This window comes from Pagrus major, chromosome 20, assembly GCF_040436345.1.
Source record: "Pagrus major chromosome 20, Pma_NU_1.0".
Classification (NCBI taxonomy): domain Eukaryota; kingdom Metazoa; phylum Chordata; class Actinopteri; order Spariformes; family Sparidae; genus Pagrus; species Pagrus major.
In genome coordinates, this window is record NC_133234.1 from 3,895,135 (window position 1) to 3,967,223 (window position 72,089).

Consider the following 72,089-nt stretch of genomic DNA (forward strand, 5'->3'; position numbering starts at 1 on the left):
GCTCCTCTGCGCCCAGCCTTCGAAACGTGCACTACGTTTAATGTCTTTCCGTTCGTTGTAAAATGTCCCAATTAAAATCAGTAGGAGAGTAAACAGTTGTGTTTCATGTTATTATATTCAATTTCAACGACACAGAACAACTCGAAAAAAACTGCTTATGAGCTAACGACCAGAGATTTCGCTCAGCAGTACGTGAATGCGCATGCGCGTCTACTTCCAAAACAGAGCGGTTGCTATGGGGATGGGTGCGTTTGATTTAATGCACTGGGACGTTTTCCACAACTGGTCCACAGACGTCAAGAAACGCCGCTTGCGCCGGGACAGGACAAACAATAAATTACACCAACAAAATTCGACACATTCTTGTGGTTGGCTGAAACATTTTCAACAAGATTTAAATATCTGTCAGTTATCAAATACAGATATAAACCGGAGAGAAACACAACAGTCTAATTTTTTTTTGGTCAAACTAAAATTTGGAACAATGCAGAGAAAAATAACTTCTTTATTCAAAAGAAAAGACAGGGACACCGAAGATGGGTTACCACCACAGAAAATGAGAAAATCACCCAGTAATGAAGATTTTAACCAAGCTGAGGGTCAGGGTGAAGAGGAGGCACAATGTCAGGAAAAAGAAGCAGCTGTAGGACCCCCAGAAAAAAGCACAGATGATGATGCTAGGCCTCCTGCTTATCCTTCCATTTGGACAAAGGACCAATATGAACAATTTAAAAGTAAAAATGAATGGTTGTATGCCCAACATGGTAAACTGGGATGCACTCCATGCCACGATGTTAAGAGTCTAGGTCTCATGGCATCCCATGGTGTCAGTATTGCCAGCCAGTGGGCTGAGGGAAAGATAGCCCCATTCGGTAATTCAAGAGATGTCCAGCTTTTATCGCTGCGCAAAAAAATTCATGAGCACCGAAACTCCCAAGCACACAATGAAGCAGTTAAGATTCGTCAGACAGCAAAGAAAGACATTCTTCAGAACATGAACGCCACCAGTCAGGAGTCTGCATTTGAGTCCACTGCCAGGGTATTCAGGACAGCATATTATGTGGCCAAAAACAATAAGCCATTCACTGACTTTGAGAGTCTGATTGAACTGCAGCAAGCTAATTCTGCTGATTTAGGTCGTGTTTTGCACAGCAAAACTGTCTGTGTTGACATAATTGTTCATGTGTCATCACAGATGAAGAGGGAACTCCTGAGGAAAATTATAGAAAATAGGTGTAAAATTACAGTACTAGCTGATGAGTCAACCACTGTGGGGCACAAGTCGACATTAATTGTGTTTTTGAAAGCCAGTGTTGATGGAGAGATGGAGCCCATTGCTTTTCCATTGGACCTTATTGAGTTGGATAGCCTGTCTGCTGCTCATATCAAAGAACAGCTTATGAACTGCTTGCTCAAGAGTGGCTTCACCACTGAATTGCTGCAGGAAGTTTTCATTGGATTTTGCAGTGATGGGGCCAAGAGTGAAGTCAGGTGTTGGGAAGCTGCTCCAGGATGACTTTCCAGGCATTGTACTTTGGCACTGCCTCAATCACAGACTGGAGCTGGCTGTGGACCAGGCACTGGAGGCAACAGGGGGAACAAAAGACTTCCAGGCCTTCCTTGACAGCCTATATTCATTGTATAGCCAGTCACCAAAAAACATGCGGGAGCTAAGTGAATGTGCTCACAATTTACACATCACACTCAGAAGAATTGGAAGAGTGTTCGCTGGGTTGCTTCTTCATACAGGGCAGTCACTGCAGTTTGGCACTCTTATCCAGCACTGGCACAACATTTCCGTGAGGCATCAGAGGATGAGACAAGGGACAGCAGAGAGAGGGCTAAATTCAAAGGTCTGCTGTCTGAGCTGTGCTCTGTAAACTTCCTGAAAAGTCTTGCACCGATGGCAGATGTCCTGACTGAACTGAAGAACTTGTCAGAGTTTCTTCAGAACAGGAAGACCACACTCCCAAAGGCCCATGAGATCATGACGATGTATGTCAAACGCATTGAAAGCCTTACTTCATACCCAGGGCAACATGCACTTGAAGCTAGCCAGGCAGAGGAAGAGATGAAATTTAAGGGAGAACAGTTAAGAGTTGGCAAGTCTCCCATCATTGACTCTGCACGGTTTATTCAAGCTATGGCAGAGAGTATGAAAGACAGACTCTTCACCACCACAGCTAACAGAGCACAGGCCAGTATCACAGCCAACAGACAAGAGACTTACAATAGGCTTCTAAATCAAATAACAGTCCTTAACCCTGACAAGTGGGACCATGACAATCCTCGATATGGAGAAGATGAGGTGAGGGCTTTGTGCCATGTCCTACATCTGAATGAATAAGAGGCACACCTTGGATTCATTGAGTACAAGGCCAGTGGAGGAAGAAGCATTCCTGACAAGATGAGGAAGTTGCTTGTGGCAGTGGATACATTGTCAGCAAGTAATGCAGACTGTGAGCGGGGGTTCAGTACCATGAACAACATCATCACTGAGTACAGGAGCAAACTGACAGCAAGGAATGCTGCAAACCTCCTCTTTGTCAGCTCAGTTGGACCACCATGCATGCAGTGGGACCCAATGCCTTATGTGAAGACCTGGCTGGGCAAAAGAAGAAGAGCAGCTCACACAACAAGTGGCATGGCTCGCCACCACTCAGAGGAGGATAACTACTTTAGGCCTCTGTGGAAAATCTTTTAGGTGATGTATTTTGATGAGGGGTAGATCCATTTTGAGTTTTTGGTCATGACCATCTGTTCTTAATCATTTATGTGATACTTAGTATGTCAGAAAGTCCAAAGACAGAGACTTGTTAACTGTTCAGGTATGAAATGAGGATGTTGAAAATGTTTTAAGTTATGAAATTTTCACATAAGCCTGTTAAAAGAGACACTTTAAAATGTTCCAGTTTTTATGTTTATTGAATATCAGTCGTGTTCACGGCAGAAAGTATTCTGGATGTTTATCAATGTTTCATACATGCCAGCACCTTAATAATTAAAAGAAATATTTTATCTAGTGGTGGGCATAGATTAATTTTTTTAATCTAGATTAATCTCACTGTGATCATGAAATTAATCTAGATTAATCTAGATTAAAATGGGTCATTTGAATTCTGCCGAAGGCATTCAGAATATGTGTGCTACCTAAATAATGACTAAAAGTAAGTCTTTGAGAACGGGTTTCATCTCCTGTTTCCACTAACTGCTTGAGAAAGCTGTTCTACTATGATAATTGGTGATGAAAATAAATAATGTTCAATAAGATGTACTGTGTTTACAAACTGTTTATTCAGTTAAACATGAATTTTGAACTGTAAGCCAACATAAGAGGTTGTGATGAACGGTTTACAATCAGTAGCTTTGTGTGAATCAGTCCAAGCTCTATTTCTCCTTCTTCCACCAGTCACTCAGGCAGACCAGCTTGTTCACATTTTCTGGTGTCAAACTAGATCTCCGCTTCTGCACAATATGGCCTGCTAAAGAGAAAAGTCTCTCGCATGGGACAGTTGTGGCAGGAGTCCCCAGGTATTTACAGGCAATGTTGGCCATCTTACCATAGACAGCAGTGTGCTCCGACCACCACTTCAGTGGGCACTGATCTAGAGTGGCACTGGGCTCTACCTTGTACCTCCCCACAGTATTGTCCCCTGGTGTTTCCTCATCTGATTCTGAGTCAGATCCCATCAGTAGCAGGGCTGTTTTCTTCTTGGGTGGCTCAGGGTTCTCCTCCCCGAGTGGCTGCAGAGCAGGTTCTTCTCCCTTCACCAGCTCACTTAGCTTTGCCCACACTGGCTCCCTCTCTGCTCTGGTCAAGCACTTGAGGTCCTTAAATCGTGGATCTAGAGCAGTCGCCACCTTTCATGAATAATACATAACAATTATTGATGAAACTTTCACTTTTCAAATCCAACCTCCATATTTCTTCATGATTCATTCATCTATTCATTGACTGGCTTAACAGTCCATAATAGTCAAACGATGCAGTTATCTTCTGGTCAGTCTGACATACCTTAAGCCATTCCAGGTTTATTTTCTCCCTCCGCTGGTTGAGGTCCTTGGTGAAGGCAGCCTTGAATCGCACAATATAGGCTGGATCATCATCTGAGATCTTCATTGCATGCTGGAGGTGGCACAGGGCTGGTAGAACCACAGAGCAGGATACATACTTATCCCCACCAAGGAGCTCAGTGATGTACCTACACAGACAGACAGACAGACACACACACACACACACACACACACACACACACACACACAAACAGACAGACAGACACACACATACACAGACAGACAGACAGAAAGAAAGCAATAATTAATGACTGATTCATTTAACTTAGATTACACATTTTTAAAGTTCTTAATCGCATTACATTTAAGGGCAGGTATTTCTTAAATACAAAGTGACATTTAAAAGAGCTTGTATGCCAATTCATGAACACGCTATCTTTGTAGACCATACCTGCATGGCTCCAGCAGTTTTTCTAGCTTTGCCAACTTCTCATATTCAGCATTTGTTGGGAGGGCCAAATTGTGCTTCTGCTGAGACAGCGTTGTGTGCAGTGCGTCTCTGTTGCGCCTCACGCGCTTGATCATCTCAAGGGTGGAATTCCACCGTGTTGGAACGTCTTGGACGAGTGGCTCCTGAACTTGTCCAAGGGAGGCTTGCTGGACATTCAGCTCGTCTAAGTTGGCTGGACTGTGTTTGAAATGTCCGACCACTTTACGGCACTTGGCCAGTGCACCATCAAAACCACCTTCCCGAAGTGACATTACTACAGCTCTCTGTACAACATGCGCAACACAGGGCAAGTGCTCGAATGGCAGTATCCTCCCTGCGGCCACCATATTAGGAGCGCTGTCTGTTCCGATAGTGCTGATTTTGTCAGCTATCCCCCACTGATTAGCGACGTCGAGAAACTGCCTGGCACACGCTTCTGCAAAGTGACGCTCCTCTGTTTTCATCACACCTAACGGACAGACAAAGTAGGCTAGATCAGAATAAGTTTACTACTAGTAGTAAACAAATCATAAGCATGGTAGCATACATAATGTGGTGGTAATTCGTGGTGTCGTGGTAATTAAGAGGCTACGTAATTCAATTTAATTAGCCTATGTAATTTAAAATGACATAACGTAACCTAAGTAATTCAATTTAATTAGCCTATGTAATTTAAAATGACATAACGTAACCTAAGTAATTCAATGTAATTAGCCTATGTAATTTAAAATGACATAACGTAACCTACCTAAAGCGAAGGAGTGAAGTTCCCAGCTGGCATCGATGAGGTGAACAGTAACGCCGAGGTAGTTATCGTTGTTGACCGATGTCCAATGGTCCCCAGTCAATGCTACACACTTCGCCTTTACCATCTTCTCATTTTTTGTGGCTTTCTCTGGGGCGTACTGGTCATGTATTCTCCTAACGATAGTTCGCCTCGTAGGTAGTTTGTAAGATGGGTCACCTGTGGCCGCCTGGAGAATAAGCTCGAGCCCATCATCTTCAACCACGCTTATGGGCCAGCAGCTGGTGGCAATCCACTGAGCGAGGAGATTAGTTAGCTTGGCTGATAGAGCTGTGCTGACAGGCTTGCCTCGGTTGCACTCCAACATAGTAGTTTGACGACGACTCTTCCCCTGAGCGACACCAGTGCTTGGCCCGGCATCTTCCGCATTAGCTAAGGGATGCTTTGCGTTCAGGTGGTACTTGAGACTGGAAGAACTCCTACAGTAAACTAATTCCGCATTGCACAAGGTGCAAACAACCTTAGTCTTGTCGATGTTTCCATTGGGAAGCTTCTTAAAAATAAATTTCCCCTGAAGCAAACCCGGTGGCTTCGCTGCATCCATGTTAGCAGTCACGTTTGATGTGGTAGGCCTTATTCACAGGTTCATGCATAGGTTCGAATACTCATTCTCGCCCCCTACAGTGCAATTTGGCTAGGCATACATCCGCGCTAAAGTAGGCTATCAAGGTGAAAGTCATCATAGTTTGTGCAGTAGCCTATAGACCCAGCTCCCAACCCAACTTTGAGAATAGATTAACGCCGACATTTTATTTATCGCCCGATAAGAGTCTCACAATAACGCAGCACGTTAACGCCGATAACGGCCCACCACTAATTTTATCATATTGTCAAGTGTTTCTAATTTCTGCCTACTCCACACAGGTAGCCTACAGTAAAATATTGAAATGTTTTTATTTGTTTGGGTTTTGACTTTGCTTTTTTTAAAATGCATGAAGCGAGAGAGAGAACAATATGAGGCAATGAAGGTTTTGGTAATAGTACCGGCAAGAATTTAAATCTACTTTCACCCCTGGTTACAGGTTACATTAATAATAACTTTGTGACTGACACATCCAAAAAGTGAAACATTATTTTTTTACGTAAACGTAATGATAATAAATCTAACATCTGCATTGTTTGCTGTTTGTTGTGTTACTTATTATGCATTTCTACAGTAAACATCTGAACAGCATTATGTTACAGGGAAATAATCTAATGTTTCATTTTTTCTTGTAATGCTGTCGTAGAGTACGAGAGCCAAGTAGCCACCATGCAACAGAAGAACAAAGTTGCAACTTATTTCCATCTCTTCTACATGGATCATTACCTGGTCAGGAACATGAGTTTTACCTGAGACCTGTTGCTGCAGGTTTTTATTTATTATTTTTTTATTAATTACATAGTACTAAATTTACATATTTACAATTAAGAGGGCAGACCTTAGCAGGGTCAGTTATTATTATTTTTTTTTGGTTAATAATCTGGTTTATCTTCCATGTAACCTCATTTATTAAAATAACAAAGAGGTTGATTTAACATACATAATGTGAAGTCTTATTGGTTGAAGACAATATATGATGTCTAGTTAAACCTGTCCCACAATGGTGGTTCAAAGGGGGGGGGGGGGTCATTGCTTTGGGAAGGCGTAATTACCAACTGTCGTACAAGTAAGTGACCCCTACTCTATTGTATTTAAGTTGGAAACATTTGGAAGACTGCAGAGAACACTTCGGGTCTTCTTTCCATGCTGCATGTATTAAAGAGATCCGATTCATCACGCTGAGTCTAAAATTCTTCTGAGAATTAGCAACTCTCTACCTCACAAAAGGAGAATTTCCACTACAGATAAGAAACTGCAAGCAAATGAACATGACAAAACGTTTTCATTTTTGCCCCACAAATTCACCACTGTCACTTCAGTGTGAGGTCTGTCTGAAAATAGAGATGTAATGCGAAAATAGAGATGATTAAGATGTAATGCGAGTCTCACATGAAACATCTGGCTCTAAAAGAGACGTGTCAATCTATGGATGCATTCTTACTGAAAGGTTGCCAGACAGATGAGGTAACAGCAGCTGAAATTATTAGCATTTTAACAACAATGAACACTGATGTATAGTAAAGTCCCTTGATCTAAGACTATTAGGCCCACTTTTCTTTTTTGAATATACTACCCTGGGCTTGCCTTAAATTTTATATGCCATATACTATTTTTAATGCACGTGTAGTATATTTGAAAGAGCTGTGTGTTGGGAAAGTTATATTCAAATAAAATATATCTTTTACTTCTAAAGGCCTAACATGTAAACTGTATATTGTGCTACTGAATCAACCACGGGGTAGAAATGTTTTTTTTTCTTTTCTTTTTTTAAAAATGTTGAATAGACATTATATCAAGCCTTTCAGCACTGATAACATGTCCCACACTGTCTCACACAAACCTTTTCTTGGTCCCACATTTGGTTTGCTGGGATCTCATCACTCTTGTACCAACAGCTTGCAGAAAATCTTTTTGAAATAAATCCATGATCTACTGAAATGTTTTTGTTTAATTGTGTTCATGTCAGTATCAGCTTTAAAGCACTGTGGTACAATCCTAGATAAATAATCAATACTGACGTAGTCAACTTGCAAATTCAATACGTTTGTTTAAATGTGTGCATCTACAACTGACTGTGTATTAGTTGTATTGTGTATAACTCACCGAATTCATCACATATGCTCTCGTTGTGCAGGAGTGTGGGGTGGTGAAATGTTTCTCGACAGTACAGGATGTGTATGTTTTCAGACAGCACTGTGATGCCACCCAACGCCAGAACCACCTGGTTTGTCAGCAGGGAGCTGGACTGCTCATGTAGCCGGGCCACAACCGTGCGGTACCTGCAGTACTGAGAGTAAGACAGGACCAGCACCTGCTTCTGGCCCAAGCCCTCTCCTAAACAACAAGACAGGATGGGGGACATTGTTAGTAAATAGTCATTACACAGTCAGCTCAAATAACAGCGTTTTTATAGGGTTGTAGGGACACCTGCCTCTCTTCATGTTTCTTCTATTAATTGAGCTTTGTTCTCTGGAAGGCAAACATTCCTGTACAGATATGAGCTGACTTTGTTTTCAACTAAGAGATGCCTTGCAGTCTCTCCCATCCCCATCTGGCAAGGAGAACCTTATTTTCTTTTCAATAAAGCCGTCAAATAAGACGACTCACAGAAGACCCCCCTTTGTTATTTACACCCATCTCCAGAGGATCTATCATCGTCTGTCCTTTCCCCCGGAGACAGTTACTCTCCTTTCTTTTTAGGTCAAGCGAGGTTCATAATGATCCCAATTGAATCCAAGCTCTCCAAACCTCAGAGGATCAGAGGACATCCTTGCGACAATTATATGCTATAATTGAATGTCTTTGCAATTGTAAATGAGACTAAAACTCATAATCTAATCTAATTAACACACACACATTCCCAGAGTGAAGGTCCGGTAACCCCCTCTTCTTCCCTAATCTTGGTTGACACCTAGTTCTTTACGACCATGCTTTTCTCTTATCTGTGGCATTCCAATCTGTAGAGGTTTCTGCACTCATCCAGATTTCAACAAAGTTTTAAATAACCATTGAGCCAGAACCTCATCTTCTTAATTTTAACAAATTATGAAACAGAAAGAAAAGTTATTAAAACAGATTTTTCCCGCTTTTCTCTGCAATGAAAACTAGCTTAGATAAGGTTTCTGTGTGTAAATGTCCTGTGTTCTGTGGAACCACAGTACCCTCTAATGGTGAGTCCTGGTATGACTGGGACAAACCCTCTTTAATACGTTTTGATTATTACCAGTAAATGTCTCTGATATGCCCTGTTTAATAAATATTAGGCTAGAACTAAAAGAAATGTGTATAAGTGATTAATTCTACTGTATAATCAAGTGTGTTTAGATGTTTCGATCAAGTTTTAGTTTCTTTTTTTTTTATGTTAAATGATTTTAATATCGCCATATGATTTTGTTAGACAAAGTCCACATATTAAGCCATGGAGAAATTCTGGGAAAAGTGAAACACGATTTTGAAACATTTAAAATGATAGTGTAGTTAGTTTCTCCCTCTCCCTCTGGAGGCCGGCGGGAGCGACGACTGGGACCCTCTGTTGGCTCGTGCTGGTCTGCCTGGAAGCCGACGGAGGAACACTGGCAGCTGTCGGCCACAAGGACCAAAAACAAAGTAGCAACATAAAACTTAAACAAAGTCCAACAAACGCAAAGTACAAATCAAATGAAAAATCAAGGAATCAAAATCCAAACATACCAATGATGAGACACAGGAGGAGACACTGGAGGAAACACTGGAGAAGAATGCTGGGAGACGGAGTAACATGGAACAACACGGAACGAACTGACAAAGACATGAGGGAGAACAAAGACTATATACACAGACACACTAATGAGGGGATCAGGAACAGGTGGAGTTAGGAGGGAAGAAGACAGGTGAGGGAACGAACAGAAAAACCCTGGGAGGGAAGAACAAACAGGAGGAACTGAAAAGCAAGAAGTGACACATGAGGGCACAATATCAAAATAAAACAGGAAACACAAAAACAAGACACTGAATCATGACAGGAGGGTCAGAAAAACTGCTGTTTGTTTACATATTTGAATCCAGATTCCAAGCAAAATTAACTCTAATATGATTCACTTTTTTCAATTAATATGAAGTCATCACTACGGAAGCCCTGAGGGGCAAGTGAGAATTATTAGGGCCCGAGCACTGACAATGCGAATCTATCTGGTATTGGCATAATACGAAAAACAAATTAATCTTCAGTAAAATGAAATTAGTAGCATGTTCATCCTCAAATTTGAGTGCAAATGATCACATGTCAAAGTGTTTATTTCAATTACACTTTGAATAGAAAGTTATTGCTCCCATTTTTTAAACACATGGAAATGTTGATAGTCAATGTGTAAACACACGTTTACTGTCACGAAATGCCAAATTTCTACGCCCGAAGAGACAAAAAAACGCTCCCTAAACATCTTGAGTGATAAAAAGCACTAGAAGCTAGGAGATTTAGCAAACAAGCTTGCAAAAGCTCACTAGTATTTAAAGATGAATATTAACTACTGACTTTTAGCATGCAACAATTAGCTTCTTAACGTAGAATGTTTTCATCCTCACAGTTAGCATGTTAACATAACAAATTAAGTTTAATCTTCATTTAAACAGGGTCAGATAACTTAGCATCTGCTCTTTTACAGCAACAGTGTTACACTAAAAATAAAGTATAAAAAGTTTTCTATGTAGCCTTTAAATGCCAGCCTCAAAAGTGTGCTGTTATTGTGTATTGTGTGTATTGTTTGCTCTGAGTCATAGTTAACAACTATACATACATATACCATACTAACTTTACATCAGGTTTTTTTACATCACATCACAATTTTAGCTAGCACCAGCTGCATAGTGTATTATGGAGGGACGAGAGGAAATGGCAGCTCAAATCACTTATTTTAGCTCTGTCTGTTGTTATACACATTACAGACAAACAATCTGCACTTCAGTTGTACATACAGACAGAATCCCAGGCACTGATAGATTATTTAAATCTAACAAAGTGGGGGCACAGTGTAGGTGTATATGTGCACATATATTTTGAAAGCCGTATGTTTAATGTTGTCCATCTTTTTCAACATAAAACCCTGTCAAAGAGATTAAGTATTTTAGCAATCTCAACCTTTGGGTAATAAAAAGACTTCTGGAAACAAGAAAAAATATTCAAGGGAGACTAATTTACAACTTAAACATTTCAAAACAGCAAACAGTCACTGTGTTGTTGTACCACAATACAAGCTTCTGGAGCAGAACCAAAGTACATCTAACAGAGGGGCTATTGGACGTAAATCCAGTGAATGCACTAATTGTTACTTTCTGTTGCAATTCTGTTCTTTAGTTGCAACAAGCAGCAGCCATCAGTTTGTCTAAATCATGAAATTGTGGGTCATTGGAGCTTGAAGAACTGCACAACCACCTGACAACATTATCATTTATTTGAAGTCAGGTTTGTGTCCACCTGATGAATCCAAGTCCAGTATTCACTCTCATTTAGCTTTGCTTTGGTTTCCACCACCTCATGAGAAGTTCCTAGCTTAGTTTTAGAAGGGCTTTAGTTGCCAAATGCTTCACTGTGTTCACCAGCTAGGCAGACACTGTGCCTTTTCATTAATTTTGTTTGTTGTGTTAAGTTCAGTACCTGCAACTTTTATGTTTACTGCAGACAGATTACCAAAAGATTGGAACTGCCAGAACTCCAACTGATCGTATGAGAGCCAGCTCTTTGATTATGTACAATTAATGAGGCACCGTGACTGTCCTCAAACTGCATTTTTTGCAAAAATTTGAGCCAAAATCTGTACAGTGCTGCCCAGCTTAACTGTGCCTGTCTGTTGTTTGGTGCTGGGCAGGTAGTGTACTGCTGAAAGAGATCAAACAGCTCTGAAGAGCTGCAGGGCTTTTGATAATTATCTGTGGGTCATTTGATTATATAAATACGATTAGTGAAGCTTTAGCAGGTTCTAATCTAAGGGAAGTCAAATTACACATATTTCTTGAATCATGGCTGGCCTGGTCCACCACACTGTTAGCTTTATTTGTATGTCTCGTCTCATGGCAAACAGTCATTTTGTGGTGAGCGGATTTAGTTTGAATTTGCCCTTTAAGTGATTTTGGCCAGAGGTGCACCAGAATCAAACTGTCACCAGCATAATCACAGTCAGTATAGCAAGCTGAAAATATAACAATAACTCAACACAGAAGAAAGGAAATTGCACGCTATCATGCTGGATGCAATTATGCAAATAAGGAGACAAATTAGATTAGAGTCTTACAAAAGCACAGAAACAGATTTAACATGAGAGCTTAATGAAAGCATCATGTCTTCCTCCTCATTCCACTGTTTTTATTGTATTCATAAAAGCTTTAATGTCTTTTTTTCGTGTTTATTAGATGAAAACAAATAAATGCGAATACACAAGCACACACACAGAACTGTATGCAACATGGTTTATCCAAACTAAATGAATGAAATGTGCAGGAACATTTTTGATAGGTCAACACAAAAAGAGAAATAAGACATAGCCCAGTTCCACTAAAACACACTGTCCTATCATAACTTCAACAAGCAATTTAAATATGTATTTAAAAAGCATTCGCTCACCTGTTCACCTGAAACTCCCAAACAGCAAGTATGTTCAGTCTGTTGCTCTTTGCTGTTGTTTTATCACTTAAAACAGGGTTGGATTGAAATACATTTTTAACTCTCGTTATTCTTTCCTGATGGGGATCTGCTGGAACAAAGTATTTGTATGTACATGTACAGTATCTATAACTATTAATTAGTAAATGACAAGCTAAACCGAAAGCTGCAAAACGTGTATGCTCATGCTCTCACTATAAGAACTATCCCTGGCCGACTACTCAGTGTGAGACGTAAGACAGAATGAAGGGTTAAAATCTCAAAGGACGCAATAAACTCACTTTTGAAGGGAGAGGAACCCTAGTTTTTCCCTGCAGCCGGTGGCGGGCTGCAGAGATCCTCCTGTGTGGATAACAGAGCTAACAGCTAACGGAGCTAATTGAGTGATCACAGCTAACAGCAATTAAAGCTAACAAACAGTATGTTTATGGGAAATATATGTAGCTAGTTTGGAATAGAAATGACTTTGAATGCTAGTACTTTAAACTAACAACTACATGAAATAAATTTAGTTACTTTAAACTAACAACTGCATGAAATAAAGAAAAAAACATTTTGATTTTGGGACAGTTTACGTTCACTTTGGGATGGTTCAAATTGGTTTTCAAGATGTTTCCAGGACGGTGGTGAAGAAAGCTAGTCCGGAGCCTGGTCTCCTGCTACACTCATAATTTGACATGAAGATAACATTATTATTTTACTGTTATGAATAGAATTTGTGTAATAGTTTATTCATGTGCAGTTGAGCTGAGGCCAAATTCAGTGTTTTAGTAAACAAAATCACTAACATTTCAATACACATTTAAGCTGCACCATTGTTTTTGTATCTTTTTATGTATGAAAATGTGTTGTCCTTTAAGGTCAGTTTGTTTATTCAGTTTATTTATTGAAAAGAAAGAGAGTTTGTTTAGGCAGAAAACACTCAGTCAATGAAGATCTTTCTCTTCAGATTAAAATTTACTTTAATTTAACAGTAGCATTCATTAAAAGTTCATTAAAATAAATAACTTGAACTGATACGTGGGGGGAGTCAGTTCCAGCCTTTTTCCAGCTAAACCTTTGTCTACCAAGCAAATCAGACAACAGCTTGTGCAACCATCCCAACAGAGTGCAGATCAGACACTCATAAAACACCTATAAACCTTTATCTACATTACAGGATTACAGTACATCACTTGTATAGATTCAAGATTCAAGAGGGTTTATAGTCATTCCAGCCATATACACAGTACACAGTGCAATGAGATAACGTTTCCCAAGAAGCTTCAGTGCAAACAAACAACAACATAGAACAACAACAACAATACCATATGCTACATGTAACTGCTAGTGTAGTGCAAAAATACTTGTAAAGTGACTGCATGATTATTATTATTATTATTATTATTATTTACATGAGGTGCAATAGCTCATCGGGCTAATACAAAACAGCGACGCAGGACAGCATATAACAGGGTAACAGAGGTAACACATAAATAACACTGTTTTTTGCTCTCGGGGGTCGCAGCGAACCGGTCGCGCCGCCGCCGGAAGTCGGAGACTAACCATATAGAAATTATTTAACAAGCTCACATCCATAGGAGTGAATCACCAAGAATTCTCTGCCCTCAGACTCCCACTAAGACTATTGATTTCACAGCAGCAGTTTGATGTTCCCACCTCATCAGGAATAGAATAACTTGGCTTCTATTTAACCACTCAAGGACAATTTAACATTTTATTGGGCAATTGGGGAAAATAAAGGCTTATGCAACACACCCATATTTCTCCCTTCTCACAAGGAAGTGCTCACAGTGTAAATAATATTGGAATATTTTCAGGTTTTCAGTGACTACATGAATACTGCCAGACAGCTCTACACTGAGAGATGAGATATTAGTTATTACCTAGCGCTGTTTTTCCCTTTAAGACATCTTTGAAGTGAAGGCCACAGTTGAGAGTTGAGTTGTGGTTAGTGAGGAAGGAGTCTGTCCTGCTTCTGTCTGTGTTCACTGGGCTGATCTTCAGGGGTAAGGCTTTCATTCCTCTGTTCCAGTTATGGTGCTCCCATACCATCCATTTAACCAGGTCCTCCAGTCGAACTACAACCTTCTCAGACACCACGATCACCTCGTCTTGCAGCAGACACACATGCAACATTTTTTATCACTTGAGGGTAAATTAAATAGAGTTACAATAATTTCCTGGAGACGAACCCTAACCCTAACCACTACTTGCCTACTTACTAACCCTTACTCTGACCCTAACCTTAACCTAAAGCTTCTTCCTGAAATGTAATGATTTTCTTTCAGGAGTCAAGGATTTTGGTCCCCTCGTCCCCAAGTTGTTAGACCCCGAACCATGAATAGGCACCTAGAATTGGGACCCAACATATATAGATAAACAAGGCCAGACACACACATCAACAACTATAAAGCACTGAACTTATTCAGAGGGAAATATTGTACTCTTAACTTCACAACATTTAGTTAGGCTACTTTCATGATGCATGGTTATGGATGAGTATAGAGTATATAAAGTAGTTTAAATTAGCTACAATATTAAATTATAATAACATTTAATGCATCAATAACAATGATAATAATCGAATAATAGCAACTTGACTACTTTCAGTTTTAAGTAAGTAAATGTAGAAATACCACAATTTAAATAATCCATTAAAAGTAGTGTAGTGCCCTTGTGGGCTGTGGCGCAATGACTTGTGGGTGTTGTGTTGGTGTTGTAATTACGGTTCGTGAATGTATTTGTAAATAAGACAATGTGGAAAATAGTTGTGATAGTGTGTTAATTAATTTCCTTCATTCTGTGGTTAAATTGTGTTGCGTGTACAAAGATGACGAAAATGTGGGCACCGGGAGTGAAGGGGTGTTTGCCGGGAGAGACTTCCGATCTGTTCAGCTGTTTGGGTGTGTTCAAAAATAAACTGTTGTTCCAAGCATGTGACTTTTGAGTGTGTCCTTGATAACCCAGTTGTCACAGTATGGTAAAAGTCCTATATTGCTAATTTGTTGAAGTACAGAGGATTAACCCCCCAAAGAATTGTTTTCTTAATGTGAAGGTGGGTTTGGTGTGTCCCTGTGATCCTAGGAGTGATGTTGTCGGGAGCAATAGCTCCTGATAGGGTCTCCCAAGGCAAATGGTCTTAGGGGAGGGAGTGGCCAAAGAGCGATTCCAAGACCTAATGAATCTGTGACATAGGGGAAAGAGTACCTTGTCTGGTATGGGGCACCTTAAGCTAAAGGTCGATATCATCTGATTGGCAGCTGTATGTCTTGGACCCTTGGGTGAAGAGAGGAGCAGAGCTGTCAACTGATCACGACCTGGTGGTGAGTTGGATCATATGGCAGTGAAGGTTGCTGGACCCAAAAGCCGAAAATTGTGTGCGCCAAAAAATATTCAGATTTATAAAACCTGGCGTACACCCAACAATGCACAATTTCCTTTTATAAATCCCAAATCAACCTGGAAATATGCGCACATGGATCTGCCTCATAAACCACCCTCTCCACACCCACATGGTCAGTGCAATGTGTCTCATGAATGTTAATGCATGGAAATGATTATTGGTTCTTTACAGTGAATCATGGCCACAATTAGAGAAATACAAAGACATTTTTGTGGCACAGACAACATGGTGTGCATTGGTGAGGTGGAGGTTACAAAGAACATATTGTATACGTTCATTTACATAGTCCTCTAGCAGTGTGAGGACAGTGACAGTCCGTGCAGTCCACGCAGCATTATGCACGAGTGGCACTGCAGTATTTATATGTTTACAGAGTTCAGACTGACTGTTCCACTTGCCAAAATTATCTCAACAGTCAGTGTTATCCCCCACCCTGAGACATCATTTGAACACAATTAATTTTTTGTTGAAGTTTAGTTACGGTGAATGTGGCCTGCATAATTATTAGGAGGAAGGACGCACTCTGTTACACTCCATAGCCACATCAGCACAATGACGATATAGAGTGTAATGATTGTGTGAGAGCTGTCATTGACTTTTTTCCAAGCATTTTAATTTATACAATCCATATGTGCTGGTTGTGAAGTGTACCAGGTGAGCTGCCTGGAGAAGGCAGAGTGGGTGACAGCCACGGCACTGTCTTCATGTGTACAGTTTTCATTCTTTGATGATATCTGATGTAACCTTGAATTTTTAAAAGCGATGATGATTTCGTTATCAAACAGTCCGGCCCTCTCTGCTGTGCTCCGGGGGTTGGAATGAGGTGTAGAGACAGCAGTGAGAAAATGTAATTTCAGATTTGAGTTGGCTGATATCTTTTATATTTAAAATGTGTTTACTCAATAGTCATGCTTCACTACAAGCGCAAGTACAAATGATACCGCCGGTTTGAATGTTTATGATAACGTGGATCTATAAATAACATTTGATATGAAGTTAAATCAATTTTGAGATGTATTATTATACACAGAATAATGCCTCTAACATTTATTTTCTACAGTCTGCTTCATTTCACCACCTCACCATTTGTGTCGCCAATTCCCCTTGCCTCCAAAATGTTCGTACGCGCGGGTCAGAGTTTGCTTACAGGTGTGCACATTCTTCTGTCAAGTTTGTTTTTATAGATCACAAGGCCCCATTTTGTGCATATGCAATGTTTATAAATGAGACCCCTGGTAAACCCAGAAGAGTTGTGAGGGTGAACTGGGAATGTTTAGCAGCAGCCCCAGTCCACCGGGTCTTCAACTCGGCACATGCCGGGGGAGGTTGGGGATGTGGAATTCGAATGTCCAAGTGGACCATATATAATAGTTTTTTATTATATATCCTATGCAATATGCTGCTGCTTGAGTTCTTACCAAGATGTATGTATATGCAATACATATTTATTATACATATATATTTTTTATATTTCATTCAAAACTGTTCTTACACTTGTTTTTATACTTGATACTTTTTATCTACTTACTTGATTTTAAACTTTGTGTGTTTGAGTCACCTGTCAATTTGCTGTGTACTGGTGTTTTATTTGTATGACCACTGCGGAGTTGTTGTACACTGTTCTATTCTATTCTATTCTATTCTATTCTATTCTTTCTATTCTATTCTATTCAACATCTCCATTGAAGAGGCGGCTGCTAGGAGCTGTGGTCAGAAGGTCATTGGTGCCTGGCAACAACCCAAGAACCTGCTGGTGGACACCAGTGATGAGAGAGGCCGTCAAGCTGAAGAAGGAGGCCTTTTGGGCTTGGTTGGCCAAGGGGTCTTCTGAAGTAACTGACAAGTACCAGGAGGCCAGAAGGGCTGCAGCCTCGGCAGTCACTGAAGCAAAAACCTGGGTGTGGGAGGAGTTCAGGGAGGCTATGGAGAAGGAACCCGGCTAACACATCCTAAGCAGTAGAGGCAGAATCTAAAGACTCGGGGGAAGACTTGTCCATATTCCTGGCAGAAGTTGCTGGGGTGGTCAAAAAGCTCCTCAGCAGCAAGACATGAAACACAGAAACATGATTAACTTCAGAAGCCATATGATTAACGCTGAAACTGCTTCATCATGAGTTTGTTAATGTCAACACAAGGTAATGTTTGCTAACTTAATGGAGAGTGTCTTATGCTAACGTTAAGTACCGGAGTCCAGGGGCCTCATTTATCAACCGTGCATAGAAAAGGTTCTAAATTCTGTCGTAGGAATGAAACTTAGAATGTGTGTAAGTACAAAGAAATCCGTAATTATCAAACGTGCGGACACCTGTCGTACGCACACTAGTAAGTAATCAGTGATGATAAATCCCACCTGTTCTTAACTACCATGCTCGTGCATGGTTAGGGTCATTTGCATTCAGAAACGCCCCCAACTGACCATATATGGTAGCAACAATCCCTTTAATAATGCGTGAATTGATTTTTTTCCCTCCACACCGATATCATGGCAAAGAGGGCGAAGAAGAGGAACTTCTCCGACACCGAGATAGAGGTACTGGTAGGAGAAGTTGAAACAAACCAAAACATACTGTTTGGAACACTAAATGCAGGTGTGACCAACAAAAGAAAAAATGCTGCGTGGGAGAGGGTAACGACTGCTGTAAATTCTGTTGGGTCAGAGGAAAGGTCACTGTCAGAAATAAAAAAGAAATGGTTTGATATCAAACTCGGTGCCAAAAAACGCGTCACAGCCCATAGACACGAAATATCTGTTACTGGAGGAGGACAAGCAACAACCGAGCTTTCACCTATGGATACCCGTATTGCCAGCATCATCGGGGACACAGCACTATGTGGCATTATATCTGGTGGAGATACAGACACGCTCCCAACAGAACAGGCTGGACCATCGACCAGTCACACTGCAGGTAAAATAAAAAGCTGGGCTGAGGTGTTTGATAAACACGTAGACAGTTTAATTTGTGAATTTGAATGAAAATAAACATGACAATAATGTGATGTTTCTTCAATAACTCAGAAACTCAAGCCAGTCCCGCCTGCGCCCAGGAGCCGGAGGCGGTGGAGGAGCCGGGCGAGTTGGAGAAACAGGAGCAGCCGGGGCCATCCAAAACCCATTTGGTGCGTCCTGGGGGGGCGAGGGTGCTGACGGAGGCAGTGCTGCAAAACCAACAAGACACCACAAAATCCATAAATGAAATAAAGGATCAACTGACCAACATCGCAAATACTTTACAGCAAATAAACGAGTCACTGAAACAGATTGCTGCATGCGCATCGCAAATGTTAAATAAATAAACTTTAAAATGTTTAATGATGTTGTGATTATTTTCCCACGCACATTTTCGGTATATCTCACTTTTCAAAGATCGGCCAACAGGCAGACTCACCTAAAATCTCTGTATGATCCTCTCTCTTGTTTGAATGGCAGTGGCATGGGGGGGTGGGAAAGGCTCTGCGTTGGGCATGGGCTCATCTGCTCTAGGGGGTTCCTGCAGAGGGACGCCTTGTCTGATGGCCAAGTTATGAAGCACACAGCAAGCCAAGATGATGTGGCAGACTTTTTCAGGTTTATACTGAAGCGCCCCCCCCCGCGGTGGACAGGCACAGCCATCGGCCTTTTAGCAGGCCTATTGCGCGTTCAACGACCGTTCTTGAGCGTGCAAGGGCCCGGTTGTAGTGCTGCTCCTGCGGGGTCCTCGGGTTGGCTACGGGGGTCATCAGCCACGGCTTTAGTGGATATCCCCGATCACCTATAGAGATGTTATAATATACCATACGAAGCCCAGAAAATAATTTCGAAATGTTGTAACACTCACCAATAAGCCAGCCATCCTCAACAGCTCCTGCTTGGAGGTGCACACCCACAGAGCTGTTCTGCAGAATGAATGAGTCATGCGTTCCTCCAGGCCACCGGGCAACAACGTTTAACAGAGACATAGTTGCATCGCAGATTATTTGTGCATTGATTGAATGAAATCCTTTCCTGTTCACGTAACTGAATTCATTGTGTGATGGTGCTTTTATTGCGATGTGGGTGCAATCTATGGCTCCAATTATGTTTGGGAATCCGGCGATGGCGTGAAATCCTCGTTTAATTTCGGCTTGTTGGTGATGTCTGTATTGGAACTGGATGTAAGTTGGGGCTAGAGAAATTATTGCATCCAACACTGCCGGCATGATTCTGCTAAGTGTCGGCTGCGAGATGCCGCATATGTCTCCAATCTCTCGTTGAAATGTTCCGGTGGCCAAAAATCCCAGGGTGGACACAAGCTGGATGTGCACTGGGATGGCTTCGGTGCGTTTTGTCTCTCGCTCCAACATGGGTCGTAAATCACGGCATAGATCCATCAATATGTTTTTTGGGAAGCGGTACCTGCTGAGAAGCCACTCTGTGCTCTCACTGAACACATCAGCACGCTCTTTGAAAACGCGCTCCCTGCGGAGCGCACGGTTCTCCAAATCCTCCAATAGTGCAAGATAGGCCATGGTACTTGTATTTCAAGTTTTCTTTTCAGGTTGTCCTGTCACAGCTGTCTTTTATAGCTTGTCACACCCATTATTCAAAGTGTCTGCTACTAATTGAGAATGTTTATTAATTAGAGGAAACAGGGAACATGTGTGAAGTTTGAGATTGCTGAACACTCTTAATGGGTTCTATTTGTAGTTTCACTGTTCTACCACTAGATTTTGTGTGTAAGCATGGTCAGAGTTGTGCTTAAATTTACACACGTTCCTAAGCACAAGTACAAGTTGATAAATTTCATACTTTGCGTGGGAAAGTTCTTACGCATTCATTACGCACACATCTGTGCGTACGCACGGTTGATAAATGAGGCCCCAGGTCTGCTCATGCCCAGTGCATAGTTGATCTTGTGCTGGATGATGCCGTGGTAGAGGCAGCCCTGTCTGTTGAGAGAGAGGACCTGTCTGCCTCCCGTTCTGCCCAGAGCGGAGAAACATCCAGCTTTGTTCTCAACGCTCATGTAGTCGTACTTGTTCCTATGAGGGATGAAGCGGATGCAGGTTCTGCTGTGGAAGGCCTCCATGGCGTAGTTGATCTTCTGTCTTTCCCAGCTGCTGAACTCATTGCTCATGGTGAAGGGAATCATCACCAGGCCTTCCTCCACAGGCAGCTCTGGGACCAGCTAACATGGCGTTTCTGGTTGTGGGAGCCAACAAGTCTCCCTCTAACAGGATCTCATTGGTGGCGTTGTTGGAGGTCCGAATCCTGGTGGTGATGTCAACGGTGTCGTCTTCGTCCACTTGGACCTCCGCTCCATTACCTTCCTCCAAGAGAGGATGTGCCTGAGAGAGGCTGAGCAGGAGCAGCAGCAGCAGGCTGACAGAGGGAATCATCTTCAGGGAGGGTCTGGTGGCTGTGGAGCCTCTATGGAGAGCTGCTGAGGAGAGACTCCTTGAAGCTTGATGAAGCTTCAGTCCAGGCTCTTTATACTGCCCTCTACAGGTGTGTCTGCAGGTGGTTGAGGTCCACTCTGCTAAACCTAAATAAACCTGCTCAGGGAGGATTCCACAGACAAACCTACTACTTCAACATGGTTTGTTATCTCTAGTTTTCAGAGGGATGACCATGGCTGGATTACTGAGTTGGTTTGGACAGCACTCAGCACTTCCAAGGAAAACACCCATGAAGTCCACAACTCTGCTAAAGTCCACACACTTAGTCTGTCTCTCAGTACTTTCTGACTTCTCTACTCTGTTTATGGCTGTCGACTCAAAGCTTATTGGTTCAGTCTGAAATTAAAAACAGGTAATACATTCATAGCTTACTTAAAAAAGGAGGTCAGCTACTGTAGTTTCTAATCAAACATTCCTCAAACAAAGAGAAAAAGTGTATTTTGGGGGGACTATTTTCCACAGTGGATTAATCCACATTTATTCTCTGTTTTTGCCTCTTCTCGTCAGTTACAACATGTTCGGTGATGATAACCCATAAGGGAAGATTTTATTATGTTTCGGTGAACCTGTAACAGTCTGACTATTATCAAACCAAATTATTTGTACCTGTGGGTATGACGTCAGTTAGGAATGAGAGTCAAAAATCAAGTAACACTTTGAGGTACTTTGAGCTATTTTACTGGAGCATCACAATTTTAGGCCACTTCATACATCCACTCGATTTCAGAGGAGAAGACTGAACTTTTTACTGCACTACATTTATCTGACTATCTAGCCTAGTTACTTTGCAGAATAAGATTTTTTGGTCAGGGTCTGATGTGTAGTTTGCCATTTCCATATCAGTCACCAGGATAAAATGCTGGCACATGTTTCTGCAAGCCACTCACATTTGTAAGTGTTATAGACTACATACCATTTTGAAATGTCTACAAAACATGTCATATCACATTCACTGTGAAGATTGTAATGGTGAAGGGGGGGACCCAAAAGTTGACGCCAAACAGGGAGCAGATTTGAAAGGTGAATTTACTGAACACAAGAGGAATCGCTGGCAGGTAGAGGTGGTGAGCTCAGGCGCAGGCAGGTGGCTCCACAGGTGGTGCAGGGGGAGACTCACAGTTACACAGATAGCTGGCTCAGGCAGTCAGGGTTGTGCGGGGTGGCAGAGGTGCGGGAGGCTGGGTGGTGAGTGGTAGAGGAGCTGGTCCACAGGAATGGTCCTGCACACTGGAAGAGGAGAGAAGCTGGATAAAGGCGCTGGTGAGTGAATTTAAGAAAGTTTCTAAACACATTTACATCTAGAGACACTGAGAGAAACCAAGCTGGTGACAATAATCTGGCAGCGTGCAGAGGGAAGGTCTGGGTATAAGAGCAGGTGTTGATTAAGTCCAATGCGCTGCAGGTGTGTGGAAAGGCACAGCTCCAGCCAGCAGAAAACCATGCCCAGCCTCACCAAGCACCGCTGAAAACAAAGTACAGAAACACAACCACAAAACAGGCCACCACAAAGTCCAATCATGACATTCACATTACATTTTTATGATCTGACGTTCATATTGGCAGATGGATGGGAGGGTGGTGGAGTTACTGCTAGGCCGGAAGGCTGCCATGTCACTGATACTGTGCCGTGTTTGTGGCAACAGAACAGGTATTTCAAGCCCAAACAGGATCTTTTCATAATCCTAACTAAGTGGTTTTTGTGCCTAAACCGAACCAAAGTATAGGTGTAGCGTCGTCACAACACAGAATTTTAAATTGAATGTAATGAAGTTGCAACACAAGGAAATGTAAATGTCAACATATCTGTGGTTTGCATAAATGTATATGGCTAATAAACTGTATATACGATTAGGTTGCCATTTAAATCATAACAACAATGAATGACTCTATCCCAGCATGAGTATGTCTACTTGGCTCAGGATACAGAGCCCATAATACTTTTCATGTTGGCAGTGTAGAAGCTAAGCCAATGCTTTAAGCCACTGAGGCATTTCAACAGGAAACCTAATTGACGCGCTTTTACTTTACCATGACGGATGAATGAGAGTCCTGCTTTTCAGTTAAGATGCAAACAAGTCCATTTATTTCACAGGAGAGGCAGGCAGGCATTCACCACCAACATCTGGACACATTAGACTGGGTCTAGAGTGGGTGTGTCTGTGAATGCAATATTAATAATATTTATAATAATAAATAATGTTTGTAGTATTGTTATTACAGCAACACCACTGTATTGGTTTCTGTATTGTGTCATTTGCTTCAAATGCTAACAAATTAAACATGAGCTCAGAGAACATTGCGTGAGTATGAGGAACAATATAGCCACTATGTCACTATATACACAAAGAGGGTGTAGCATACCTCTGAAGAATGGAGTGGAGTCAATTCTGTGCAGGTGTCCAACTCCAAAAGGAGGCAAAACGGCCTAGAACTAGACTTGACTAAACTAGACTTGAATCTTCCCACCACCATGTTTCACTGTGGGTTTGAAACACTGTGGTATCATGCTTTCTCCATTTTGTGTCCTTACATACGCCCTCCTGTTACTGACATAAATCTCTAACCTGGATTCATCAGTAAATAGGACTTTTTTTTGTCATCCACTGTGAAACTTTGGTATTTCTTAACCCACCTGAAGCGTTCCGCCTTGTTTCCCCTCCTGAGAAGTGGTTTAGAAACTGCTACTATGCTATGAAACAGCCTTCTTTTGACAGGACGACTGTCGATTGGAGTCTTGTATTCTTTATTTATCAAATTCTGTTTCTGTAGTGAAGTTGTTTCCTTTCGAACTCTCAGAGAACTAAGTATGATGTATTGATCTTCTGATGATGTGCTCCACTTTGGATCCAACTGATCCTGTTTCTGAAAAGCATTTTTAAAATCAACATGTTATCAGAGAAATTGCCATTCAAAGAGTATATCAATACAATATTTTGTCCTCAGAACACAGAATGCACAGTAGAGATTCCTTTGGTTTTTTTTATGTAGTAACACTACTACACAGCTCCAGCAGCCAGTTTCATCTCTAAATTGACCTGCAGTCAGAAAAATTTGCACCCACCCAAAATATTTGTGAATTATGTTTATTATCTGGAGTCAGATCATGAACTAATACTGGGTCAGTACAGTGGATTAAACAAGTGAACCTGACAACTTAAATCCAACTTAGTTATGTTTGGATTTTCCTGCGGAAATCCACAGAACCTCAGGAGAGTACTGTAACTGAAGCAGAGCTGACTCAGACCGAGGTATTTCAGAGGGATGTAATTGGACATCTGGTTTACAAGCGCAGTGGTCATATTTTGCAGATTACAAGCAGTAAATCCGTGTTAGACTGAAATCATGTTTCCATCAAAGCTGCTGAGTAACACTGATGTCATTGTTATAACAGAGGCCAGTGAGTCCTGCAGGACTTCAGCTGAAAAAGTGTTTACTATTTTTTGGGACTCAAGACAGTCAAAGGTCTGACAAGGACAGATTACAGACACTTATTGTGGTTCTTTCTTTGTCTTGTCTTTGTCTTGAGGTCAAGGAATGTGGTAGAGGAAGGAACTTGATGAACTAATTCAGAGAGACTTGAGGTGAAAGTGTTTAAAATCTATAACCGTTTTAAATGTTAGAATGGCTTTATTTACACCCCCTGGTACACCTTGTCTCAGCTATCCATTAGCTTAAAAATATGTCTGTCATATAAAAGTGTCTATTTCCTCTGTAAATGAAATCATTTGATGAATAAAGCAACAAAAAAGATGATTTAAACAAAACAAATTGACAAAATAATCTTAACTTTAGGTCCACTTATCAGGTTTCCAGAGCTTTCAACTGCACCTCTTTATGAATAGATGTCAATGTCTTTCACACTTTACTCATATGACCTCTCCTCAGGGTTGGCATGAGACTTGTGTGTATCTACCACCAAAAAACAATTATTCTTCTATCATTCTTCTATTCTATCATTCTTCTATTTGTCTATCGAGGTTCTATTTCAACAAGCCAGCAGTCTTAAAAGATTCCATAAAATTTCTGTAAGGCAACAAAAGAACGTGTGCACTGCATAAGAATAGACTTTAAAATTGGTATGTTTATTGGAAAACAAGATAGAAGATGACCAAGATGAATTCTAAAGTATCTGATATTTATGACAGATGCAACATAGCTAAAGGTGCTTGTACTTTGTCCTACTCATAGGTTGTACTTTCTGGTCTTGTACCCAGATTGTCCCTTTTTGGCAGGATATCCTTATGGTATATTGTAAAATTTGTGATTAATGGATTGAACCTGATGCACTGATCGGCTTGTTTGGAAGATCCGAAGCCTCTCTTGCACTGCCAGATACTCTGCAGCAAACTCTTATGTTTTCTATATTAGTGGCAAAGTGGATACTTGAATGTTGGCTACTAGTGCTCCTTGTTTTTCCAGAAAGATTAGGGAGCTAGTCTCAGGGATACATGTTGAGAGGCTACAAAGCAAAAAACATGGTTTTCATGTGCTGTAATCATTAGGTCCAATCATTAGACAACTTAACGCTCCTATGTCTTAGCTCAAGTCAGTAAACTATAGTACGTTATCATAACTGATAGAATTTGTGTTAAAGTTGTAATAAACCTTAGTTTTTTTTTTATGTTAACATTTGCGAGAGGTGTAGTGAATGTAGTGAATTCACACAGTGGAAAGACCATGAACTGTTTTAACCTTGGCTGATGAAGGCCCTGTTACATGGTCCCTCTCTGTGGCCAGGATGTGTCACTGTAGTCGTTTTTATACTGGACAGCAAGCCGCCAATTTGGCTGTCCTTTTTGCAGCTAGGTCCATGAGTTTAGACAGAGCGCGGCATATTGGGGGTCTGTTTTGGTCCGCCAATATGACGCCTCGGAGGGTACACTTTTAGCCACCTCCATTGCTTTGTAAATCCAAGGCGTCGATGTGCCGGCAATTGCGTGACATGGGTGGAGGTGTCGATGATGACGTGCACTGTTGTGCGACCCACAGCCGGGAGATTTAAAAGCAGGAAACAGCTGATCACAGCTGTCAGTTCATCACTTCATCCACAGATGCCAGTTTGTTGTTTTGCGCCTCAGATGTGGCTCAACAAGTCCCATCACAAATTCAAATGTACGGCGCGACATACGGAAATGCTTTTGCAAATCAACAACATCATCGTAATGGTTGAGGGCATTCGACCAAAACACTGGCCCTTGTGGTCTATCTAGCTTCCACACTGTTCTTTCAGACATCAATGGCAATTGATTGAGAATTGCTGAACATCTCAGTCAACGACGGCGTCGCCGTTCAGCCTTGAAATTCCCCCTGACTTGGCGTCTCCTTGGTCTCTGTAGCTGTCTTGTAGAAAAAGGTTGTTCGCTCTTGTCTTCCATTACAAGCATTGCCATTTGATAACCTAAAAACCATAGCAACTGCATTCGCGATTGAAGAGATCCAAAAATGCGCAGTGCATCAGACCACAGTGTTTCTTGTTCTCCCGCCATTGTTGTTTTGAAACTGACACTGGTGTCACGGGGCTAAATATTCTTCCGACGCATATGTTTTACGTCACTGTTGACGCCCAACTTTGTGCTTCACGTCACGTCACATGTTTACGCCTACCCCAGTGGCGGCTTTTTTGCAAAGGAGGAATATTACGCCTCCGTCTCACATAGACAAGGCGGCAAATTGCAGCCTTTGCCTGGCTGCAAATGTGGCGCATTTTCTAACTAAAAGGGGCTTGTGGCTGGTGATTGGCCTCTTGCCTGGCCAGGTGACAGCAGTTTGGCTGATTGGTAAAAATCCAATAGGGCACTAGGCTCTGGTCTCTCTTGCCCATGCTCTAACTTCATTCCACCTGACGCCGGCTGACTGTGGTAGTATGTTTATTTGTTTTTTGTTTGTTGTGTATCTGATGGGTACGGTAGTTTAGTTTTCCTTGCTTTATTTTCTGTAGGTTTAGTTGTCTCTTTTTTAGGGTAGAGGGTTAGCCCCCAGATCTGACGGCCCTGGTGGGTTGGTCTGGGTGGCTGCCCTTCTTTTGTTTATTTTGGCTGGCCCATCAGTTAATTTGTTTGTTTGCTGGTTCTTTAATAAATTTATCTTTCTTTAAACTACCACTTGTTTGTTATCTTGTGTTGGACCTCACCTAAAGGGGGAGAGGGGTCGTAACATAAATTGGGAGCTCGTCCAAACAAAAGGTGGATACTTGGCTTAGTGGCTGTAAGCCTGGGTAACCTGTTTTTTTGGTTACTTTGTTGTAGTGTTTGTTGCACGGCAGTTTTGGTACTGAGTGTGCAGTAAGTTGCTATAGGTTTTGTAACCTTTGAGGATGGAGTTTGTATTGGATAAGATTGTGGACACACCTACTCTCGAGGTATTTGATCTATGTACTAAAAATGATCTGCTCTTAATTGCTGAGCATTATGACGTAGCGGTGGCAAAACAGACTAGGAAGCATAATATTAAAGCGGAGGTGTATGTTGTCCTAGTTGATAAAGGTCTCTTGCCGCACTTTCAGGGTGCTCCTTAAAATCCCGAGCAGTCAGGTCAATTTGTGGATGATGCGGCCAGGCTTAAGGAGTTGGAGGTTGAGCTGCAGTGGCTGTCCTTAAGGGAGAAAGGGCTGCAGCATGACCTGGAGACTAAGAAGCTTGAGTGTTGCTTGCGCCAGTTAGAACTTGGTGTGGCCTCTCAAGATTTCGACGTTAGCAAGAACATCCGCCTAGTTCCTCCCTTAATGAGGAGGAAGTCGACCAATATTGCGTTTTGTTTGAACGGGTGGCCTATACACTGAAATGGCCGAAAAAACTGTGGACCCTGTTACTACTGAGTGTCTTGACCGGTAAAGCACAGAAAGTGTACTTGTTACTTCCAGCGGATGACTGTCAAGATTTTGACAAAGTGAAAGCTTCGGTTCTTAAAGGTCCCATATTATGAAAAACTCACTTTTTCTGGGATTTGGGGTGTTATTTTGGGTCTATGGTGCTGCCACATGCATAAAAACTTTGAAAAAAGACCATCCATGCTTTTTTGAGTGAGATACAGATTTCTGATGGTGTCTTGCCTGCAGTTTCTAGATGAGCGAGTCAAATTCGGCATTGGTCACCGACGTCATTGACCGATCATTTGAATATTCCCACCCACAGTGTCTCCACCCACCAGGTACAGCATTACCGTCTCGGAGATCCGCCATTACGCTACGCTTAAAGGGGGTTAGGTCGTAACCAGCACCGTAACGTAAACGTGCGGGCCCCCCCCCCCCGCGACTATCCTTGAGTGGGCCCCTATTAAAAACATTTTTTATTTTTAAGGGTTGTCGGGGTGGGAGGCGGTCTGCGGTCTGCAACATGTGTCTTACACCTGGTATTATCACCTTATTTATTACCTTTGTGATCAGATGACAAGTGGTCAGCTCTACGTACGTCTGTTCACACAGGCATTAAAATGCGTCTCGACAGACCACTTGGATCTCACTTCCCTTGACATGATGTGCGCTGATAAGCAAATGCAACACGCACATCATGTCAAGACTGGTGGGACAGAATTGTAATTTGTAAATTTACCGACCAACACTTGCTAGATAACACTCATTTAATCACTTTTTTTTTATGTGGGAAACTGCGACTGCTGCTACACATAAACACACACATCATTAGTGCGTGCGGCTGGTAAAGATGCCAGGAGGCTCTCCCTCAACTGATACTGAAGCAAGGGGATGCTCTCCCTGAATTGATGTTGAACCCGCGGGCCTGCGCTCGCTCTCTCCTGGTGCTGCAGCTGCGAGACGCACGGTGGACTCATCTGACGGTAACACTGGGGTGTCTCCCTTATCTATAATGTACTCTGTCTGTTGATCACTATCTTTGCAATCAGGCTGCCCTGTTTCATCCCTGTCAACCTCGCTGTTGCTTTCTACATCTTCCTGGCCGGCTGTGTGGCTATAACATTTCAGAAAAAAAGTTGTTAACTAACATGCCGGTTAATATTTTTATTATAACTTGTATTTTGATTTATGAAACCTATCCTGTATTTATGACTCTTGTGTGTCTGTAGGCTATAGCCGTTTTTGTACCTAATTATAAAGACAAATTATCCGTAGGTTAGGCTATATGAAAGCCATGACGTTATATTATTCTGATTATGAAAAAAAAACTCAGCAAACCTAACTAACTTCACACAATTAGGCTGTTTATCTTGCTAACACTGTCAGTACTTTAGCTGTCTAGTAAACACTGTCGGCTATATGAGACTACTCACCTGTCATACTGCATCCTTCACGTCTGACAGGATTTACCGTTCCAAATATAGTTGTTATTTTCGGAAGCTTGGCATTAAATTCATCAGATTTTTGTTTATTGTGCAGTTTATGCGCACCGCTTTTATATTTGCGTTTCATTTTCGAAGTGTCTCTGACCGTGGTGCTGAGCTGTCACTGAGCTGTACTGATTTGAATTTCCCGCCTAACGTATCAATTGGACCAAAAGTCTCTGACGTATCAAAGAAAACTATGGACCAGTAAAGTTTTTATTTTATTTTAAATATTTGTTTTATATTTATGCTCAGAATACAGACAATATCATGACGTGAACCCTACATTGTGGTTAAAAAAGCCATAAAGTATACCCCGCGGGGGTATACTTTATGGCCCAGGTCCTAACAGCCCACAAAATGTGATTAAAAGCTAGTAAGTGGACCTTTTTAGTTAAGGTTATTTTGCCAAAGTAAAGCATAAGCTTAGTAAGGATTATTCGACTCATTCATCTATTTCCAATTTTCTTAATGCATTTAGCCATTCACAGATTAATTACAGATATGTCAGCATTGGGTTTCTGTACCTTGCAGGAAAACCTGAAATCAGTGTTTGTACAATGTGTATTGTTGGCCAGAAGAGGGCAGACTGTATTTGACAACTGTTATACAGTATTCAAGCATGCCCACCACATACAGAGAGAATGAGCAACTTAACATTACTACCTCCATCTCCAGTGGAAGTCAATACCAAAAATAGATTTTAGCAACAATAAATAGCTCATTGTAATTTCTGATGTTTGATTGCAGCTCTGTCATGACATAGGCTATTTTTTATTTAGACTCTGAAATGAAAGCATTCTCTCTGAGGCTACACTATGTTTCGTTCATGTCACATTTTCACCAGAATTTTTGTCAGGAAAATCAAAAGGACCCAGTGCAGACACAGTGCCAGGCAGGTTCAACAGCAAAAAGCAAGCTTTAATGATGAGCTGATAAATAAAAAGTCCTACAATCCAAAATGCAAGTAACAAAAAATCAGGCAACAAGGAGAAGAAAACAAACCTAAAAGGGAATGTTGGACACTAACATGACTCCAGTTGAATGACAATGTTCTTCTGTGTCTGCAGGGTATGTTTGCCAATGATTTACTGAAACATGTCAACTTTATAATAATATAATAACGCTTTATATCAAGTTCCATGTAATAAAGCTTTAGTTAATTGGTAAGAAAGCCCTTATAAGATTGTTAATGATGTTATGAAAGTCTATATAGTGTCATATGTAATGGCATCATAAACAATTTTGATTTGAAGACATTTATAAGCACTTATGACAGACTTGTTAACAGTTTATAGAAGCGTAAGAATATTAATAAAACATTATGATAATCATTTATAACAGTTTACCTAACTTACCAATTATGTCAATGTCAAACCTTCACAAAGCTTTTTTTTTGTTGCTTAACCACTAACTGCTGCTAACTATCTGCCATTAGGTTGTTAGCTGTGCAGGTAGCTATTCGTACTGGGAAAGGGACCAGTACTTGCTTAATCACCAACACAGAATTTTTGGACCAGGACAGGTCAGGGCTAGCAGTTAGCATGCTAGCTTCAGTAGATTTCTCTGCAAATAAAATACATAGACATCATAATTGCAAACTGCTATTTCTTCACAGTATGTCAATAATTTAAGTGATAATTAGATAAGTGATAGTGATAGGTGAATAATTTGACTGATTCAACTCAAATTCTTACTATTGCCTTTTTTCATACATGCTTTATTCTGCTTTTACTATCTTTAAATTATACTTTTTGCAGGGACTTGATCTAAATCAGGAACAATGCTTTGTTAGGGTTAATTAATCCTTTTACTTCTGAACAGTTAACTATACTTTTTGTAGTTCTTGAATTTAAAGTGAGAACAATGCCTTATTAAGGTTAATAAATCCTTTAGTATGCACTTATTAACAGTTTTATTCAAAGATTATAAGACATACAGCAGGGCTCCAGACTGGAATCGAACCTAGTCAGGTTTCAGAATTTGTACATATGGTGCGCTCGCTACCAGGTGAGCTGTGAATTGTTCATAAGTGCATAGTTAACTGCTAATAAATGCTTAATAAAGTATGAATTGATCTTAATATAGCAATAAAAAAGCTTAAAAATTTGGAAACTCATCAGGCTTTTATTAACGTTACATTAATTGTTATATATGTGCCTATAAATGTCTTATAACAAAACAATGAATGTGTTTATTATGCCGTCAACACTTCTACAGTCTTCTTCATTTAAAAAGCATCTTATAAGATGCTTATTGTATTATATGACACAGGTATCATAAGACATTTTTTGTTCAGTCCCAACATCAACATTATGAGGCCTGATGGGAGCCACATGCCCATTTAGAACCCTGGGAAACACAAATCTCCTTCCCACTCACACAGGCAGAGAGCTTTCCATATCTGAACCTTCTTCCCTTGTAGCAGTTTGAGATTTTGCCGTGATAAAAGCTTTCTAAATAAAACATGAAGTGATTATTATTACCACAGATGTGAAGGAGAGGGAGAAAGGATGGAGGGAATGAAAAACCATTTACAAGGAAGAAAACTGGAACAGCACAGGCAATCTGTGACAGTCTAAAAACAGAGAGATCCTGCTGAATGGAAGGCTGAAAGCACCCTGGGCACAGAATGGACTTCTTTATTTATCATAAAGTTCACAGTAAAAACACCAGGACAACAAGTGAAAGGGTACTGTTGGCTCATCTCCTGTTTGATTCGTGTTCAAGGTTAGATTGTTGTGAAGTTCCATTTTCATTTTCTCATGTGATTTATACAAGCCAACACCAAACTAAATGCCTGCACTCTATAACAACACTATATGGAATGCAAACGTATAAGCTTGCAATATAAGCTTATACATTATTCACAGATGTTAAAATCCCATCTGAAATTCATACATTCCTGACTGCAATATTAATCTGCTCTGACGCTTGTGAGGTTTACAGTATGTCTGTACATTGTTCATAGAAAATATCCAAATCCTTGTTTTATGAGTTTAACAATAAGGACTTAATCATGTGCGTATGAAGTGTGGTGCTTTACCTGCAGTAGTTTCACATTAGTGTCCCCCTAAAACCATAAATTGCTGTTTTTACATTTCTGTTTGTACACAGATTAAACAAATAAGATCCAACATATTAATTATTGAGCTTCAGAGCTGTTGGTAGGTGTATTTTTCATGTTTGGACCTCTAGCTGTTTCCATGTCCTGACTTAAGCTCTGTACTTAACACAAAGTCATGAGATTATGTCAATCTTCTCATTTCAGTCTAAGTAAATGAATAAGCGTATTACCTAAAACAATTATTTTAAGATATTGCAGATCATTTTATAGTCGTGCCTGTCACGCAGCCCAGTCCTCGGATAAAATGTTGGTGGTTACCCTTTCTGCAAACCACTACTACGTTTACATTCCTACATGTCATGCGAATCATACTGACATTTCTACAAAACATGTCATGTCATGTTCAAATTATTTGTTTATGACCTGACTTTCATATCAGGGGGCGTAGGGGATGGTGGAGGAGTTACAGGCCGTTTCAACATTTGTAAGCGAGAAACCACTGATATTTTATCAGACCTCAGGACATCTCCAGCTGAGTTTGTGGCAAACTAAACGTGTTTTTAAGCAAAACCGTCATGTTTTCTAACCTTGTGCCTAACCTGACCAGAGCATAAGCACAGTGTTGTTAAAACATAAAATTTAAAATTGAACAAAAAAAAAAAAAAATGAAGTGAGGACTGCTTATGCAGTCTGATTCCACAGACAGACACCCTACTGTGGACAGTAAAGGAATCAGAAGTCCCAGCTCACACTGGTGCTGTTCATCCATCCAACCATCTGTCCATCATGACCTGTTCATTTTTCTGGACAGCACACAGAGCCATTTACTACAAGTTCAAAGGGTGGAAATGCCTTCTTCCAATGGACTGAGAGCATCCTGGCAGCTGAACACATCAATAGTCCTCTGGAAAATGGCATTTAAAACATTATTTAAGTGTATATAGACATGGACATACAGTACACACATAAGAATCACAAGCTGTCTCACCTCCACACCTGTCAGTACCTCCTCTCTGGATGTGGTGAAGAGAAGCTCATACAGTCTGTAATTCAGAAACAGACTGCAGCCAACAGAATACACAGGGTCAGCTGCATCAGTTAAATTATTAAAACACAATACACCCTACAACATCCCAGAGCTATTGCCTATCTATCTTAAATGATTCATAAAATCACCATATGCTGGCTGCCATTTCAAGTGAGTTTTTCCTCAGCACATTAATGTGATGGTGTCATTAAACAATCTGTGGTCAATTCTATTCATAAATACAATGAACATTAAAAGAAGGGTAAAGTTATGGGTTAGCAGTGGTGGAAAGTAAGTGCATTTACTTTAGTCAAGTCTGTGATATTTTACATGAATATTTCCCCATTCTGCTAATTTAAACTTCTACTCTGCTTTAGTTTTAGCGGGAAATGCACAATTTACTCCACTACATTGATTCAATGGCAGTACTCACTAGATATTAATAGTACATATTACATTAATATTACATATAAGACATTAATATTTTATATACATGTACAGCACAAACATATCATCAGCTTGGAAAATGATGCACTGTAATAGATTAAACTACCCTGTACATATAAAATACACAAATAAGTACAAATGAGCCCACCGTGTAAAGGTACAAAACTAAAGATTCAAGCTTTATTTAATTGTCATTCTGGAGTACAGATTGTATAATTAAATTGATATCTGTAATTCCCTAAGATACAAACACACACACACAAAATGATACAGACTTAATTAATAAATTATTAATTTGGACAGGGTGAACAGACTTTGGCTTAATACCCTAAAAGGGTCATAATTCTGCAAAATGAGTACTTTTACTTTGATACATTACCTACTTTTTTCCCACTGATTTTGAAAGCCAATGCAAGGCCAAGATGTCCTGTTTGCCTACCTGCTGTGTTTTACGAAACATGCTGTGACAGCTTTACAGCATGTGGTACCAGTTTCTCCAGAATGAACTCAGTCAACATGTCCACCACCCACACTGTTAGTGTTGGTCTGTCAGCTCCATATACTGTGTGCAACCTGTGTGGTTTAAGTAATGCCAGTGTAGTTCACAGGTGGAGCCAATGCCAGCAGTGACATCAGGCCCCTTTGTGACCACCTTACCTTATACTGAATAATGATTGAGTCACTATGGGATACAAATTGTAAAACTGGGATGTATGTTTGATATGTGTTGTTACCTATGCAGGTTAAACATTGGGTAGCATAACCCACACAGGGCCTGCACAGAGCAAATTGAGGAACACATTTTTATGCCAGCATATCACTAATCCATGCTGGGCCCACATGGACATGTTGGCTGGGATTTACAGGAGGTATGCATTTGTATCCTTCCAGCCATCTCTGAATGAGTCATACGCAGAATTTGAAAAAAATAATAATATCATGATTTGACCTGTGAATACGAGACCATTTCTTACCTGTTTCTGATGTAACTTATGAGTGCTGTTGCCTCTTCGCTGTCTAGAAGTGGAGTGGTGTCTGCTTCTGGTGTTGAGCAGTGGCAGGCAGGACCTAAGGCCTTGGCAAACTCCATCAAGTTATCAACTAAAACCATCTTCTTCTCTAAAATATGAGAATAAAGCACAAGTCAGTGCTGCAATTTTTATATATTTGACAAGGTATGTAGTAATGCATTTACTAGTCATGCCAGTTTACTGGTTTTCTCGGTCCCATTAGATCCCAGTAACCTTTGATGTGGATCCAGATAAAGGTACGGATCCAAACATTTTTCTCACTTTCTTTAACATTGTGAAAGGCGTTTTCCAACATTTTCACTAATTTCAATAATGAATCAATAATGCATGCATCTTGCTGATGTTGGAATTGATGGTAGGGTGGGTGTGGTTATTAGAAATTAATAATTATTGATATTAATTATTAAAATTAAATCAATCAAAAGTGATAATCAAATCATTAAAACAGGGCTCACTTTAAATGTAAATATTTGTAAAATATTTAGAATTAAAGGAACAGTGAAGGAAATTTACCTGAGCACTGACCATCACAACCAGTAATTACCACAAAACATATGCACAAAATAATCACAGAAAACTGCTCTGTACAATATAATAGAATTTATTAATGATCATATATACTTAATACTAATAATACTAATACTAATCATAATACTTAAATCAACAAAAATCCATCATTCAACTACAGCAGCTAAACCATGAAACTTAAACACTAAGACAAACTCAAGCAACAAATAACAAACAAGCATGCGGTGTGTGTGTGTGTGTGTGTGTCAGAGAGACAAGGAAAGAGAGCCAAGATGGCGGTTGTAGGGAAAGAGAGCCAAGATGCCCGACACGATGTCTTGGAAGATGACGTCACGGAGTGTTCAAGCCTGTGCGAGGCTTCAACAAACCATGACGGAACACAGTTTTCTCACATGCTCTTTTGGATACACACATGACATTGTTCCACAAAGGTAACGGTGCTAACACAGGACAACCGTATCTAATGTTATAGCAAGGCCATTAACCATAAGTCTCCAACAAGTCGCTCAGAGGATTATGTATATGTGTCACTCAAACATATGTGTGTACTGTACATGTGGGTTAGTAGGAAGAGAGAGAGAGAGAGAGAGAGAGTAATTTGGAGTTTGGAGAGAAATGGAACTGAGCAGTCATGCTTAAGAATAGCTCCTGAACAATGTTATTATTTTCTGTTCAAAAATAAGATAAACACTGAAAAATAGTAAAGAACTTGAATACAGAAGTCAACACAACAAGCCAGAGAAGAGAAAGAGAGGAAAAACAGCTGGAACAGGACCCCGGAGACAAAGATCAAAACTTTTAGCTGGTTGGATACAATGTTGCTAACCTAAGCAGTCAAAACAACTAGAAGAAAAGAAAAGAAGAAGACAGAGGAGGACTCAACTGACAGTAAGTTTTAACACTTTAAATTACAAATAAATTACAAATAAAATCCCAACTGAAATATTAAAGCTAACAGCTAACTAGCTTACACTAGCTAAATAACAGTTGGGCGGTTGCCTAGCAACAGCATCAGTGGCAGCAGTAGCAACGGAACTTTCCTGTTATAAATCAAAACTCACAGACCTCAGAGTGTTAACTCAAATTCAAATTCAATTCAAAGGGGCTTTATTGGCATGAAAGTTTAACAACAATTTTGCCAAAGCATCTGTCCAAACACTGGACAGAACACAACAAATAACAACACAAACACAACACCGAGATTGATTTACGTTAATTATATATACAGTATATACAGTGCATGTGTGTGTGTGTGTGTGTTTACGTGTGTGTGTGTGTGTCGGTCACTCACTGTCCCTCAGGTTGTGGCATGTTGACACATATTGGTCAGCAAGGTATGCCCTATCTCCCTCTCCCAGGAGTATTTTTAATTTTGATATGTTGTTCAGCTCTTTGAACTCTGAGATTACCAAATTGAATTTATTAAAATAAATGTTCCTGGTTTTGTTGAATGCTTTACATTGTAGGAGAAAGTGAATCTCTGTCTCAACCTCACCTGTCGAGCAGTGACCACATGTTCTGTTTTCTTTTGGTTGCCATGATTGTTTGTGTCTTCCTGTTTGGATTGTCAGTTTGTGGTCACTGAGCCTGTACTTGGTAAGGATCTGTCTCTGCTTTCTATCTCTGACAGTAGAGAGATATTCTGCTAATTCATAATCTCTTTTAGGGCTAGATAACATTCTAATCTACTTTGGCTTTTATTTTCTTCTTTCCAATGTTCCAGGTAGTTTTCTTTACATTGTGTTATAATTTGCTTTACTCTGATTGGTGTTTGGAGAGCAGTGTTGTTGTGAGGCTGGTCAGACTGTGTCTGAGAGGGGGCAGTTAACCTCAGTACCAACTGACATAGGGGACTCTTTTCTGGGCTCAGCTCTTGAGTTTGGAGGGCTTTGGAGTGGAGTGTGTCTCGGGGGCTGGATTTCAGGTGGTTAAAAAAGTTGAACGTTCTCTTTTGTATGTTAATTATCAGCGGGTATCTGCCTAATTCTGCTCTACATGCATTTGTTGGTGTGTTTCTGTGCACGTGTAAAATGTGTCTGCAGAATTCTGCATGTAAAGACTCTGTTGGATGTTTGTCCCAACGGGTATAGCTCTGATGACTGAGTGGACCCCATACTTCACTACCGTACAGCGCAATGGGCTGGATGACACTATCAAATATTTTAAGCCAGATTTTGACTGGAATTTGGAAATTATTACATTTTCTCTTAATTGCATGTAGGGCTTTTCGAGCTTTTTCTTTTAGTGCATTCACTGCCATGTTGAAACTCCCTGATGCTGTAATGGTTATACCAAGGTAGGTATAATTCATGCTATGTTCAATGACATGATTATTTATGCTAAATTGGTATTTCTTCTCCTGACATCTGGGGCGCTTTTGAAAGATCATGACATTAGTTTTCTTCATATTTACTGCCAGGGCCCAGTTCTGACAGTACTTTTCTACTATGTCCAGCTGTTGCTGTAGTCCTTGTTCAGTAGGAGACAGTAGAATAAGGTCATCCGCATAAAACAGAGACTTCACCTCTCTATCTAGGAGGGAGAGGCCAGGAGCAGCACATTGATCTAACTCAACAGCAAGTTCATTTATATACACATTAAATAGAGTCGGACTTAAATTGCAACCCTGGCGTACACCTCTTCTCTGGGTGAAGAATTCAGTTTGTTTGTCTCCAATTTTAACAGCACACATATTTTCCAAATACATTGATTGAACCAGATTGTACATTTTGCCCCCTATACCACAGTGTGGAAGCCTGTAATAGAGCCCTTCATGCCAAATAGAGTCGAAAGCTTCCTTGAAGTCAATGAAACAAGTGAATATCTTACCATTTTTTGTTTGGTGTACATGTTTGTTAATTGAAGTGTGAAGGGTATTTACATGGTCGGTGGTGCGCTGTTTTGGGAGGAAGCCAATTTGACTTTTACTCAAGATGGAGTGTTCCTCAAGGAAATCTAGTATTCTTTTATTTAGAATACTACAGAATAATTTACCTAGACAGCTGCTGACACAGATGCCACAGTAGTTATTAGGGTCTGATTTGTCCCCACTCTTATGAATGGGGGAAATGAGCCCTTTGCACCAGATGTCAGGAAAACATCCTGACTGTAATACAATATTGAACAGCTTTAACACTGCACCCTGCATCTCTGCGGTGCTGCATTTGAGCATTTCGTTTTTAATTGTGTCTGGACCACAAGCTTTCCTCGGCTGGAGAGATTTTGTCTGTGTGGTCAATTCTTCCCAAGTAATTGGGAAATCAAGGGGGTTTTGGTTGTCTTTAATTGTTTCTTCTAATGTTTGGAGTTTTTCTTGTATAATACATTGATCTGAATTGATTTGATTTATTGGTATGTCTTTGTACAGATTTTCAAAATGTGCTCTCCAGATGTCACCATTTTGGATGAGTAATGTCTGTTGCTTTGTGTTGAACTTGTTCCACATATCCCAGAATTGATTTTGATTAATGGCATTCTCAATATCTTCAAGTTTCATGTGGGTATAATTTTGTTTTTTGTTCCTAATTGTACATTTGTATTTCTTTAAAATTTAATTGTATCTAATGCGTAGGGCTGGGTTGTTTGGTTGGCGATGTTTTTCATTTGCTATTTTTCTCAGGTCTTTTCTGATGGTCTTGCATTCTTGATCAAACCATTTGTCAGCGTTTTGCCTTTTAACAGGCTTCCGTTTTTGTTTTATGAGGTCAGCTTTAATAGCTGCCTTATGAAATATCATATTGATATCATCAATGGCCTTGTTTACACCATCTCTGGTAGAGACATATTGGTTTTGATCAGGTGAGTTGAAGGCCATGATGAATTTGTCTCCACTGTCTGGGGCCCATCTGTAAATAGGATTTAGTTGAAACAGCTTGCTGGGTTCCCTTTTTGTGTCACTCATTTGATCTGAGAGTTTAAAGAACACATTTATTTGGTTGTGGTCTGAAAGGGGGGATTGCTGTCTGACAGTGAATGCACTGATAGTGGAGGGTTCCATGTCAGTGATTGCATAGTCTACTACACTAGACCCAAGAGCTGAGGAGTATGTGAATCTCCCTAGAGTCCTCTCTGAACCTACCATGAACTATGTACAGGCCTAAGGCCCGACAGAGATGCACTATCTCCCTGCCACTTTGATTTATTTCAGAGTCAAGGTTGTTCCGACGGCTGATGGTTGGTGTGGTAAACAGGGGGGCCTGACCAAATATATGGTTGTTGCCCTGTGGGTCCATGACATCAGGTTGGATTCCTGTTCGTCAATTCAGATCTCCAGAAGCACGTTTCCCTGGGCCTGGAAGTAGGCAATTTCTGAATGGAGAGTGTCAAAAATGTCTTCTTCAAAATAAGGAGAATCTACTGGGGGTATATAAATTGCACAGAGATATAGATCCCTATCAGTTATGCCTAGGGTTTGATCTAATCTCAACCAAATGTGTGATTTACCCTGTTTTACTGGTGAGACCTGACGGCAAAGATCTCCTTTATACCACACCAAGATCCCCCCCCCGATGTTCTGCCCTTGCGTATGTTTTTTAATTTTATAGAGGGCACCATGACTTCATTATATCCTGGAGGACAGTGAGTGAGCAAATCATTTTGACACCATGTTTCTGTCAATACAATTATATCGACGTCTTTGATAGATTTTATGAATTCAGGGTTTCCACTCTTCAGCTCAAAGGTTGAGGAGTGGAGACCCTGAATATTCCAACAGCTTATATGAAATGAACACATTAAAATACAAAAATAAAATTCAAAATGAACCTGTATAGTGAGACAAATATTAAGACATCTACAACTATCTATACATTTATAATACTAAATAATTTTACCAGGAAAAAGCTTGTTTGTGTCCAGGAATTTCCCATTTTAGTCAGCCAGCAGGACCACTTGTGGAGCTTGTTCTTCTGGCTGAGTGGAGGGAAGCTGGGATGGGCAGAGCTGGTTGTTGGCGGCTGGCTGTGTGGGTGTATCAGGAGTTGCCAGGGTGTTGTTGGGCTGGGTGCAGAGCAGAGACGGTGGGACAGAGACAAGGCAGGAGTTTGGGACACTGGCAGGAAGAGTCTGTGTCTCTGTAGTTGTCATTGTGGGGACTGCTGAGAGTTGGTCTGTCAGGTGTTGGACTTTCTTGGTGAAGCTCCTTTCTCTATTTTCAGCATCCTCCTTCACTTTGGCTAACTGAGCACGGAGCACACTGTTCTCCTGTTTTAGTGCCTCTACACTTCCTCTGAGGTCAGATGCCAAGGCTTGGTTGTCTCTCTTGAGCTGCTGGAGCTCCTCATGAAGCTGTTGCATAGTGTTGTCTTGGTGGTCAGACAGCCTGGCCTGGGTCAGCTCTTTGAATTCAGCAAAGTCCAGCTCCAGCAGGGCCATACTCTCCTTTAGCTGGTTGGTGGAGCTGGCAGGTGTGGGAGGGGTAGAGATGGATAAGGTGGTGGGGTTCTCTGTTGGGCTCTTATCATCTTCACTGTCAGAGGGGATATTGATCCTCTTGGTGTCCACCTCAGCTTTTAACAAGGAGAAAGCCTCTTCAAAGGACTCCAGGCTGGCTTCATTCCCCTGGATCATGACCTTTCCTTTGGTGTAGTATGTGATGGTGAGCAGAGGGTCATCCTTGTCAAGGTGTTCATCTTTACAAATCTTTAATCTGCCTCCTGAGCCGATGCCTTCACTGGATACGTATGCATAATTGTTGCACAGAGTATCTTTCCAAATGTATATGGAATCAGTGAAGAATATGATGTTATTCTTCCTTCCTTCTTTGTGTTGAGTGTAGTCAGTAGTTGCGGAAAATGTGACTTTTTGTTACGGAAACAGGTTTTGCGAATAAATCATGACTAACCCGGATGTGACGTCGTGGTATGTCTGAAGTGCTGCTGGACGACGACTTCCCAAAAGTCCTTCACCCAGCGACGTTCCCAAACAAATGGAGAACGACGCAGTCTCCCTCCAGCAAACTCCGACAGCACTCGTAACATTAAAAATCTTCTTTTCCTTCTCCTCTTCAGGAGGATTTTGTAGGCTGTGAACGCTGACAAAATTGTAGTGTCAGCTGAGTGTCAACTGTCAGCTGAGTGTCAACTGTTGTCATGGATACTATCACACTCTCTTATGACGTAATCTCACGGCGCACTCCTCCTCTCCCAATAATCGCAAAACAATAACGAATGGAAACGGGCATAAATTCACATTTGCTTTTTGCACATTTTCATAAAATCTGCTCTTAAATTTGATACATTTGGATGGAAACCCAGTTAATGAAGAGGACCTCTGGATTTTCACGTAGTGTCTTCTCCTTGTGTTTCTCTCTAGCTGCTGCACTCTTACATTTAGCAGGGTATTCAACCTCTCTGCTCTGTTAGCTGCCTTCTGACCGGTTTGCATGGCGACCACTTGTTTACTCCACAGGAGGCTAGGCTAACTGTTTACTTTGTTAGCTTTTCTAGCCTTTAAACAGTTTTTTTTGTTTGTTCTTTTATCTTCTTCTTGTCTTCATAGAATACCTCTTCTGTTATCGTCTTTAGTACAGTTTCCCCTTGGAAATGTTGGTAACAGTGGCAGGTAGTAGGCTAGTTAGCAGTTGACAGCAAGTTACACAGTTGACAGCTAGCTAGTTGAGAGTTAGCTAGTTGTTTTGATTTAAAAAATAAATCCAAAGATGATATTTTTTCTTCTGTTTTGCTGATTAATGTTGTTACCTTCTCTTTAGAGTCCTTTCTGAAGAATATTTGAAGGTTCTTTTGCAAAATGTCAGAAGGGCTGAAATTATCCTGCTCATGGACTCCAATGGGAAGTTCCTAGATGAACAGACACTTTTCCTGAGACATAGAGTTGAGAAGATCTGGTGCCCTAAAGGTGCGTTCACACCGGACTTTTTATTTTTGTCGCTGTCGCTCCAAAAAAATCGCTCTGTCGCTCAGCTGCAGTCGCTCGTCGGCACAATTTCAACAGATCACTCTGATGACGTCATTCAAGCGATTCCAGTGAATTTCACGTCGCTCGGAGGCGCTCATTTCTTCCCGTTTGTATTGGTCCAGCATGACTGACAGTTTGACGAGCTGTTGGCGAAAATCGGAGGCAGGATTGCCCGGTTGGACACCAACTACAGGCGCTCCATCCCAGCTGAGGAGCGCCTGTAGTTGGTGTCCGGCGAGTGGCTGTGTGTGCGTGTGTGTGTGTCAACGTAAAGCCGGTTTGGCACTTCCGGACCGGTGGAGTTGTATTACGACCATGGTTTTAGTAGTTGTCATAGTTACACATAGATTACGGCAGCCTATCAGCGCTGAGCGACAAGCGACTGACGGCCAGAGACTTGGGATTTCTCATCTCGAGCGACAGAGCGATTGAGCGCTTTTTCGCTCCGTCGCTCGGTCGCTGTCGCTCGGAGCCCCAGCGATATTTCGCCTGAGCGATTAATCGCTCAGTCGCTCGTTTGCATTGACTTAATATGTAAACTTGTCGCCAGCAACAAAAATAAAAGGTCCGGTGTGAACGCACCTTAACACCCAGAGAGCCCTGGAGCTCTTGACCGTGGCTGAGTTGGGATCACCCAGCCATATTATCATCCACACAGGCACCAACGACCTAAGGTCCCAACAGGAGAGAGTGGCAGACTCACTCAGGAGAATGACTGAAAAAGCCTCCACCACCTTCCCAACCAGCAGAATCATCATCTCCACCCTCCTGCCAAGAAGAGACTTCCACCCCCCACACCATACACAGGGTGAACACCAGCATCTCCAGGGACTGTGCCCTGAAACCCAATGTGTTCCTGGCTCACCACCCGATACTAGGTCTGGACTACCTGTATGACCATGTACACCTGTACAGAGAAGCAGTCCCCATCCTGGCCAAGACCCTGAAGGACGTTGCCTTCAGCAGGAACCTCACCGGCACCCAAAGGAGCAGTCAGCCAGCACAGACCCCACCTACAGGTCTACAGCACCACAACCTCCTGCATAAATTCTGTCAGACCTGGGCCCTGACAGTTAACCCAAAGAAAACCAAAATTATGATCTTCCAGAAGCAGTCCTGAAGTCAGGAAAACACACACAATTTCTATTTGGACACCGCTATATTACAACATACAAAAAACTACACATAACTTGGCCTCAACATAAGCTCCACAGGAAGCTTCAACTTGGCTGTGAAAGATCTGAGAGACAAAGCAAGGAGAGCTTTCTATGCAATTAGAAGAAATATTAAACTTGACATTCCAATTAAAATCTGGCAAAAAAATTTCCAATTTGTATTAGAACCGATAATTCTCTATGGCAGTGAAATTTGGGGACCAAAATTAAATCATGAATTTGACAAATGGGACAAAACAATAATAGAATCCTTCCACACAGAGTTCTGTAAGAACATCATGCATGTCCAGAGAAAGACACCAGACAATGCATGTAGAGCAGAACTCGGCCAATACCCCCTCATATTGAAAATACAAAAAAGAGCAATTACATTTTACAATCACCTAAAAACTAGTGACCCCCAGACATACCATCACAAAGCCCTAACCTGCCAAGAGCTGCAGCCAGAGAAGAGTCCCTTCAGCCAGCTGGTCCAGAGGCTCTGTCCAGACAACCTAACATGCCCCGGACAGCCTCGGGACCACAACACCAATCCAATCAGACCAAACCAAATTATCAACCAACAAAAAGAAATCTATATCACATACTGGAAGGAAACAACTAAAACACAGAGTAAATTAAAATGTTATCTGACCCTAAAAAGAAACTTCACATTAGCAAATTATCTGAGCACAGTAAAAGATCCTAAATTAAGAAAAGAAAAGCCTTAACCCCGCATAGCAATACTCCCTGCCTGGCTGCCAGAGGAGGAGGGACTCTGCTCCCACTGTGACAGACAAGAGGTAGAGTCAGAACTACACTTCCTCACCTCATGCCCCAAATACCAGGCTCTGAGAAATGAACATTTTCCCAATATGATAAAAATACACCCTGAATTTGAAAACATAACAGACATAGAGAAACTCCCATGCCCAAATGTGAGAGCATTGCAGCTAAATTTATCACCTCATGTCATGACCTGAGGACAGTAGGGATGCAACGGTAGAGTTTTCCCACAGTTCGGTATGCATCACAGTTTTTGGGCCACGGCAACGGTACGGTTTCGATATCTTAATATAAAACTACTCACACTAGCAAAGGCAATATTGCATGTAAAAATAATTAAAAGCAGATATAGTCAAACTACAAACCTTATTATAAAAAATTAACACTTATCTTAATTGCCTTCCATAAAAAACATATGCAGTATCCAATCAAGTTAAACACCAAACATTATTGTAGTATTGTATTGTACTGTATTGTATTGTATTGTTTGCCTTTGTGTATTGAACCTAACAGGGCGTATTGAACGGTTCGATAAAATATTGAATATTGTTGCATCCCTAGAGGACAGCCAGTGGAACCTGAGAAACACGACTATATAATTTTGTTATTATAAGAGAGAGAGAGAGAGAGAGAGAGTAAAGCAAATTATAACACAATGTTAAGAAACCTACCTGGAACATTGGAAAGTAGCCAAAGCAGATTAGAATGTTATCTAGCCCTAAAAAGAGATTATGAATTAGCAGAATATCTCTCTACTGTCAGAGATAGAAAGCAGAGACAGATCCTCACCAAGTACAGGCTCAGTGACCACAAACTGACAATCCAAACAGGAAGACACAAAAAATCATGGAAACCAAAAAAAAACAGAACATGTGGTCACTGTTCGACAGGTGAGGTTGAGACAGAGATGCACTTTCTCCTACAATGTAAAGCATTCAACGAAACCAGGAACATTTATTTTAACAAATTCAATTTGGTAATCTCAGAGTTCAAAGAGCTGAACGACCTCTCAACATTAAAAATACTCCTGGGAGAAGGAGATAGGGCATATCTTGCTGCCCAATGTGTCAACATGCCACAACCTGAGGGACAGTGAGTGACCGACACACACACACACACACACATAAACATCTTTAATGTAAATGTTTAATGTAAATCAATCTTGGTGTTGTGCTTGTGTTGTTCTTTGTTGTGTTCTGTCCGAGTGTTTGGACAGATGCTTTGGCAACATTGTTGTTAAACTTTCATGCCAATAAAGCCCCTTTGAATTGAATTGAATTGAATTGAACTGAATTGAATTGAATTGAGAGAGAGAGAGAGCTAATGCTCAAAAGCGTAGCAGAGAGGGAGAAACACTTGAGCGAATCAGCTTGTGATGAGCACAAAGAAAACAAACAGTGTTTTACAGTGTTAAACTAACAGCAAAGAAAAGGACTCGGTACAGCTGTTTTCATCTTCTCCGTGTATTAGGTTGCTGCGGAACTGACGATGCATTCAGGTGCGCTCTCAGACAATGGGAGATGGGCGTTGTCAAACCTGGGGGGACTGTGACATGGGGCGGGCTGGCCATAGGGAGGTTCGGGAGTATTCCGGAATGGCCGGTCTGTACGTTTTTTTACCCCATAAAACGGCCGCAGGTGGCACAGAGTGGAACGTCACTGGGTCAATCTAATATTTTGCATATTAAGGGGGGATACGAGCGGCCCCTCCCAACTTGAGCTGATCCTTGTTTCTATTGAAATGTGATTGACTCAGCTGCTCAGTCAGTCATTAAACCGTTATTTTCCCGTTTAAAAAAAAGAAAAAAAAGAAAGAAGAGCGGGATAAATTCAAATTAGCAAACATGCTAAAAAGAAACAAGCCGGAGAAAGAGATGGGTGGAGCAGAAAAATTAAGGGCAAAAAAGAAAAAAAGGTTAATACAGGATGCAGCCAAATGCGCCAAATTAGCAGAGCTTTTCCGTGGTGGAGGGGCGAAGGTCAGCGCGGCTAGTGTCAGTCAGGCCAGACAATTAATGCCAGTATGTCGGGCTACAATTTTCAGGCCCATTGAGAACTCTAGTTTGTGTTTTTGGATGTGTTCAGGGCACAAAGAACTAGGCTTTCCGCCGATCTGATCGGCTATATCGGATCGGCCGATATTTTGCATTTTATGCAATTTGTGAGATCGGCCGTAATGTTTTGTTTTTGTTGGTTTTTTTTGTCTTTATTGACAATAGATCGGCCGTAATGTCTTAATTCACCGATCCGATCAATGACGTCATTGTTGTGTTGAAAGTTTCACAACACCAACATGTTTGTTTGCTAGTGATGATGTTGCTAGCTAATGATTCAAGATTCAAAAAACTTTATTGTCCGTCACATAAACATAAATCAATATACTGCCACACGGTGTGGCAGTGTATTGATTTATGTTTGTTTGTTGTACAGATAATCATCCTTCCTCCCATTTGACCAAACAATTCCAACTCATACCAATAAACGGTTAAATGGCTTTCTTGGATCCTGCGTGTTTGAATGTGCACCCCAGTTAGGAATTCTATGGTCCAGTCACCTTCATCCTCCACCACATGCAACCTTAAAATCATACAGCTCTTTTACACTTATCATTAAACACACACACACAGTAGTTTTGATTGTTGAAAAAACATAGTGTGTGAGTATGAGTATGCATAGTATGTGTGAGCATAAGTACTTCAATACACTCTACTGACTGACTAATCTGTGTGTGTTGTGTTTAATATCATTAGATTGTTTTTATACTGCAAATAAAGTATTCGTGTTAAAATTACGGTTCCACTTACGTCCGTCATGCGATCGGATAAAAGGCCTCTCCAAACCAAGCTCCCGGGCTGAATTTCAACCGCAGCCCGCCCCTGACTGTGACAATCAGGCGCCACCTACTGGACATTAGGGTCATTGCACTTTCCTTTGTTTACGAGGCTTTGTTAGTGCAAGGAGGCCGCATTTAAGCTTTGGTTTACATGCAGGCCGCTCTATCGGCGGAACCATGTGGTGAGGGTCACAACACTGAAAAGAATTAGGCTTATTTAGGTGGCTAGTATGTATGATCCTAATAAAAATCTGGATCTAGCAGATTTAGATATGTGTTCATAGAGGGTAGTCTATTTTTAGGCACTATACGGTAACAAACAGAGATAGAAACATGCAACTACCACCAATGCGTAGTTGAGATAGTCTCTGCGCGTCCTCCTCACCTCTAATGTTATCCAGCAGCATGCGCAGTACAGCCATGGTAAAGGAGGTCTGTATGGAGGTGAAGGTAGCCTCTTTTGCCCACCAGAAACCACAGAAATAGTAGTCCAGCATGGCAGCTTCCTTCATACAAGTTTGATGGTTCCTGAAGCCCAGAAGCTCCTTTATTTCCCTTGAGGCAACAGAAAGCAGATCTGAATAAATACTGTTTCAGTGCAGTTGTAATTATGCACTGAAATAGTCACTTTAAAGGTCCAGTGTGCAGGATTTAAGGGGATCTACTTTTAATTAGTGTATGCTTACCTGAAACTAAGAATCGTTGTGTTTTTGAGAATTTTTTAGATCTTTAAAATAACAAATTTTTAGTTAGTTATTTATTTAAATATCATCAATCAAATAAAAGTGTGACACTTTTACTGTGTAAAAGAATATATTGCGCTGACATGTTGATGAGTGTAAACATTTGTGAAGTTTGTATGTGAGAAGAGTGTTGAGTGTATGAACATGAAGATTGGTAGAGGTGTAGACATTAGGTCTGGTTAGGGTGGAGCAGGGACAAGCAGGCTGTATGTGAATCTTGATTGATGTGACTGAAAGGTCTTATAATATTATTTAGAAAATGGCTCTGCACGCAGTAAACATGTGGCTAATAATAATATTACAACACATTCATTTGAAATGAAGGATTTGTAGTCTTACTTGAGAACACAAGTCATACATAAAAGCTGTGATGTGCTTACAGGTTGATCTCCTCCCTCAGAGGAGTGAGTTGGGCTGGGCCGGACAGAGCTTCTGTTCCAGGCTGTCAGCTGCTTCGCCACAGACATTTACAGTCAACAGCAGTCTGGTTCCAGGGGGCACCTGGTGAAGCAGCTGACTGCAGGTTAGCCAGGACTGGCTCTACGCTGAGCAAAACAATGAGCAGTGCTGCTCTGTTAGCAGCGACTGGGACGGAGTGGGGTTTGTGGGTATGGTGGTAATTTAAACTGTGAAATCAAATAATCAAATCGAAATGGAATGTTTTCGATTAGATGAATAATGAGGGAATACTACTGACAACAGCAGCTGTAGTTGAGGGAAACTTTAGTGATTCCAATCACAGCAGCCCCACTTCTAAACAGCAGGCAGTTTAATGAGCAAAGAGTCGATTTCAGGAGTTTCAATAAAAACTGAGGTTTTAATTGTTCTTCTGGGTCTGTTTGAGCAAGTTTTTTGAGGAATCTTGCTGTCTTATTCCTCAGTGCAAAAGTCAATTGAGAACCTGGGTGACAGGATACAGTAAATTCTCCACCCAGCAGACCACAACACTGTATACATACAGTATTTTGCTGTGTATTTCATTTGGCTTACTGTTCATTGGACAGTTTTATTCCCACCCAGAACTTAAAAATGATAAAGAATGAAATCTAATAATAAATAACCTGAACCATAACCTTACTTTGGGTTTCTTTCTGAAGTATTCACCTCTCAGGGTTAAACCTCCACCTTTCTCACTTTGGCTACTTCAACTCTTTTGATCAGAGCTGCCCAACACGGGCATGAAGGCCTATTGAACCAAACAATGATTCAAATACATTTTTAGAAATTATGATATAAATAGCTTTTCATGATTTTCATGGTTACATTTTTGGGAAGTAAAATACTCTTTAAATATGTAGGGTTACGTTAAAATGACTCTGACTCCAGTGAATAACTGACTCTGACACTGACTGAGACAGGCAGACATTTTTGTTTGACACAATTTCAACTGTCACTGTGACGCAGTAAGCTACGTACGACTGAAGGTCATCCCCAGTCTTCTCCAGCAGGTCTTGTATTTGTTGGTGTGTCAGCGCGTCCCACTGGAGGAAGACATTTTCCTCTTTCTAACGAGGAGGTAAGAAAAACAGGCTCAGGTTATTCCAGATAAGCAAGCAAAGCAAATATACTTCACCTATTACCTGTAGCTTATCTTTATCCTTTACTGTAGGTTGTTCGTTCTTCTCACGACGTGTCGCTCCTCCGGACATGTTGACGCTCTAGTCGTTGCCATGGCAACACCCAATTAAAAGCCGCTGTCCCCAGACCGTATAGGACCACCGTCAAGTTACTTTTTTACATCGACCTTTTTACTGGATAACTTCCGTTGGACCTCTCTACAAATAATTAGGAGCCTATTTGTGTACCAAAGTAATTAAATACAGCTTTTTAGGTAGGTTAACATAATATGTTTTAATGTATAATTCTTATGCAGCTAATTAACAATGAATGTGACTTTTGCTGTTTTGTTCAAACAGAATCATTAGCCCATCAATGATGTAACAGAGTTAAAAATGCACTCTATCAATTCTTATTTCCAATTTGTATTTGTCAGTTTTATTTATCATTTAATGATTGTTGAGTATGTGTGAATTTTATCTATTATTTTAATTTACCGTTATTTTTATTAATGTTTCCTGCGGAAATTACTTTGCCATATGTCACCTTTTCTGTACCTTCTAAGCTTCCGTGCAAGGCGACCCTCACAGTGTCGCCTTGCATTAGTGAGGGTAAGTTGTGTGGAAAAATGCTGCTGCGCTATTCTATTGTTTTCTTTGGTAATTGAACCGTTTATCTTGTAAACTTTAATGCAACATATTAACCGTTAACACTACTACGTTACCCAGCTGTTTGTGCTGTTTTGACCGTTAATATAAGTTTTGTAGATGTTTTCATCTAACTTTCTGGGCGCCATTTGTAACGCACTCTGTCGTTTTGCCTGTTTAGGAACAGAGGTGCAGAAAAAGAACAGAAGGCAATTACTGTGCATTACTGTTTTCTGCAGGTATGTGCTTTTCTTTGCTATATGTTATAATTTTCGTTGTCTCTGTTTAGTCGTTCTCATCCACGCACCGTTTTAATTTGCCCACCAGGGGTCACTGTTCTCCCTTTTGTATAGCGTGTCATGGTTTTGAGGAGATTTGTTGTTTAAGGTTAGATGTTTTCCTGTCAATTTAAATAGCTCTTGGCTAGTAATGTGCACACTGAGCTGAATATATACTGTAATGTTAAATTAATGTATTTGTATGTATTTTGAGGCTACACAGTGCCGCCTTGCATTAGTGAGGGAACAGAGTTGCAGAAAAAGAACAGAAAGCAATTACTGTGCATTACTGTTTTCTGCAGAGAATAAATGCTGGAAAACAAGTCCTGGGGTCGTCTCCTTTCATGCCCTACCCACATCTGTTACACTGGTGCCGTGAGCTTATCTTCAGATCAGCTTGATGCTCATCGCCGTGGATGCTGTGCTGCCGTCCTGATCTACATTTAAAGATTGTTGCGTGGTCAGGTTTGCAAAAGACTGTGGATTAAGGCATAGTGCTTTGAACTGTTTTTCCCCAGTGAGTCAACGATTTGTAATTACTGTTGTATATAATTTTTTTTTTTCTTTCATGTTACCCTGTTCTACTTCACTTTGTTTCTGTATAAATATATACAACGCAAGTACATTTAATAGTTGAAAGCAGATGCTAAAATAACTATGGATGGGTTTGCTAGTCCTAGTTTGCCAAAAGGTAGGGGTGTTTGGCTCAGTGAAATTGCTGACAGTAGGGCTGTAGGACACTCAAAGTTCATGTCTGATGATTGTGCAGATACAGTTTTAGGTCAGAGCCCAGGTAGTACTCCTGTTAGTGGGTCCATGAGGGACGGCCCCCACACTTTGACTCCTGGCAGTGATATTGGTGCCATTCACCATTTCACAGGTATGGTAGGGCAGTTAGGTGCTCAAATTGGTGAATCTATTGTAGCAAAGTTGATGTCAGCTGGTGTTGTGAACATGAATAGTGATCACCAGACTGCTTCTACCGCCAAGAACAGACACAGACAACAGATAACAGACATGACCTCCCACGTGTGACAGTCCATGTTAACTCTGATAAAAGACTACAGACATTCAGAGGTGACAGCACTGACAAATACCCAGTCCAGGACTGGATTGACTTGACTAAGACTCATCTCAGAAAGCAGGAGATTCCTGTGTACGATCAGGCAGAAGAAATTATGAGCCACTTAATGGGCAAGGCCAGAGATGTTGTGAAGATTGCCTTGCGTGTTGATCCTGCACTTGATGTTAAGAAAAAGCTTGAACTGATATACAATGTTCTTCTCCACTATTTCAGTGATGCACCCTCGTGTCTCCCTCTTGCAGACTTCTATGCTACTCTGCCCAAGCACAGGGAAAATCCAGTCGACTACTGGATTAGACTGAACAAAGCAGCAGACCTAGCTCTTGAGGGCCTGCACAGACAAGGGAAGCGGACGGACAACATGAATGATGAAGTGGCTCTCATGTTCGTCAAACACTGCCCTGACCCAGAGCTGTCCTGCACCTTAAAGGTCCCATATTATACTGTTTTTCATCAATTTCACACAGCTGTCAGAGGTCCAACAACACTGTATTCGAAATGTATTGCCCCAAACCCATCCGTGGTCCTGAATTTCAGCTGTCTAAAAGTTGCTCTACTGAGCTCTACTGAGAGCAGGCTGTTTCTGTGCCTGCACCTTTAATGCTAATGAGTCCATCTGTCAGCGCCTGCCTTGCCTGCTACACGCCCCTCTCAGGGAGAGGATGCCGCTTACGCTAGCGGTAGCATGCACTAATGTTTACGGTAGATGTATCACTATGGCTCGCCGAGATGCTGTCGTTCAACCATACCAGTTTGACCCAGAATCGGACCCAGAAGGAGAGGCTCCTGAAGAAATACAGACTCTGCGGCTGCAGCAGGGCATTTCAGAATGGTTAGTGTGTCTGAATATGTTACTTCGTTTGTTTGTATGTGTTGTTACAGTTACTACCATGTAGCTAATGCTAGCTCCTGCTAGCGGTAGAGGTAACTTATAGTTCTGACTTCACCATTCTCGTAGGCAACTGTAAATACTATCAAAACGTGGGGACACTTACCTGTGGCTCGGGTGCAGTTGCTGGGTCCCGTGTGGTTGGGACTGATCCTTTTACGAGGGTCAGTGTCGAGGCAAAGCCAGCTTTGTACTGACCCTCGTTACTGAAGCAGTCCGATGTGAAGTGGTTAGCACACACAAACAGACTTACACAAACCATAGCCGGCACGTTGTCGTTAAAAATGAAACGCAACCACTGTCTCTTCTGTTCTTCTGTAGCTGGGACAGAATATAGGCACTTATGTTGATTTTTACAACCAACAACAGAGCAATTTGCGTGTCTAGCTCTGAGCGACGACATTGCGAAACACTGCTAGCTTACCGCTGGACACACCGAACTTCACCTCGGGGATGAACGCCCCCCGCTCGGATATCTCCAGGGAGAGGGGGGAGTGTTTTCGTGCAGAGGAGGCCGGCCTATGAAAATCACTCCTTTCGTTACGTAACGACAGGAGCTGAATCTGAACAGCCTGTAGGAGCCCCGTTTTACCAGTGGGTGGGCTGCAGAGACCATGCAGGACTCGTTTGCTTTCCTCATTCTGGGAGTTGGTAGGCTCAGGGAGGACCAGTTTATATATGTAGAGACCAGAGAAAACGTGTTTTTCATAATATGGGACCTTTAAAGTATAAGCCACTTCATGAGTGGACCTCACGCGATGTTCAGCTGAGGAGTGATGATTATCAGAGAGAGCTGAGGGCTAGTGGCAGAACCACTGGTGCTGCACAGCTAAAGAGTTACATCGCCACCGTCACCTCTGAGCAGCCCAGTCCACCATCGTCAAGCCTGGCAGCATCTGAGCAGTGCCACACTCCAAGTCCCCCGCCTTCCTCTCTCCAAGCCCAACGTCATGTGTGCCATCCTCCTAGCCATTCTCCAGCATCTGTCACAGTTCAAGGTGAATCTCAACGGGCTCCAAGCCATGCCTCTGTACCAGCTGTGGCACAAAATCTCCAGCAGTCAGAGGAGAGACTTCTCACTCGTATGGTCGACATGTTTCAAGAGACGATGGAGAAAATGCAGGAGCGCAATACTTCTCATCCAACTTGAGGTGGGAGGTTCCAGGGTGCCTCACGTGACAGGCGTTCCAGAGAAGCAGTTTGAGAGAGAGTGTTTTGCCTGCCTCGCCCCCGGCCACCCCAGACTGAATTGCCCTGCTAACAACACCTCCCAATCCCAGTCTGAGGGAAACTAGCTGACCTGTATTTTCGGAGGGAGGCAGTACAGGTCACACCACAAACTCCCGAACTGATGACATGTCTGATGCTGAGACAATTTACACATCTGTGAGAGACTCATGTAATGACTCTGAAGTTGTTGTTTATCAGAACATTCACAGAGTTGGCAGCAGTGACAGTCTTTTCTACACACCTGTGGTGATGGGTGGAACAGTGAAAATGGGCGGAATGTTGGACAGTGGTTCAATGTCCTGCAGCATCAGTGAGACAGCTGAGATAAAACTGAGAGAGGCTGGGGTGATAACGGACCAAGTAAAGATTAACGTGAATGTAGTCCTTGTTGGATGTTGCGGACTTCGTGTTAAGCCAAAGAGTGCTTTTGATGTGGAGATGGAAGTGTATGGCTGTAGGATGTTGGTCCCCACACTTGTTGTTTCAGGACAGCATGATGAGTTGATATGAAAGACCAATGTTATAAAACACATCCTGCATCGGTCTAAGCTATGTGAGTCCTATTGGGAGACAGTGTCCGGCCCCTGCCCAACCAGAGAACCAGAAACTGTACAGTTCCTGTCTATGCTCTCTGGTCTGAGCCCCTGGAAAGGCAAAGATATTCCTGACAAGGTCGGTACAGTCAGGTGTAACTCAGCCACCTTACTCGAGCCTGGCCGTGAGTATCTCATCTGGGGAAAACTGCCCAAAAACACTGCTGTTTCCCCAGGCAGCGCCGTCATGACAGAGCCCACGTCATCCCGCTCAGCTCCCAGAGGTGTTTTGGTTGCAAAGATTGTAACTACACTGTGGGGAGACAGGTGGGTCCCACTGAAGCTCATCAATACATCTGACAAGCCTGTGCTGGTGAGGCGCAATGCAAAACTGGCTGATGTCTACCCCTGTGTAGCGCTTGAGGACGTGGACGTTGCTGAGAGCTCAGGAGTTCCTCTGGTCAGCTGCACCCAATCAGTTGTGCCGCCTTCTGCTGATGCAAATTCTGCCAAAGACAAGCTCAGGTCAGTTGGGCTCAGTACCGTTGACGTTGAGTCATCTGAAGTGTCAGAGGACTGTAAGAAGAGGATGGCTGACCTTGTCAGACAGCAGACCATTCAGACTCCCATACAGAAGAGTGCCCCCTGGCCAGTAGCAGAAGCTACGCCAGGTGCTGAGCGAGATCGAGGAAAAGGAAATCATCTGAAAATCGACCAGTGAATATGCATCACCATTGGTGCTTGTGTGGGAAAAAAAACGGAGATCTGCGCATCTGTACAGACTTTTGCTGGTTGAATAAGAGGACCCTGAAGTACGCTCATCCCCTTCCTCACCAGGCAGATTGTTTGGCAGTGCTGAGAGGCAACTGTCTTTTCAGCACGATGGATTTGACCTCCGGCTTCTACAACATGCCACTCCATGAGGAAGACAGGAAGTACTCAGCCTTTACCACTCCTATGGGCCTGTATGAGTATAACCGTCTGCCGCAGGGTCTTTACGCCCTGGGAGCTTTACGCGCATGATGACCAGCATTTTCGGGGACCAAAACTATTTGAGTCTGCTGTGCTACTTGGATGATCTGTTGGTGTTTGCACCTGATGAGGAGACTGCCTTGCTGCGCCTGGGGATGGTGTTTGAGAGGCTGCATGGCCATAACTTGAAGTTGGCCCCTTCTGTCCCAGAAGCGGATACGATCCTTTTTGGGAATGATAAATTACTATCAACACTTCGTGCCGAGGTACTCTGTGATTGCCAAGCCGCTCTTTAATCTGTTGAAGGGTGAGAAAAGAAAGGGCAAACAACATAAAAATAAACTGCCGTGCAGGAGGTTGTGTGCGTCTGACAGGACACTGGAGCAGGAACAGGCTTTTGAAAACCTGAGGGCTTCAGTGGTTCACAGTGTCGTCCTGGCTCAGTCTGATGCATCCTTGGATGGCATAGGTGCTGTTCTGTCTCAAATTCAGGAGGGTGAAACACGAGCCAGACCCATTGCTTTCGCCAGCAAGTCGTTATCTCAGTCCCAAAAGAACTACCCAGCTCACCGTTTAGAGTTTCTTGCTTTGAAATGGTCAGTCAGCGACAAGTTCAGTCACTGGCTGAAAGGCCACAAATTCACAGTTTGGACGGCTGCAGTCGCATGTCGAGTGGGATGCTGGTACGAGGGCCTGTGCTGTTGAAATGTTGCAGTACCTACCTCAGTTGGTTCCACCTGGACAGGACGCCTTACCTGCCTACGTCGAAAAGGACCTCCGTGATAAGCAGTTGGAGGATAGGACTCTCTCTCGTGTTCTGTCCTTTGTTGAGAGACGTCGGAGGCCTTCTCGGAGGGAAAGATTTAAAGAGTCTGTCTCTGTCACAAGATACTTGATGCACTGGGATAGGCTCGCTGTGAGCAATGGTGTGCTGTACAGCGTTTCAAGGGACCAGAAAACCAAGTCAAAGTGTTTCCAGTATGTTGTTCCTGACTCGCTCAAGGCTGAAGTTCTGCAGGGAGTTCACGACGGAGCCGGACATCAAGCTCAGTACAGGAGCCTCAGCTTGACGAGACAGAGGTTTTTCTGGCCAAACCTCGACAGGGACGTGAGAGACTATGTCCGTCATTGTCAGCGATGCATCGTCAGCAAGACAGTTGAGCCTGAGGGAAGGGCTCTCCTGGAGAGCATAACATCATCAAGGCCACTGGAGTTGGTCTGTATTGACTTTTGGTCTGCCGAGGACTCCATAAACAAGTCTTTCGATGTCTTGGTGATAACAGACCATTTCACAAGAATGGCTCAGGCATTTCCATGTAAAGACCAGACGGCTAAGCAGGTGGCAAGGGTTCTCTGGGACCGGTATTTCTGTGTCTTTGGATTCCCAGAGAGGATCCATAGTGACCAAGGAGCTAACTTTGAGAGTCGGCTGATAAGTGAGCTCCTCAGGGTCTCAGGTGTCAAGAAATCACATATAACCCCATACTACCCAATGGCTCGTACAAACCATGTCCAGGCAGGATGTTGCTCAGGACAGGTTCAATGTTAAGGCTGTTTGCAAATCTATGTTCAGGGCTTTTGCTGATTAAAACCTTACTCAGATGGCCTATGCCTTTATGGCTCTGAATTTTTTTTTTGTATTGGTATAGTGTGCCTCAGATCTCATTTTCTTTTCTGTCATGGGCCTACACTGCACTATGTGTTAGGGTCTTGTGGGGTGTACAAGGCACCCTGTTGCCACTTGCTGGATTGAGGGATAAGCGCTGCTCTCATACCACTTCATCCTTGTGGGATACATTTGGTGATGGTTTTCTTGATGCTGACCCTTTGTGTAATATGTCAATTTGTAGTGTTTTCTTAAGTGCATACTGTGTAGCTGGTGCTCATATTCGATAAAAATCAGTGGGGGTGGATGTAACAGATGTAACAGAGTTAAAAATGCACTCTATCAATTCTTATTTCCAATTTGTATTTGTCAATTTTATTTATCATTTAATGATTGTTGAGTATGTGTGAATTTTATCTTTATGAGTTATTTTAATTTACCGTTATTTTTATTAATGTTTCCTGCGGAAATTACTTTGCCATACGTCACCTTTTCTGTACCTTCTAAGCTTCCATAGTCCCCACTGACCCTCACAGTGTCGCCTTGCATTAGTGAGGGTAAGTTGTGTGGAAAAATGCTGCTGCGCTATTCTATTGTTTTCTTTGGTAATTGAACCGTTTATGTTGTAAACTTTAATGCACTATATTAACCGTTAACACTACTACGTTACCCAGCTGTTTTGACCATTAATATAAGTTTTGTAGATGTTTTCATCTAACTTTCTGGGCGCCATTTGTAACGCACTCTGTCGTTTTGCCTGTTTAGGAACAGAGGTGCAGAAAAAGAACAGAAGGCAATTACTGTGCATTACTGTTTTCTGCAGGTATGTGCTTTTCTTTGCTATATGTTATAATTTTCATTGTCTCTGTTTAGTCGTTCTCATCCACGCACCGTTTTAATTTGCCCACCAGGGGTCACTGTTCTCCCTTTTGTATAGCGTGTCATGGTTTTGAGGAGATTTGTTGTTTAAGGTTAGATGTTTTCCTGTCAATTTAAATAGCTTTTGACTAGTAATGTGCACACTGAGCTGAATGTATACTGTAATGTTAAATTAATGTATTTGTATGTATTTTGAGGCGACACAGTGCCGCCTTGCATTAGTGAGGGAACAGAGGTGCAGAAAAAGAACAGAAGGCAATTACTGTGCATTACTGTTTTCTGCAGAGAATAAATGCTGGAAAACAAGTCCTGGGGTCGTCTCCTTTCATGCCCTACCCACATCTGTTACACTGACACGTTTGTATGCTTTTATTTTGAAGGTATTTGCATTCCGGTCAGCTGCTTGATCTTCCTGTCCTAATAGTGATGTAGTTCTGAAGGTACACAAAGTGAACAAACATTATAACTATTGGCACAGAGGTAATATCTATATTCATTTAACATTTACATTTTCAGATACATTTACATACATAACACATTTTATGATGGAAACGTTGCACTTTTTTGTTTTCTGCTGATCATAATAGGCTTGTTTGCTGTGGTATCAGAAAACACCAATACTTGCTAATGTCTCACGTCATTTCTGTTTTAAAAGATTTGTCAGTGAAGGCCCATGTAGTAATATCCCTTATGTGGTGAACCTTGCTCCATCCTTGCTTGTGAAAGACTGAGCCTTTCGAGGATGCCCCTTTCATACCCAATCAAGATACCATCACCTGTTACCAATGCACCTGTTTACCTGTGGAATGTTCCAAACAGGTGTTTTCGGAGCATTCCACAACTTTTCCAGTCATTTGTTGCCCCTGTCCCAACTTGAAATGTATTGCTGCCATCAAATTCAGAATAAGTGTTTGTTTATAAAAATCAATGAAGTTGATGAGGTAAAACATTAAAGGGGCACTATGTAGTTTTGGGGAGGAAATTCAAACTCAGAATTTTAATATTTACAATATCAATGAGGTAACAATAGAAACTCAGAAATATGTTTTTTTCCATAAGTGATTAAACATGCTGTTCTCAGAGGAAAGTAAGGTCACCAGAACACTGTTTGAAGTTAGAAAGGTGGCAGGGTCTGCCACATATAAACAAAGTAAAACAGTATGAAATTGTGTAGTCCTTTAAGGTCAGTTTGTTTATTCAATCTATTCAGTCACGAAAACAAAGAGAGTTTGGTTATTTAGTTTGTTTATGAAGAAAAAAAATCAGCCAATGAAGATCTTTCTCTTCTGATTAAAATATCTTCCACAAAACTACATAGTGCACCTTTAAATATATTGTCAATATACTTTTTTCAATTGAGTATATGTCAAAGTATGAGAAAATTGTCACATTCTGTGTTATTTATGTTTTCCACAGCGTTGGAATAGTGGGTTCTACAACTGCAAGACTTAAGTTTGTCACTGAACAGGTTATGTTCAGATTCAGTGTCAACAACTGCAAGTCTCTGCAAGCAACTGACATATCATCAGGATCGGAGCAACATTGCACTAAACAGAAAAAAAAGTAATCCAGCAGGTCGCTGGAGGCGTGCCCTGGTTCCTTTTTTCCTCCCTCTGTAACAGTAAACTCCCTCAGACCTTTAACATATAACTCCCCTGTCCCCTGCAGCAGCTAGTACTGCCAGAACTCCTCCAGTGTGCTTCACAAACTCAGAACATGTTCTTCAAGTTCATCTGTGCTGTGGTGACCAGGTCTCTCTTTATCCTCATCTCTCTCATAGGCGTGTGGAGAGTGGTGTTTGTGAAGAACAATGGACTCTACTGGTTTCTCACCATCCTCTACCTGCCTCTGGTGGCTGAGATGATCCTGACGCTGAGAAGAAGGAGGGGAAATGATTACAAATGGTATGCTACTGTACTGCAATTCATTATCACAGGATGCATATGTGTATAATATTAAGCTATAGGATGTAACTGGTTGGTGACAATTGAGATTATGACAATATTTCTGTAATGATGTTTTCTTTCCCTGCAGGTTTTCTCCAGCTATCTTCCTCTTCCTCATCAGTATCATCCCATCGTTATGGATTTTAGAGCTTCACCACCAGGAAAACAAATCCACTGACTCAACGGTATCATGCATGCATTCTATTCTATCATATTCCCTTGTAGCCTGAGAGTTTCATACCATTATGCTGTGATAATTGAGAATTTTTCTCTCTCTCTCATTGTAGTGTGAAAAACTTGACTCAACTGAAAATATTAAAAGTCTTTTCCGACTCTGGAGGAACTCAACCAATGGCAGTGAGCTCCCTGAGGTAGGTAAGGTTAAACTTTATACAAATTTTGTGTTTATTGGTATTATTTAGAATCCTTTCCCTAAATGTAGCCTATCTTTTGTTCAAGTAATTTAAAATGCAAGCCATAAACGTGCAGTCAAGTCGTCCGGTTTGAATTATTTGAACCACTTTTTAAAAAATGTTCACATTACATTATATACATGTTTCAGCACTATCCTATTATTTGGAAGTGTAGGGTTGTGGTCTGCATAGATAAATTCAATTCAACATTTGAGTTTTAGGTGCAAATGTGTTTTCGATTTGACTCAGTTTCCTTCAATGTAAATAATCACTGTGTAATTTAACAGACAACTATTTTCAAGGTTCAGAGCATTTGGAGGGTTTTTAGTTAACATAAGATGATCCAACTGAATAATTCTCTTCAAACTTACTGAATGATAAACATCTTGCTGGGATCCTCCTTTTCCATGTCCTCACACGTCTAGACAGTGGGGCTCTTTTCCTGCTCTGTGTGTAATGCTGGTTCACCTCAAAGAGGCTGTTGTGAGGCTGCGGGTGTTTTTTTTCCCTTATAACCCAAGCACATTCATAGAGCTGGCTGCTTTTAATAAAACGACCCACCCTCAATAAAAGCAATTACAAGCTCAACATGAAAAGTCTGGTGTGCACTATGAAATAAGTTCTATGTTTTGACCATAGTTTTCTTCACAATTTTCACTAGAGAGGAATATTTTACCGAACTTTTAACAGAACTTCTCCTTTCACTTCACCTAAAAATGTTCATTAAAAATGGAAATATATTTTCATAAAAATCACATGCCATTTAGCAATGAATATATATAAAAACTGAGATTGTCCTCTCAAAAACAACTGAATCATTAAATACAGCAAATTCCTGAAAACAACATTTATTTGCCCTCAAATGACTAAACTTAGCCAAACCTTAAAGGGGAACTATGTAGTTTTGGAGAAGAAATTAGAACTCAGAATTGTAATATTTACAATATTAAGAAGGTAATAATACAAACTCAGAAATGTTTATTTCTCCATAAGTGAATGAGCCATTTGTACCAAAACTAATAGTGCGCCTTTAAGCATTTGGTTATAGGATCAGAAAACATGTATATTTCTGAGACTGTTGATTGGAGTATATGAAACTTTCTGAGCCTGTAAACATTTGATCCTGTAGTGCCTTTTTCCCATGTCTCCCACTTCACAGGGGGTCTCTCTTTCTTCGGTGTGTGCCAATGACTGGATCCTGGCTTTACACCAAATCCTGCTCATATTGCTGATCCTGGGGAAGTGGCTTCTGCCGGCCGCTGGAGAGCTGACAAGGGACCAGCTCTCCCAGTTATTGCTCATCTTTGTGGGCACGGCTGCTGACATACTGGAGTTCACCTCTGAAACTCTGTCTGACATCAAGTGAGTAGAGGGGAACAGGAGGGAGGACACTGTTGCATTTCACTTGTTATAAAGCAATGAGGGGGAAAGTAAATGTGTGTGTGTGTGTGTGTGTGTGTGTGTGTGTGTGTGTGTGTGCGTGCGTGCATGCGTGCGTGCGTGCGTGCGTGCGTGCGTGCGTGCGTGCGTGCGTGCGTGCGTGTTTAAACAGTGACAGCAGTCCAGCCATGGTCTACATTATTCTAGCTGTGTGGACTTGGAGCATGCTGCAGTTTCCACTGCATTTCTCAGGTACTGCACAGCAGTATTGTTTTACATTCTGGTTCTATCTTTATTTCCCATTTTTCTGCAGCCATTATACTGTATGTACTGCAGAATGATAAGTTGAAAAGTTGTTGATTGCCAGTTTAAAGTTATTTCCTTCTTTGTCTCAACAGTAATGGGTGCTACCTCAGAAGACCTCTCGGAACCTGCCCCCTCCCTCCTCTCTCACCTCAGGACTGATATCTGGAGCACTGTGGAAGCTTTGTTTATCCAGGATGGGCCATTCCTGGTGGTCCGCCTCACTGTCATGATCTACTTCAATGTGGTACACCAGATGCTGATCTTCTTCGCCATTAAAAACTTCCTGGTTGTCATTCTTAACGTCTACCGGCTCTCTGTGCTCGTCTGTGACAAGACCTCCTGAGTTTGGATGTAATCCCAGTGCAGAAAGTTACTGTAATGATAATACTGTGTACAAAATTGTGATTGCATGTCATGTTCTTGTGTATCTGAGAATTTTCTGTCTAAACAGAAACTGCAATGTTCTAGTTTCCATACAGTTTTATAGGTAATGTCAGTGGGTGTAATGTATATCAGAATAACAATCCTATTCATGTTGCCACAATGACTAAAATTATCACTTGTGCAGAGTGAGTGATTAGAGATCCCAACTAGAAAACACTGACTTCATGTGTTAGTCCTGTGTTAGAGATATTTCCTGTTCATTATCAGAAACTAACTTAATAAATGAATCTCTGCAACACTGGAGTCAGGTTGTTTCACTCTCAGAAGAGGTGGGTACTGCAGATTATGATTAAAATTAGCTTTTGGTGTTATCTTTTGGTTTCAAATTATTTTTAATTTCCTTAAATCAATTTATTTGAGTTTCTGCATGAGAATATTGACACAGATCTTATTAAAGTAGAGTGAGTAAAAATATTCAATAAGACGCAAAATGGCAGGCATTTAATACTGTAGCTGTAAATTCAGTGTTATACTGTTGATGTACTTATGTAGTTGAATGTGTAACAATGTTTCATATTTTTTGATCATGTCATGTTTTTACTGATCATTTTTTCTGTATGTAAAATCTGAATATCAGTGGTGGAAAAAGTATTCAGATATTTTACTGGAGTAAAAGCAGAATCAGAATCAACTTTATTGGCAAAGTATGTGCACATGTACAGGGAATGGGAACCTATAGTCTAAAGTTGCTCCATCACAAGTAAAAAATGCATTCAGAATGTAACATAAATGTAAAAAGAGCAGTATTTACTAAAAGGTATTTTAAAGCACCAAAACATATGCAGAAACATAATATATCCAATAATACATTGTAACAATGAGGTTATGTTTTCACTCATGCCTGTGTTGTTGGTTTTTCAGCAGGATTACACAAAAGGTACTGAATGGATTGAACAGACCCCATTAACATTTGGTGCGGTTAGCTGTCAAAGTTAAGGAGTTAAAAAAAAACAGCTAAATTTACTCCTGAAGTGTAATCAACTAATCAATCACTTTATCTACTCCAAAAAGCAACTGGTGGTGGTGTAGAAATGACCTATAAAGCAGTATGAGAGGGGAAATACTTTTGGTTTTCGGGGAAGCACACCTTTTTTAACAATGCCATGTAATGTAACCATGTAACCTCCACACATGTATCAAACCAAACATCACAGACACACAATAAGACTGAAGCAGGGCACAGCATACTCTGCAGAGTGATGTACTTTATTCTATAGTTTATTGGCGCAAATAGGACATGGATAGAACAAATAGCAAAAAAACAGCTAATAAACATACACATTAACGAGCATTAAATAAAAAACAGAACATACCAGGCTGCCAAGGGATCAAATCCTCATCAGCAGCGTTATTCAACACATAGGCCTACAGATGAGCACAGTAATTTCTTGATCATCATCATCATCATCAACCACTCATACATCAATAATAGCCAAATTTTATACATTATCCATGATGATGAAGCTACAGAAAAATAGAAATGCATGGCAAAAACAGCATATTGTCAATATTTTAGAGACTACAAAACGAAATTGTGTTGTCCTTAGGTCAGTTTGTTCAAGCATGAAACGAAGGGAGTTTATTTAGGCTATTTAGCTTGTTTAGGCATTAAAAAAATCAGTCAATGAACATCTTTCTCTTCTCATTAACATTTAGTCTCTAAAACTACAGAGAGCTCCTTTAAAAAAGAGTGGCTACCACCACAGCTGCTTCTTCTCCTCCGCCCACATAGACAGAGACAATTCAAAATGAAAAAAAGACAAAACCAGACAAAACAATTCTTCATATTTTCCAGTGCCAGAGTTCATTATTCAGCACAATATATTAATCTCTTAAATTAAGGGTCTTAATTTGTTGTTAATAGCTACATTATTACGGTGCTATTTTGTTTCAATTCGTCAAAAAAGTGCAGAAAAGTTGGCTTGGTTTCTGACCATTATTTACCCTGAATATGTAATTTCCCAAACGTATGAGAGTTAGGGACCCGTGCTGTCCAACATGTTATCATCTGTCAGCTCAAACGTCACACCCTCCTCCTCCTGTGCCGCCCGCTCTTGATAGCCGGGTCTCCCCGCCCTTGCTCTACGTAACATGCGGCACATCGTTACAAGCGAATGGAGCGCAGCCACTATCTTCACTGACCTGGATTGACGAGGGTCCGGATTCTCACTCAGCTGACAGGAGAGGACACCACCACAGGTAACTCAGCACTCTGCTTCTCTTGACACACGGTGTGATCATCTTTGTATCTGTCATTTGATCCATTAACGGCTTCTCTGTGTGCATATTTGGAGAAATAACTGAATAGCTAATTGTCCATTCTCTGTTCAAAATCACAGTAAGAGCGCAAACGCACTGTCAGATCTATTAATAGCCACGTTCTCTTTACTACACTAATAATATGGTGACCAGGACCACTCTTTACTTGACTCTTTCATCTCACGACTGCCAATCAGTCGTCGCTCTGAATGATAGGCTGCCATTATTTTGAAACAGTCTCGATGTATCCTGAACGTGATCTGTCATCCTTCCCCGCCGCCCACACTCGTGTGTCATTCAAAGCTGTACAAACATGTTAAGTGTAGGCTCGGTTGTGACTACACAGTGGCTGATGAATCCTGTGCTTTGCTCCCCGGTCAGTGCTGCCCGCCGTGCAGATGGAGTCAGGACCGGGAGGCCGTGGCTGCCCGTCAGCGCTGCTCCTGGAGCCGCCGAGCTGGAGGAAGAGCACTGGCCGGCTGGACGACTTCCTGTGATCGGATCATCCTCTGCTGCACCCGGAGTGTTGGAGGAAGAACACCAAGTTGAAAAAAACAAAACAACAACAACATTCTTCATCCTGTTCATGGAGCCGGAGGGCGCAGGGTAGGGGGGCAGCAGGGGCCTCAGGGAGAGACCAGAGCTTCACACCTGAAGTATAACGCCACTAAGGCTAATGGTAAAGTGCTTCAACAAGTGCACCCAGTTAACATGTAGCTACTCAGTTCAGCATGCCCGGTGTAGTTTTGTAGAAGAAATTCAAACTCAGAATTTTTATATTTACAATATTAATGAGGTAATAATACAAACTCAGAAATATTGAAGTGAATAAACAAGCTGTTCCCAGAGGAAAATAAGGTCCCCAGAACACTGTTTTGTTTGAAGCTAGAAAAGTGTCAGGGTCCGCCACATATAAACAAAGTAAAACAGTATAAATTGTGTTGTCCTTTAAGGTCAGTTTGTTTATTCAGATTATTCAGTCATGAAAGCAAAGAGAGTTTGTTTATTTAGTCTCTTTAGGCAGAAAAAAAGATCTTTCTCCTCTGATTAAAATTTCTTCCCCAAAACTACATAGTGCTCCTTTAATAATTCATATAATTCAGTGACTGCCTGTCTGTGTGCCTATGGTCTGTGAGTGCATTCTTTTTTTGAGAACATTCTGGTGACAAGTTAAGGGGAAACCTGAGAGCAAATATTTCTCATTTTATTCTCAAGCGGGAACTATACATAGGGCTAAAAGACGGTTTCAAATTCAGATGCAGAATTTTTAAGTTTTTATTCCATTTGTAAAAATAGAATAAAAACATAATTGCACGTTTACCTCTTTGTCTTGACCACAAGACACTCTTCTAGCACTGCATTGGTACAGTAATTAGACTGAAGTTTAAACGTAGTTTTCAACCAAACACTGTGGTAAACATGCATAATGCTACTGAAATAGAGGCAATGATTTTTTATGTCAGTTTTTTGACAAGACAGGTCTTGTTTTGCCTTTTCTAAAATGTAAGAATAGGGTTCCACATTTTAGCCTGGGGTAACAGCACTGTCTGGCACATGTGCAATCCTACATTTGGTGCTCTTCTCTTGTAAATAACCACATCCGGTCTCAGAGTTTTCGAGTGACTTTATTCCTTTTTATATGAAATAGAAAATTAATCTCTAGCCTTTTAAAAAAATTCTCTTTCGGCCATGAAAGGGAAAATGCCTTGTATTTCAATTTTTCTATCTTAAAATTAAATACGGATTATTTTTGTTTTTTTAATACCCGTTAAAAGAAAATTGAATGACCAAAAAATACACTGAGCAGGCAAAAGGAACAGTTATTTGTTTTTAACCTATAGCTGTGCTCACTGACACTCACAGTCAGTGTGGATAATACTGACTGAAACTGTGGTTTGCTCAATGGCAACTTTCAAACTTTCAAAGATGCATGTTAGAAACAGGGGCCTCAAGGGGTCCCTGATGCAAAAATTAGCTATGGGCCCCAACTGACCTCCCTGACCCTCCAATCTTTGGTCCATTATTTAATAGTTAATTTGTAATTAAGTCACACTAGTTTCTACTTTCTACTCCACTGATTTTACATGTCAAACTCAGTTTACTCGTCAGGTAGAGTACCGTGAAAACAATTGTTCAGTGGATTTAAATTAGTTTTTTCAAGTTCAACAAAATTACTCAAGTGATGTCAACTGGACTTGGAGACTACACATTTTTCAGAACATCTGAATATGCATTATTGGAAGTGTAGGATTCAACGTTTTGGTTGTTGACCCAGACTTTGAACCTCAGCAAGATTGGGGATCAATGAGTCAGACAGACTAACTATGAGGGAGGTGCATTTTGGTCATTTTGCTAACAAGGGCAATTGCATCCCCCCCAACCACCTCAAATCCTTTACTGCCCATCATGCCTACAATCCAATTTGTTGAATGGCTTTGGTTTACGACCAAATACTTGCAAAACTAATGACGTTCCCATCATCCTTAGCTGAGCTGTACTTTGTGTTTGGAGCTAACTAGGAAAAGTAGCAAAAGTAAGATGATGAATATGTTCAACCTTATAAGCTACCTGCTAAAAATCAGTGTGTTAACATTGTCATCATTAGCAAAGTGATGTTAGCATTTAGCTCAAAGCACCACTGTGCCTAAGTACAGCCTCATAGATCTGCTAGCATGGCTGTAGACTGTCTTAATCTTACTTCCCCAACTTTATGGAAGTGCAAAACTAAATCACTGAAATACCTCTTTCACCAAGTTACCACAAACTAATTGCCTCACAATGAACCTGGAGCCTTCGGACTATGTAAGGGTCAGTTGCTAGCTAGACCTGGTTAGTCATCCAACCTGAACATGTTGATGTTTGGGTAGTTTTTCATTAGGTCTAATTGCCTCCGCCAAGGGGATTATGTCTGTTGGTTACTTGGTTGGTTTGTCAGCAGGATTACATAAAGACTACTGAACAGATTTCCATGAAACTCAAACGAAAGATGGCTCTTAGCCCAGAATAGACCCCATTAACTTTTGGTGCAGATCTGGATATCGGATGGATCTAGGAAATTGTGAGGCAGGGCATTTTTCAACATTTTCATAATGAACAATGCATGGATCTGGAGGGAAAAGAATCAGGCATATTTAGTTGGCTGGTATCTGTGAGTGAGTACAAAAGGGGACTGTTTGGCCTTGGCGGAGGTATGCACTCCACCGAATACCAATCCAGTTTTTCATTAGGTCCAATTATCCTTGGTCGCTTTATCTTGAAATCAACTTGTGCTTGTTGGGTTCGGGTGGGTTTTCCACTGAGCCATTACAGATCAGGTCCAAAAATATGGTCCCATGAAGGCACCTAGTTAGGAAAATAAGATATATCAAAGTACAAAGTGGTGTTTTGGAAAGATGGTGTCACTGGATTCAAAATTAATCAAGCTCCATGGTAGATGATACCAGTCAATTCAGTCAACATTTCTTGATCAGTCCCTATACGTCAGCCCAGGACATTCCTGATACTAATAAAAGAGGCAGGAGGACTATAAAAGAGATGAATGCTTCTACCTTTGACCAGTAAAATGGATTTAGAAGAAAATATGATTATGCATCTTGTAACTTCTATCTGGAGTCCCTGTGACACTTGTAAGCTGGTGATAAGCACTGATGCTCTAAATTCAGATTTAGAACAAAGGAAGCCTAATTACAAAATCTTACCTCATGACACAGTGTGCGGTCGGTCATCTGAGATAAGTGGAGTGTAGTGCACACAGATCTTTGCTGCTGTGTGTGCAGGCCTGTATTTTTTTCATTTTATGGGATCTGCAAAGGATTTAATCAGTCATGCTCTGTCTAATAGATGGGTTGTTCAGTGGAGCGTGATGAGAGAGCATGCTGTCCCGGAGTGAGAGAGAGATGAGAGAAGGAAGACGTGACAGTGTCTCTAAAATACAGGGCCTTGGAACACAAAGGAAAAGCGAGTTGACGCTGTCATAAAGATGGAGCCAATTTAGCTCTTGATTCCTGCCTCCACAGGAATCTTCAGCTTGAATTATGCACATGCAGGAGTGTGTTCCAGAGAAAGAACGGACAAGGCCTAACTGTTGTTTGAAGGCACGTTTTGCCTTTTAACACAGAGGGAATGCTAGACCTGTCCAGGAGATGCACATCACTTACTGTATATGAGTCACTTTGTCTAAGCCTCCTCCACAGTCCTGCCTCCACAGCTAAGTCATCTGAGCTTGGCTAAACAAGTGCAGTGATTTGTGAGTAGCTCCATGCAGTTGCCGAAATGTCAATTAAAAGTGTAGATTAAAGGACTAACGTTAAATTTTTATAAATACCGTTTATTCACCTTCTTTCTGGGAGTGATTAGAACATTGATGTCAATCTCATGTTTGTGTGCAGCAGTTAAAAGCTTGAATTATTTCTCATTGCTGCAGTGGACTGCACTAGGACTGTGATTTCCATGTATGTTTTTACATGCAAATACAGGATGGCAGATGCTGATTGTTTGCGTATTTGTCACTCGAGGGGAGTGACCCTGGCAATATCCATAAGGGATGTCAAGTGCATACACTGTAATGCAAATGGACAGATTGGTGCTTTTCATCAGTGGATGTGAAGGTTCACAGACATTTTGAGTGTTACGGAACATGTTTTCTATCATAAACTGTTTGTATACTACACAGGCTGTGTGTATTGTAATGAAGTAATATGTCAACAATACAGTGGTCTGGCACTCTTACACTATAGTGTGATACTACATATATGTTTTTAATAGTTCTTGAGTCTGGTTCTATGGCATGACAGAATGAACTACTGTACATCAGTCTGCCTGATTATTAGTAGTAGGTTAAGTGCAGCTCTCAGCTGCCTGTTTTTTGGCAGTTGCTTTCACAGAAAAAGCTCTGAAAAACTGCACTATACACTACCTGCCCAGCACCAAACAGCAGACAAAGCTAGCTAGTTAGCAGGAGCATTTGGTGGCTAAATTAACCTGATATTTTTCTTAGGAGTTGGTGACCAAAACAGAGATGAAAGAGAGGGGATATTTGACTTCTATTCAATGGGAGTTACACTAATCTAAGCTCAGTATCAGTATACAGTAATAATATCAGAAATCAATGTCTTGATTATATTATTTATTATTTACAACAAGGTAGCAAAATAATTTATTTGCCATTATACAACACAGGCTTGTATCCAGGAAATTATTTTTAATGCATTTTTGAATTTGGTTAGGTGAATGAAAACACCAGCAACAAGATGGTGATGACAACATGTTCGGCATCTACATATTAAAAGTTTGACATTAGTTAAACACTGTCCATCCACTTTGGCTGAATGTGAACACCAAGTGTCAATTACGTAAACACAGCGTCCACCTCTCCTGTTCCTGCTGTAGTGCTGCGCCCTGCCGGCTGCTCTCAATGTAAAACCCTACACCTTTTCCAATGCAGATTAATGTATTTCTGTACATAAGTAATACATGTTTCAGTAAAAAAGACAAAAACATAACAGATTAAAAACAAAAATATTCAAAGTACCTGATCTGTGTGTATCAGCCAGTGTGTGCACACACATTTAACAGTCTGTAAATGAATACAAAAGAATGTCACAAATATCTGACATTAGACATCTATTAGACATGTATATACATATGAAGCTTTTCAAAAGCTGTGACATTGAAATTTAACATCTGTACATAAAATATTAATATTTATTCAGGTCATGATGTGTACAGCTCCTCTAATCTTATCAGATCACCCAGAGCTGGCTGGGTGAAAAGTGCAGTTGGGTTCTGATAAGAAAAACTGTTCCGGCCTGAGTGTTCCAAACACACATCTACCCAAACAAGATCTCATAACTCGCCTTTCGTTAATCTGATTTCATATTTCAGGAGACACTGAAATCACTGTTACCATGTTTTACATCTTTAATGATGTGCACTGAGTTATTTTAAGATAGTGATGTCAGTGCACTTAGGCAACACTACAACTACAGTAGCAGTTGCACAAAGACTCCCCCTGTCTAAATCCATGGCAAGCTGAGAGGGGGCTGCTTCAATCATGCAATCTATTTAATTATAATAATTTATATTTAAGTTTTTCAGTGTGTGTTGCTAGATCTGAGGAACAGGTCAGGAGATTTTATTAATGCACTCATATTGTGCAGGGCTTTGGAAACATGCAGCACATTCTAACCTCCAGCAGCAAGTCTGCAGGCTTCATGAAGTCATTCTGACTAGCATGAGTGAGGCTGGATGTTATGAGAGCTGATGGTTCATATCAGCAATTTTGGTATCAGCACTGGCTGTATGCAAAGAGGAAACATGATCATTTTCTCTTACAGGCATTCTTCAAGGGGCTCTATGTAACAGTTTGTAGCAATTTACATGTATTCATCACTTTTTTATTGGCCATATGTGAGCAGATTGTAACGTGACCTGAGAACGAGACCTTCCTTGTCTCTCGTACAAGCCTGTGGACAATTTGTTTAAGTTGTTTAATGCTGCTGGACTGTGGTATTCTTAGTGAAGGATTTTCAGCAACAGTCCAAAGGATGCAACTTTATGCATGTTGTCAAAAGCCTCCTCACAGTGCTTCTTTCTGCTCCGCCAAAAGAGAGCAACAGTAGTTAGTTTAGAAATAGTCCACTAACATAAATTAACAACCATCTTCCAGGGCAACACAGAAGTTCCACAGAGCCCCTTTAAAGGCTGGAATTGTTGAGATTGTAGAAACCAGAAAGAGCAAGTCAAGTCAGGCGGGAGATGTGTGTTAGCAGCTAGTTCACTATGTTCAGTGAGCTCTCTTAGCTTTTTTAGTTTAATGAGCCTATATACTAGACTATGTTAATGCCACAATCATATAAAAACAAGCAAAATATAGACAGTTGTTGCTCACTGCTGTGGATGTGTGCTTTATGCTAACTGGGTTAGCCGCTGAATGAATCTGTTGTTGCCATTGTTGGTAAGTTCTTCGACTAAGGGGCTGTGTGCTTTGTGCTACTGAATTGGCTAACTGCTGAGCGACAGGCTGTGTACTATGTGGGCGCAGCGAATCATTGTAATCGCTAACCTTTCGCGATTACTAGTCATTCGGACGAAATTAGATCCAGTGGAGTGCCACGTATATCCATATAATGCGAGTGATCGGGGTACCAAAGCACAGCCTCTATATAACACACTATCTGCAGCGAAACTAGTTCATTTCACCAATATTTTGTTATGATACGCTAGTGCTATTCCCCTCTGAGTCCGGGTTTGCCTGTTATCAACATCCGGGGGCCGGAGGTTGACCTACTAACCTCTGACCTGGACGATGTCATCTCTGAGCGCCGCGCGCACCCGGGATAGCCGGCTTGTTTACCTGTAGTTTGCTACTGCTAGTTTTTTGCAACATGGCTGAATATTTTTCTGATTCTGAGGTGGTGGACGATGACTTTGTTTATGATGGACGTCCTTACCGTTTTGAGCCAGAGTACACGGATGAGGAGCTCGTTGAAAGGAGGATGC

General features: G+C 41.2%; 2 protein-coding genes and 1 pseudogene across 2 annotated transcripts; 1 reads left to right on the plus strand and 2 right to left on the minus strand.

The window, feature by feature from the left end:
• Positions 1-20,722: 20,722 nt before the first annotated feature.
• On the minus strand, positions 20,723-29,599 carry LOC141015917 (high choriolytic enzyme 1-like; annotated as a pseudogene).
• Positions 29,600-33,538: 3,939 nt separating this feature from the next.
• cabcoco1 (ciliary associated calcium binding coiled-coil 1) lies at positions 33,539-49,815 on the minus strand. Its single transcript, XM_073490140.1, has 6 exons — positions 49,747-49,815; positions 49,583-49,671; positions 47,809-47,978; positions 35,152-35,296; positions 33,692-33,764; positions 33,539-33,607 (listed from the first exon to the last, which is right to left on the minus strand). The coding sequence occupies exons 1-6, from the start codon at positions 49,813-49,815 to the stop codon at positions 33,539-33,541; spliced, it is 615 nt and encodes a 204-aa protein (XP_073346241.1).
• A 9,742-nt stretch (positions 49,816-59,557) lies between these two features.
• tmem26b (transmembrane protein 26b) lies at positions 59,558-62,229 on the plus strand. Its single transcript, XM_073490399.1, has 6 exons — positions 59,558-59,745; positions 59,876-59,972; positions 60,075-60,158; positions 61,360-61,562; positions 61,753-61,832; positions 61,979-62,229. Exons 1-6 carry the CDS (start codon positions 59,558-59,560, stop codon positions 62,227-62,229), a joined length of 903 nt encoding a protein of 300 aa, XP_073346500.1.
• Positions 62,230-72,089: the final 9,860 nt, after the last annotated feature.

Excerpts from the sequence above, each read along its gene's own strand:
- cabcoco1 (XM_073490140.1), bottom strand. The coding sequence starts at position 49,815 with ATGTCCGGAGGAGCGACACGTCGTGAGAAGAACGAACAACCTACAGTA. Across the intron at positions 49,672-49,746 it reads AGGATAAAGATAAGCTACAG|AAAGAGGAAAATGTCTTCCT; the intron begins GTAATAGGTGAA and ends CCTCCTCGTTAG. Across the intron at positions 33,608-33,691 it reads AGGTACTGACAGGTGTGGAG|AGGACTATTGATGTGTTCAG; the intron begins GTGAGACAGCTT and ends GCCATTTTCCAG.
- tmem26b (XM_073490399.1), top strand. The coding sequence starts at position 59,558 with ATGTTCTTCAAGTTCATCTGTGCTGTGGTGACCAGGTCTCTCTTTATC. Across the intron at positions 60,159-61,359 it reads ATGGCAGTGAGCTCCCTGAG|GGGGTCTCTCTTTCTTCGGT; the intron begins GTAGGTAAGGTT and ends CCCACTTCACAG. Across the intron at positions 61,833-61,978 it reads GTTTCCACTGCATTTCTCAG|TAATGGGTGCTACCTCAGAA; the intron begins GTACTGCACAGC and ends TTGTCTCAACAG.